This window comes from Vipera berus (assembly GCF_964194415.1).
Source record: "Vipera berus genome assembly, chromosome: W".
Lineage (NCBI taxonomy): Eukaryota > Metazoa > Chordata > Lepidosauria > Squamata > Viperidae > Vipera > Vipera berus.
Genome location: NC_138210.1, coordinates 60,009,643 through 60,067,530, shown reverse-complemented (window position 1 = coordinate 60,067,530; position 57,888 = coordinate 60,009,643). Strand labels below are relative to the sequence as shown.

At 38.2% G+C, this 57,888-nt stretch overlaps 1 protein-coding gene across 1 annotated transcript; it reads left to right on the top strand.

Moving 5' to 3' along the window:
- Nucleotides 1-17,402: 17,402 nt before the first annotated feature.
- Nucleotides 17,403-51,683, top strand: LOC308676341 (vomeronasal type-2 receptor 26-like; the record flags this gene model as incomplete). Its single annotated transcript, XM_081342151.1, has 6 exons — nucleotides 17,403-17,681; nucleotides 18,242-18,355; nucleotides 43,280-43,993; nucleotides 45,174-45,401; nucleotides 50,079-50,205; nucleotides 50,782-51,683. The coding sequence occupies 6 exons, from the start codon at nucleotides 17,403-17,405 to the stop codon at nucleotides 51,681-51,683; spliced, it is 2,364 nt and encodes a 787-aa protein (XP_081198277.1).
- Between the last annotated feature and the right edge of the window lie 6,205 nt (nucleotides 51,684-57,888).

The window sequence follows — 57,888 nt, the reverse complement described above, 5'->3', positions numbered from 1 at the left end:
CTCCAGAGGCCTGGAAAAGGCCTCTGCAGCTTGGATCAGCCATGGAGTGGGGGGGTGTGTGCAAATTGCTCTGCAGCCCTAGATCCAGGGGCCAGGTGGCACCTTTCCCAAGCTACAGCGGTGTCAGCGTGATCTACGCGGCAGGTGGGGGGGAATGGCGGCGATCTGCACAGTGGGTAGGGGGAATGGCAGTCACAGTGGCACAATTCACATGGTGGTTGGGGGATTTCATGCCCCATGGGCAATCTGGGTGGCAGAGGCCTTTTCCAGGCCTCTGGAGCCCGGATCGGGCCACTGAGGTGCCGCAAAAATAGCTTTGGAGGCTTACTTGGACTCGTGCTGGCAGCTGCCTCCACCATCTGGCCTGGATCTTCCCAGCTCTTGGAGTTGTTCTGTCAACTTGACATGTTCCCTCAGTGCAGAGAGAAAGAGAGCGAGAGCGCAGGGACACGTGGAGAGGTGGAGGGGAGCAGCCTGGCCCTGCCTTCCTCTGGGGTGATGGTGTGCATGCCCACAGGGACGGCTCTATGTGCCACCTGTGGCACCATGCCATAAGTTCACCACTATGGCACTAGTATATGGTAACAAAAATATTTTACCATTGTTGTACCAGATGGTCCCAAATGTCTATCAATACACTGAGGTTATTCAAGTACTTTAGAATTTTGGATAGATATGGATTGAAGTATTGGCCATGGATGATGATTTGGGGCACATGCATTTGCTGAAAATTGTACCATTGCTCTCCCCAAACAACATTTGTTATGCTTTCATACTTAGAACACCACAGTAGACATATGTGGATGAATACACACACATGACTTCAGTAGAGCTAAGATGTGATTTTTTTTTGTGGATCAAAAAGTTCATGTATGCTTTGTATACAGAGTTTATCCATTCATGCAAAAACTGAGAGTGATAATTTTTCTAGCATCTTTGATTTGGAGAAGAGAACTCCTTAAAAGGGGACATATTTCAACATCAAAGTATGGAAGTGTCCTATTCAGTTTAATGTGAATGATGATCACCTGGATGTAATTTTTTAAAAAAATCATTTATTCAGTTTTAAATATAAAAGGTTATAATATAAAATTACAACAAAAAGGGAAAAGTAGGGAGGGGGTCACAATGAGAAAAGCTTAAAATGGAGACAACTTACCCAAGCCAACATAAAAAAAGTTACCTCCAACTCTTCAATATGGATACAATTATATAATAGAATAATTCCTTGTTTTAGTTTAACTAAAAGTAGATGCAAACCTAAAATATAAAAAGTATACATACCTAAGAATCAAATGATACCAATAAATAGTATCATGGTCTCTGATACTAAATAAATACATATCACGCAATAACAATTCCATAAAGGCACATACTAGTACTAGGTGTTAGAATATGTTGTTGAAAAAATGGTTTGTTTAACAGAGTATTATTAATACACAGTGGAAGTTGTACTGGGACTTTTAGGCAAACAGTAATGCACTAACACGAGTTTTATAACTTATTTTTACTCAGACAACAAAAAGAAACACAGTAAGAAATAGTCCAAGTATCAATCCAATATCATGCACATAAAAGTCAGTCCATAAAAAACATAGTATCAAAATACAAAAGCTGCTTACCAATATCAAAAACAATATACACTGTAGCAAGCAGTTGATTCTTGAGAGAATAAATATCAAGTTAGCAAACAAGAGAACAAGAGGTATCCAAACACTAACATCAAACACATATACAAGAGCAACTATGTGTAACATCTAACTCTCTTTTATGTGGAATAATTACAGCCACACCCTTAGGTCGTTTAACTCCTTAAAGGTGCTTTTACTCCATTATATAATATTGTCACCCAAATCAAGTTTAATCTCTAACAATCTCCCCTTTTGGGTGGCATATTATACATATATTTTTACAATCTCAAATTACACATATCACAAACAGATTTATGCTTTATAGCACCCTGAGCTTTAGTAAACTGGTCAGCAATATTATCTTCAGTTGCACAATATTCCAGTTTAATCAAATTATCTTTAACACATTGTCTGACATTTAGATACCGTAGATCCGTATGTTTTGATCTAGTTTTCACTGCAGCATTAGTTGCTAATTTTATAGCTGCTTGATTGTCTTCATACACTTTTATTGGTTCATTACAATTTAAACCCATATCAAACAATAATTGTTTCCATACCAATAGCTCAGTACATAATAAAGATAAACAAGAAAATTCAGATTCAGTTGTTGATAAGCTTATATGCTTCTGTCTGTTAGACCTCCATCCTACTAAAGCGTTTCCCAATAATACAACCAATCCTGAAGTGGATTTCCTGGTTACAGTATCAGATGCAAAACTAGCATCTGCAAATGCTTTTAGTTCCAATTCCTTTGTTGGCTCTAGATATAGAGAATAATGTATGGTGTGCTTCAAATATCTTAAAACTCTTTTCGCACCTTGCCAACATCTGGTTGTAGGATTCTCACAATATCTAGCTAAATGATTAACTGTAAATGCTATGTCAGGTCTTGACCAGTTACATAAATACATCAAGCTGCCTATTAATGATTGATATATCTTTTTATCAAAGACATTGCTGTTATCTGCTGAACTCTCAAAACCTTGAACCATAGGTGTTTTTACTGGTTTACAGTTTTCCATATTATAACGTTTCAGCAAACCATTAATTTTCTTAGCTTGAGACAGTTTAAATCCTTTACTAGTCCTGACAATATCCAGCCCTAGATAATGACTAATAGCTCCTAGATCTTTTACTCTAAATTTTCTTTTTAACCCTGAAATTATTCTTTCAGTTTCTGTTTCATCTTTTGCTATAATAGCAATATCATCAGTGAATAATAATAGCAATGATAATTCACTATTTTGCTGTTTTATAAATAAACAAGGATCTGCAATACTAGCTTTAAATCCCAAACTATTTAACTCTTTTACTAAACATCTATTCCACTCATAACCTGACTGTTTTAAACCATACAAACTCTTATTCAGTTTCCAACAGTACCCTACTTTACTTTCTATTCCTGATGGAACTTTCATATATATATCATGGTTTAATGTTGCATGCAAATAAGCAGTTTCAATATCTACATGTTTTATACTATAATTCTTATTTGCTGCCCAAACTAAAGCAGCCCTAAGAGTGGAAGCTCTTAACGTTGGGGAAAATACTTCATCATAATCACTATTATTCTGTGCAAATCCTTGAGCAACTAATCTTGCTTTATGTATTACCTCTCCTGTAACACTTTCTTTCAGTTTAAAAACCCATTTACATCCAATTAACTTTTCTGTTTTAGGTATTTTAACCTCTTGATAAACATTAAGATCTTGCAAAGACTTTATTTCTTTATCCATAGCTACTTTCCAATTCTTTCTTTCATTCTCAGGATACATTTTTATTTCTTCAACATTAGAAGGTTCAATGTCTATTTGACAAATTAAACCTGCCTCGAAACGATCAGGCTGTCGTCTTTCCCTGTTAGACCTTCTGAGAATTATTGGACTTATAGGTACATTTACATTATTATCTTCTTCCTCTCCTGTCTCCACTATCAGTGGTTCTTGTTTGATCTCTCTAGCAGGTTCCTCCTCTTCTTTATCACTTTCATTTGAAGAGTTAGTTAAATCTTGTTGAGGAATATATACAATATCTTCTACCCTTTCCCAGCCTGACTGTTCTTGAAAAACAGCGCTAGAACTACAATAAATGTTTTTAGTACCTTTCTCCCAGAACCGATAAGACTTATGGTTTAACTCATAGCCAACAAAAAATAATTGTTTAGCTCTATGTTCTCCTTTATTTCTTATTGAACTTGGAATATGTACCCAAGCAGGTGTCCCAAATGTGTGAATATAACTAAGATTTGGTTTTCTCTTATACCATAAGGTATAAGGAATTTTACCTGTAGCTGAACTAACCACATTGTTTAAAATATGATTAGCACATTTTGCTGCTTCTCCCCATAAGCTATCAGGTAAACCAGAATCTTCAATCATAGATCTAATCATAGCTTGCAATGTTTGGCCCCTCCGTTCAACAAATGCATTATGCTGAGGTCTATAAGGAGCTGTACGTCTATGCTCTATTCCCTCTGAAACTAACAGCTCATTGAACTGTTTATTAACAAACTCAGTTCCATTGTCTGTTATTATGGTTTTTACATTTAACTGAGTTTTCCTTTGTACAAACTTGAGCCAATTAGATATTGTTTGTATAGTTTCAGTTTTTGACGTAAGGAGATAACAGAACCCATATCTGCTATAATGGTCTAGAATATTTAATATGTAGCAAGCACCCCCTAAACTGGGTTTCATAGGACCTATCAAATCCATAAATACCAGTTCTAATGGAGTTGTGGTTTTAAATCCATCTAACCTATTATCTGGTGCTGCCCTGCTCTTTTCTCTACCACATACGTTACACTGTAGATATTTCTTACAAGCCTTTAACTTAAACCCATTAGATAAAGCTACAGTTCTTTTTAGTGTATTAAAATTCACATGACCCAATCTTCTATGTAATAAATGAATACATTCATCATGTGGTTTTTGATTTGTACAAGTAGTAGCCATTATTATAGGATCATTGCTAATTACAAACAAACCGTCTTTCATATTAGCTATTAAGTTCACTTCATTCTTTTGAATAAGACATTCCTCCCCTTGGAAAGTAACTTTAAAACCTGCTTCCAATAATGCCTTAACTGATAATAGATTATAATCACATCTGGGAACATATAGCATTTCCAAATTTTGTTTTAAAAATGAACAGTAAACCTTACCCTCTCCAGAGACCTTGACTCTCCAGCCATTAGCCATAGAAATATATTTTTTACTAGACCTTATATTCTCAAAATCCCTTTTTATTTTTGAAATACAGTGTGTAGCTCCACTATCTACCACCCACCAATTGTGGTTATTAGTAGTTCTATTAGCTACAGCTACATTAATCAGCTTTTTATTCTTTCTATGGCTTTCCTTTCTCTGACAATTACTATTCTGACAAAACTTAGCAATATGTCCCTTTAACCCACAATTAAAGCATTTCCTTAAAATATAAGCAGATTCAGTCTTCTTTATTTCTTGTTGCAATGGCTCTCTCAACTGTTTTCTCTCCATACGACATCTTGATTCTTCCAACAACCTTCCAGTTATTGAAGAAACAGTTAGGTCTTCTTTGGACAAAACCTCCAAGGACGATACAAAGGCATCGTAGCTCTCATCCAATGATGATAAAATGATGTAAACCTGGTGAAGCTCTGAGAAAATAAGTTCTTTTTCTTGCAGTTCCAACAAAGTTGCTTTTATAAAGTTAAGGTGAGCTAACATATCGCCATTCTTTTCCAGTCTAGCTCTAAATAGCTTTCTGGTAAGATTTATATGAGCACCAACACTGTCCCGAACAAAAATCTTTTTCAACTTAGCCCAACATTTAGCAGCAGATTCTTCTCCACGCACATGGACTAGCTGTTGGTCTCCTAATGTTAGCCCAATGATAGATAAAGCCTTATCATTGTCTTTATTGAAGTCTACAATCTTCTTGTTATCTTCTTCATTAGTTGGATCCCAGGCAGTTACATCAGGAGGATTATGGACTATTTTCCAAAGACCTTGATTTTGTAATAGCAAACTACATTGTGTAGACCAGGATACGTAGTTTGACCCATTAAGCCGGGTAATGCAGAATGGATTGAATAGTCCTTGTGCCATTGTCTGAATTTGAAAACTCAGTTAGGAAATATAAATACAATACTGTGCCTGTCCTCAGCACCACACTGGATCTGGGCCCATAACCATTGTTAGAATATGTTGTTGAAAAAATGGTTTGTTTAACAGAGTATTATTAATACACAGTGGAAGTTGTACTGGGACTTTTAGGCAAACAGTAATGCACTAACACGAGTTTTATAACTTATTTTTACTCAGACAACAAAAAGAAACACAGTAAGAAATAGTCCAAGTATCAATCCAATATCATGCACATAAAAGTCAGTCCATAAAAAACATAGTATCAAAATACAAAAGCTGCTTACCAATATCAAAAACAATATACACTGTAGCAAGCAGTTGATTCTTGAGAGAATAAATATCAAGTTAGCAAACAAGAGAACAAGAGGTATCCAAACACTAACATCAAACACATATACAAGAGCAACTATGTGTAACATCTAACTCTCTTTTATGTGGAATAATTACAGCCACACCCTTAGGTCGTTTAACTCCTTAAAGGTGCTTTTACTCCATTATATAATATTGTCACCCAAATCAAGTTTAATCTCTAACACTAGGTACTAATCAAATATCTATAAGAAAGCATCATGTACTTTAAATTTAAGCAAATGCTATAAAATAAATGTTGATCCAGTTTGATCTAGTGGTTCAGGCACCAGGCTAGAAATATCTCTGTAGTCACTTTTAGCACTCTGATGCAGGTAAAACAATAGATGGCCAGCTCTTGAAAGTGGGTCTGGTTAAACATGCTCCCCCGTAACTAACTATAACCCAACATACTGAGTTTTTAACCCTACATGTTGGGGCAGAACTGCATTACAAAAACTCTCACACTCGACTCCTGCAGTTGTACATTCCATCACATTTTGGAAGAAAGACACAAAATATTTGATTTATAAAATTTTGGGTGAAGAATGTATTTCAGCAAGAGCAAAAGAAAGAAAAAGAAAGAAAGAAAGAAAGAAAGAAAGAAGGAAGGAAGGAAGGAAGGAAGGAAGGAAGGAAGGAAGGAAGGAACAAAGGAACGAAGGAAGGAAAGAAGGAAGGGAATTGTTTTGTATATAAATTTCCAAATGAATGTAGAAATTGTATTGACTGATGAACATGGTAGATGAATATTAAAATCACTCAGGGCAAATTACCAAAATATTTATTTGATTTTGATGGGCAACTTAGGGCAATTAATGTAGGCATGAAAATGAATCTAGTATACTAGTTTTACCTAGTATACTTTTCAGTTTTAATCAGTGCTTTTTTTGTAAAAGGAAAAGGTGCCAGAACTCACACATGTCATACAACCCGCCTTGCCTACCCTATAAGGTTCCATCCAAAAAAGGTGCTGGAGCGTACTATGACAAAAAAAGCCCTGGTTTTAATCACTGCTATCAATTTATTGTATAGGAGTGTTGACTTGTAAATTTTTCAGGAAATTTGATTAAAGGCCCATAGGACTTACATGGTATATAAAAAAAATCAAAGCAAACTACACTGTATTTATAATAATTAAATACATACTTCTAGCCCTTTTCTCAAGAGAGATAAGCAAAATATTGAGAATTGGAGAGAACTTAATTGTTTCCCCAACTGTTATCAAAATTACAGGTTCCTTCTTTAGCATTACTGATGATATTAAACTCAATTTTCATAAAGTCAGCCTACCAGAGTGCTTTTGCCTATCTTCAAAATATAATTTGTTGAATAGTGTATAGAGAGCTAGCATTTGAAGCATTTCTATTCTAATCTTAATTTCATATTTCAATTTTTCTCCCATTATACCGATTGCTCAGATCACTTTTATATAAAGGAATTTATCTTTGCCACGCGCAGAGATCATGAAAGAGAAATGAACAAATGGAAACTTTATTGACTTTAAGAAGCGGTTGTCCATGCAGAATTTTATTAATTTAATTTAAAGGCAACGAGGAAATCATCCTACTCTTCCAAGCAAAAAATGAAGATGGCAAAGTAGCTTCTCGGATATAAAACATTTTTTTTTAAAAAAACTGGCATTAGTTCAAAACACATTAAAAAACTGAAAGCAGCACAGAGAAACCAAAATTGAAATCTCTTTGGAGAAAATATTCCAATATTGTGGCAACTGTCTTAGAGGCCATATGTGTAAGGTAATACAAATGATGCCATGGAGTTTAATGCATGTTTTTCTGTACAGGAACAGCCATCTTTCTCTGGATGGAAATTGTCAACAATAGGATGGAGTTGACAGCAATGATGCTTCTTGTGTTCCTGTTCTGTACTTACAAAACATATGCTACCAATTGTAGCATTCTTCATGACCCACTTCCTATACCCCATCAATTTGTTCAGCCAGGAAATGTTATTTTGGGGGCAATTGTCCCTCAAGCCTTCTTCATTCATAACAGCCCTTCCTTCACAGAAGATCCCTCTCAGTCGTTGATCAATGAAGTGATGTAAGGAATTCTATATTTTTTCTCTTCAGACTAGTAAGTGCAAAATAATTCAGGGAAAAAGCAACAGGATTATAAAGTGATAAATTTTTGAAATTTTTTATACCCATAATGTCATTGAGAGTTTTCTATTAATTAGTTTTCTCTTTCTTTGAAATGTAAGAAGTTGGCTACTCGTTAGAAAACTCCATGTACCTTCACACATTGCATTAAATCTATGTACGATTCTACTGATGTTCACTTTATGAATCATAAATGATTTGTAATAGTTAATGATAATTTGTCAGATGGTCAGGCTAATAATAAAGCACTGCTTCTACCTATCTTCAAAATATCATTTCTTGAAGAGTGTATAGAGAAGTGTCATTTGAAGTTTTTCTATTCTAATCCTCAAATAATATTCTGGTATTATTCTGACAGGAATAAGATACAAATAGGCATACTCTCCATATATGCTGATTAGATCTCTTTAGTGAAGGAATTTTATCTTTACCATGTGGAGAGATCATGGAAGGGAAAGTAAAGAGATGGAAGCTTTATTAATTGTAAGAGATGATAACCAACTTTGAATTTTATCTAGTTTAAAGTCAATGAGGAAAATCATCCCACTTTTCTCTTCCAAAAATATCTTTTGTTGAATAGTGTATAGAGTAAATAGTGTATTTCTATTCTAATCCTCATATAATATTCTGGTTTTAGTCTGCTAGGAGTAAAATACAAAAAGGCATACTCTGTGTATTTGCTGATTGGCTCTACTTTTAGGTAAGGCAATTTATATTTACCATGTGGAAAGATCACGGATGGGAAAATAAACACACAGAAGCTCTATTAACTGTTAGATATGGTAACCCATGCAGAATCTTATTTAGTTTAAAGTCAATGAAGAAAATCACCCCACTTTTTAATTCCAAAAGAAAAGAAAGAACAAAAGAAAAAAGAACTGAAGATTACAAAGTAGCTTCTGAAATGCAAAATCATTTTCCCCCAATAGCATTAATTTAAAGGGCATTAAAGAATTGAAAGAAGGTGTAAGTACAAACAGACCACACAGGCATGCACAGAGATTGCATGCACACAGTGGGGAAAAATGGAATCTGTTTGGAGAACATTGTGGAAACTGTTTTAGTGGCCATATATGTAAAGATAATCAAAAATGATGCCATGCAATTTAATTTTGTAGAGATAGGAAAATTTTATGTATAGGAAAATTTATATTTCACTGGATAAGAGTTACCAACAATAGAATGGGGATGTTTGCATGATGCCCCTTGAGTTCCTATTCTGTATTACAAAATACAGGGCATTGATTGTACTATACCTGATGGAAGTAAGTTGATCCTCTTTTCTTTTTGACAGCCCTTTGAATAGATAATATAATAATGTTATCCATTCAATTGTGTTCACTCTTGGTGATTCTATGGGCCAAGTTTCTCCACATACCTAATAGAAAAGGAGATTCCTTTGGAAACAGATTCAAAGAACATTTTCTGTCTATGAGCTATGAACTGTTTCTTTCCAAAGACAAATTATGGCAGGAGATAAAATAAAACACAACTTTCTTTCTCTTTGGGGAGGTACAAATTATTTTGTCACCTCAAGGCAGGAACAAGCGTTGCTTTCTCCCAGTCCCTTCAGACACTCATTTGAAGTGACATTGAGTTTTTTCTTCAACACTTCTAATATGGCATGGGACAATTCACTCCAGCCAACTCACTGCAAACCAATTCGTCATGGCCACCTCACCACGGCCAACTAACTCACTGCGGCCAACTTACCAGTGCGAACTCACTGCACAACAACTCACCATGGCCAACCTGTGGGATAATTCGCTGCAGGACAATTCAACAATTCAATTTAATTATTTAAAACAATTAAAAATATTTTAAATTTGCTATTCACATTTCATTTTGTCTCTCCTTTTGCATCCTTTCTTTAATGATTCTATTCCACCATTTCTTTGATATTATTTGAAGTCTTGTCCCACAGTGAATTGTAATGTGGCAAGTTGACATGGTGAGTCCCCTTGTAATGAGACAAAGCATAGCAACCATTTTGAAGAGATTAGGTTATTTAAGGATTTCAGGATCAATTCTACCTGTTGCTGATTACTTTCAACACCTGTAGTTTGAAATGGCTGCTTATCACTTAACTGTAGGGCTGGTTCTATGAACTATTTTGAACTTTGAGGCATACAGTCTTTTTCATGTATATACTTTTTTATTTGTTTCCAAAGTTCGAATATAAAAAAAGAATACAAAACAAAGCCAGAAACAAAGTAAATGAAGTGTATAGGACAAAATATTAAACATACACATAAAATGCCCCCACCCCCCATTGAGTACTGATAAATATATTTTGGCAAAAATAATTGTTTCCCACTTGGAAAACAAGTCTACAATCTATATTTGCAAATCTATTATCTATAGGTCAAACTATTTGACCTGTCATCAATTTACTATATAAAAAAATAGTTAAAAGATGATCCCAACAACAAAGCTAAATTTCAAAGTCCTTTGTTAACAATGTATTATTGTATTTGATTCACGGAAAATTCACAAGCAGCTTCTAATCTTTCAAAAACCCACTATGATCATAATGTCTAATGATTCACTCCAGGATCAAATAACATCTATGGATTCATAATAATAAAAATAACTCTTTTCAATTTATCGTCTTTACTTTTCTTTAAAATTAGAAGTGGAATCTTTTCAAACAACTGCTCCTTGTTCCCAAAGGATGTGAGTCTCCATTGAAGATATTTCCAGAGTACTTGTTGTTCAGTAAATTTTCCTGAAAATTGGGACACAATGTCTCTTGACAGCTGTTTTTCTGGCTGCATGTAATGGCTCTATTCTGCAGACTCCATCAGCTTTCCTGAGATGGTCCAGTTCATTAATGCCTCTTTCAACCTGCTGTAGCAAGGGTCCACTTTTCAAAGAAAGCTCCTTTTCTTTCAAATCTGTTAACTTCAAATTAATTTCCAGCCCATCCAATTGTATGACTGATTTAACTATTGTTGCCTATATCTGGATTTCTTCTTTGGGATGATGTGAAATCATTAGGAATTCATCAAACATTTTATCTAATGTTGCATTTAAAGCTTGTAAGTAAAAAAGCATTGTTATTTAAAATATATAAAGAATGGTTGCTGGAATTGGATATGTCTAGTATAATGAAGAGAAGGACTAGGGGTGCCATGATAGCAGTGTTCCAATATCTCAGGGATTGCCACATAGAAGAGGGAGTTAAACTATTCTTCAAAACACCTGAGGGCAGGACATGAAGCAACGGATGGAAACTAACCAAAGAGAGAAGCAACCTAGAACTAAGGAGAAATTTCCTGACAGTCAGAACAATTAATCAGTGGAACAACCTGCCTCCAGAAGTTGTGAATGCTCCAACACTGGAAGTCTTTAAGAAGAGATTGGACAGCCATTTGTCTGAAATGGTATAGGGTTTCCTGCCTAAGCAGGGGGTTGAACTAGATGACCTCCAAGGTCCTTTCCATCATCATCATCATCATCATCATTATTATTATTATTATTATTATTATTATTATTATTATTATTATTATTATTATACTTTTATTTATAAAACATGAAACTCAGTCAACTGAACACTCAAATTGACTGGCACTAATGGTTGACACGGGTTGCTGCCAGCATCCTAGGTATCAACCAGCTATCTCCTTAAAATGTAAGGTGTTCTGAGTAGCGCAGTTTTTTGTAACTTTGCTGGAGTTATTGCAGGAAGCTGCAATTTCTTGATGTATTTTGCAAAGTTTTTGGACATATTTCCCAGTGCCCCGATGAACAATGGGTATCATTGTTACACGTTTCATCCATAATCGCGCAGTTTCGATGGCCAGGTCGCAGTATTTCATAATTTTTTCCAGTTCTTTTTCTTCGACTCTGGCATCTCCTGGTACAGCGATATCAATCAGCTGTACGCTTTGGTTCTCTATGACTGTAATATCTGGCATATTGTGTTCCAAATGGCAAATAGTCTGTATTCGGAAGTCCCACAAGATCTTCATCCTCTCATTCTTGACAACTTTTTCCACCCTATGTTCCCAGACTTTTCGGACACAGGCAAGTCATATTTTTTACACAATGCCCAGTGGATTAGTTTAGCAACTCGGTCATGTCTAGCTTTGTCATCAGTTTGCATGATTTTGCTGCACTCACATATTAAATGTGAAACAGTTTCAACTTTGTCATTGCAAAGTCGGCAATTTGGATTGTCAGTAGATTTTTGTATCTTTGCTTTCATGGCATTAGTTTGTAGTGCTTGTTCTTGAGCAGCCAGTATTAAGCCTTTCATTTCTTTCTTGATGGTTCCCATCTTAAGCCATGCCCATGTCAAGTTGTTATCACATTTTCCTTCAATGTTTTTCAAATGCTGTCCATGCAAAGCTTTGGTTTTTCCATCTATTTAATCTGTCATCCAGCTGTTTTTCCTTACATTCTGCCTTTGTATCTGTTATTTTGATAATGCTCTCTGTTTTCACAGCCTGCAGCAATTTTTCTGTACTTTGATTCACATAGTCATTTAAACTTTGTTTTTCTTCTTCTACAGTTTGGTGGATTTGCAGTAGCCCTCTGCCCCCTATTCTTCTTGGCAGGTACAACTGTCGATGTCACTTTGTGGATGTAGAGCATGGTGCATGTTCAAAAGTTTACGCATTTTCTAGTCTAGGTGTTCCAATTCAGCCAATGTCCAGTTGATAATTCCAGCTGGGTAGCGTATCACTGGGACTGCCCATGTATTAATGGCTTTAATTATATTTCCAGCATTCAGCTTTGATTTTAGTATTTTGTGGACTCTTCTGATGTATTCCTTTTGTGTAGACTCTTTGACTTTTCCATTCAAGATGTTATCTGCTTCCAATATGCCTAGGTATTTGTAACCATAATCCTTTGCTAGTGCTTTCAAAATAGGTCGGAAGGCGTCCAATATGCTACTGGGGAAGAGCAGAGGGCTAGTACTAGTAGCGCCAGAAAGAATGAAGCGACTGGGCCAAAGCCGAAAGGACGCTCAGCTGTGGATATGTCTGGTGGTGAAAGGAAAGTCCGATGCTGTAAAAAAATTTTCTCCATAGGAACCTGGAATGTAAGATCCATGAATCAAGGAAAGCTGGACGTGGTCAAACAAGAGATGACAAGACTAAACATCGACATCTTAGGTATCAGCGAACTAAAATGGACAGGAATGGGTGAATTTAATTCAGATGACCATCAGGTATACTACTGCGGGCAAGAATCCCTCAGAAGAAATGGAGTAGCCTTCATAGTCAATAAAAGAGTAGGAAAAGCAATACTGGGATACAATCCTCAAAATGACAGAATGATCTCAGTTCGAATCCAAGGCAAACCATTCAATATCACAGTAGTCCAAGTCTATGCCCCAACCACCGGTGCTGAAGAGGATGAAATTGACCGGTTCTATGAAGCCCTACAGCACCTTATAGAACTAACACCCAAAAATGATGTCCTTATCATCATGGGGGATTGGAATGCTAAAGTAGGAAGCCAAAAGATAACTGGAATAACAGGCAAGTTTGGCCTTGGAGTACAAAATGAAGCAGGGCACAGGCTGATAGAATTTTTTCAAGAGAATACGATGGTCATAGCAAACACACTTTTCCAACAACCCAAGAGACGGCTTTACACATGGACATCACCAGACGGTCAACACAGAAATCAGATTGACTATATGCTCTGCAGCCAAAGATGGAGAAGCTCTATACAGTCAGTAAAAACAAGACCAGGAGCTGACTGTGGCTCAGACCATGAGCTTCTTGTTGCAAAGTTTAGGCTTAAATTAAAGAAAGTAGGGAAAAGTGCTAGGCCAGTCAGGTATGAATTAAATCATATCCCTGTTCAATATACAGTAGAGGTGACAAATAGATTTAAGGAATTAGATCTGATAGACAGAGTGCCTGAAGAACTATGGACAGAGGTTCGCAACATTGTACAAGAGGTAGCAACTAAAACCATCCCAAAGAAAAAGAAATGCAAGAAAGCAAAATGGCTGTCTGAGGAAGCTTTGCAAATAGCTGAGGAAAGGAGGGAAGCGAAAGGCAAGGGAGAAAAAGAAAGATACGCCCAATTGAATGCAGAATTCCAGAGAATAGCTAGAAGAGATAAGAATGCCTTCTTAAATGAACAGTGCAAAGAAATAGAAGAAAACAATAGAATAGGGAGGACCAGAGATCTTTTCAAGAAAATTGGAGAGATGAAAGGAACGTTTCATGCAAAAATGAGTATGATAAAGGACCAAAATGGCAGGGACCTAACAGAGGCAGAAGAGATTAGGAAGAGGTGGCAAAATTACACAGAAGAACTATACAAGAATGAGCTTAACGTCCCTGATAATCACAATGAGGTGGTCACTGACCTCGAGCCAGACATCCTAGAATGTGAAGTAAAGTGGGCCTTAGAAAAGCTGAGCAACAAAAAAGCTAGTGGAGGTGACAGTATTCCAGCTGAGCTATTCAAAATCTTAAAAGACGATGCAGTAAAAGTGCTACACTCAATTTGCCAGCAAATTTGGAAAACTCAACAGTGGCCACAGGATTGGAAAAGATCAGTTTACATTCCAATTCCAAAGAAAGGCAGTGCCAAAGAATGTTCAAACTATCGCACCATTGCACTCATTTCTCATGCTAGTAAAGTTATGCTTAAAATTCTACAAGCTAGACTCCAGCAGTATGTGGATCGAGAACTACCAGAAGTACAGGCAGGATTTCGAAGAGGCAGAGGAACTAGAGATCAAATTGCTAACATACGCTGGATCATGGAGAAAGCTAGAGAGTTCCAGAAAAACATCTACTTCTGCTTCATTGACTATGCTAAAGCCTTTGATTGTGTGGATCATAACAAACTGTGGCAAGTCCTTAAAGAGATGGGCATACCAGACCATCTTATTTGTCTCTTGAGAAACCTATATGCGGGCCAAGAAGCAACAGTGAGAACTGGACACGGAACCACTGATTGGTTCAAAATTGGGAAAGGAGTCCGGCAAGGCTGTATACTGTCGCCTTGCCTATTTAACTTATATACAGAGCACATCATGAGAAAGGCAGGGCTAGATGAATCAAAAGTTGGAATTAAGATTGCCGGAAGAAACATCAACAACCTAAGATATGCAGATGATACCACTCTAATGGCAGAAAGTGAAGAGGAACTAAAGAGCCTCTTGTTGCGAGTGAAGAAGGAGAGTGCAAAACTTGGGTTGAAACTAAACATTAAGAAAACCAAGATCATGGCATCCGGCCCTCTCAATTCCTGGCAAATAGATGGGGAAGAAATGGAGGTAGTGACAGATTTTATTTTCCTGGGCTCCAAGATCACTGCAGATGGGGACTGTAGCCAAGAAATTAAAAGACGCTTGCTCCTTGGGAGGAAAGCCATGGCAAATCTAGACAGCACACTAAAAAGCAGAGACATCACCCTGTCAACAAAAGTGCGTATAGTCAAGGCTATGGTCTTCCCAGTTGCAATGTATGGCAGTGAAAGCTGGACCATAAGAAAGGCTGAGCGCCAAAGAATTGAAGCCTTTGAACTATGGTGCTGGAGAAGACTCCTGCGAGTTCCTTGGACTGCAACGTGATCAAACCGGTCAGTCCTAGAGGAGATCAACCCTGCCTGCTCTTTAGAAGGCCAGATCCTGAAGCTAAAACTCAAATACTTTGGCCACCTAATGAGAAGGAAGGACTCACTAGAGAAGAGCCTCATGCTGGGAAAGGTTGAGGGCAAGAGAAGAAGGGGACGACAGAGAATGAGGTGGCTGGATGGAGTCACTGAAGCAGTAGGCGTGAGCTTAAATGGACTCCAGAAGATGGTAGAGGACAGGAAGGCCTGGAGGAACATTGTCCATAGGGTCGCGATGGGTCGGACACGACTTCGCAACTAACAACAACAACAACAATTATTATTATTATTATTATTATTATTATTATTATTATTATTATTATTATTATTATTATTATTATTATTATACTATTGCTGTCTGCATCTGGATGTCTTCTTTTGGATGCTATGAAATAATTAGGAATTTATCAAACATTTTATCTAAATTTTTATTTAAAAATTGTAAGTTGGCAAACATTGTTTTTTCAAAAGTTTCCAAGAAGGCTTTAACATTTTAAACATCTGCGTCCTATTTCTTGTTTATATCTCTTTTTGTAGAGAATTGTAGAGAATATATAATATAAAATATTCAAAATCCTTCATTTATCATTGCTTTGATTTTACTGTAGTCCAAGTCTCTCTTATATCTAAGCATCAAGGACAGAGAGGATAGATATTCAATAATAATTTTCACAACAGGGATAGGGAAAAAAGGGAAAGTTCCCACCTTTTTTAAAATAAAAAAGCAAGAATATATACAAAAGCAAAATCAACCAATGGAATTCTTTTAGAAAGGCTAACAAAATGGAAACTCCATAGAGTAAAAATCTAGTATAAAGCAGATCAAGTCACTGTCACTGCAAAAAAAATAATAATCCCTCATGCCCCTGATTTCTTTCCAGTAAAGATAAAGTGTTTTAAAAATCTGGAGTGAAACAATAAAAGTTTATATTTGCAATCAAGCAAAGGAGTACAGAGCAAATCAGCATTCAGCCAGGGTATTAACCATTAAACTTCAAAAGGTGATGTTAAAACAAAGCCACACCTAAAAATACAAACAGCGAATAGAAATGCTGGAGACCTGACTGGCTGCTTTTAATGAGACACATTCCTCTAGATTTCTCTTCTCAGGCAAGTACAAAGTCATCAAAGGGTTATCATTGGTCATTCCTAGGAGTTCCTGTTCAAATCTGGGGAACTGGGTTTGGCAGCAAAGTCAGCTGTTTGTCGGCAGAGAGCCACCTTCTGGTGATCTCCATGGCATAAATATCATAGCTTTGAGTACACAAGTAGAAGAGAAGGCTAGCAATAGCAATAGCACTTAGACTTATATAGTGCTTCACAGTCCTTTACAGCCCTCTCTAAGTGGTTTACAGAGTCAGCGTATTGCCCCCAACAATCTGGGTCCTCATTTTACCCACCTCAGAAGGATGGAAGGCTGAGTCAAGCTTGCACCTGTGAAAATCAAACTGCTGGCAGTCAGCAGAATTAGCTTGTAATGCTGAATTCTAACCACTGTGCTACTATGGTTCTTAGGAGATACTTATTATGTTGTTTAATTAAATTGATAGTTTTTATTGCAGTTCTCTGCCAAAGATGTATCAGCACATCCTTGCTTTGGTGTTTGCTGTAAAGGAGATCAATAGCAATCCTGAGCTCCTACCGAACATCACATTGGGTTTCCACATTGTGAACAACTACTTCCCTGTGAGGATAACCTATAAGGCAACCTTGAGTTTACTTTCTACACAGCAGAAGTTTGTTCCCAACTTTACCTGTGATTTAAAGAAAACACTTATTGCTGCCATTGGAGGACGTATGACAGAGACCTCATTCACTATGGCCACAGTCCTTGCTAACTACAAGATTCCACAGGTAGATCTTTGAGATGGCTCCCTGGAAATGCCAAGTTTCTTTAATTTCTTCCATTCTTAAAGCACCTTTAGAAATCTTTTCAAAGTTCACATTCATAGGGGAAAATCTAGGAGAACTCTGTATTGAGTTAATATAAATATGAATAAACTATATGAATGGTTAAATATTTAGAAACTAAGAACTCTTTGAAGTTTCCTCCAAATATTGAATATTAGCAAACTCCTGTTGAAATTCAGTTTTAATGTGGTTGGTCCACTACAGAAAATACTGTCTTTCCTACATGCTGCTTCAGGAAATCAAACTAGAACGCTTTTGCTGATCATAAATACCTGGCTTTTGATCTTGTACTATATTTTAAGTGTTTCTACAATCAGTTAAAATGGGCTCAGAAACATACAGGCAACACTTTTAAATGACATAATATTGCATGTATATGAACTGAAATGTATAATTTCACCAACACTTCAGTGCTGACTTTCTTCCTTAGCTACAATGAAAATGAATCCCATTTCATATTCTTATGTAATTATTCTGATTATTTGGTATATATTACCTTTCAGCTTGCCTATGGAGAATTTTCTCCAGTACATGGTGAGAAAAATATATTTTCATCGTTGTACCAGATGGTCCCAAATGAAATGCATCAATTCACTGGGGTTATTCGATTACTTCAGCATTTTGGATGGAATTGGATTGGGGTATTGGCCATGGATGATGACTATGGGGACATGTTTTTGCAGAAAATTGAACCATTGCTTTCTCAAAACAGCATTTGTTATGCTTTTATACTTAGAACACCACCGAAGGCATATGTAGATGAATATATTCATTTGATATCAATGGAGTTAAGATATGATCAACTCTATATGGAGCATAAAGTCAAAGTGTGTTTAATCTATGCCCTAACTCCAGCCATGGAAAATCTGAGATTGATCATCCTTCTAGCATCTTTTACTTCACTGCCAACTTTGGGTAAAGTGTGGATTGTTACATCCCATTGGAATTTTGAATCACTGTCTCTTCAAAGACTTTGGGATATACAGAGTTTCCATGGTGCCCTTTCGTTCACAGTTCGCTCAAAAGAGCCACCTGGATTCCAACAATTTCTTCAGACTGTAAGGCCATCTTGGGTGAAAGAAGACAATTTCATTCAGAATTTTTGGGAGCAGGCATTTGAGTGCCCATTACACATTTCTAGGATAAATGAAAATAGCAACCTATTATGCACTGGGGATGAGAAGTTAGAGAATGTGCCAAGTATATTATTTGAAATGAGCATGACTGGTCACAGTTACAACATTTATAATGCAGTATATGTTATGGTACATTCTTTTCATGCCTTACTCAAGTCCAGATCCAGATGGAGAAATGCAACAGGAACAGAACGATTAATAATTCAGAATTTAAAACCTTGGCAGGTACTTTACTTTACTTTATTTTATTTTATTTTTTCTAACACAAAAAAATTGTTTGTTTAATTGCATCATGTAGTGATGCTACTACACAACACTGTTATACCAATGAATCCTGTTAAATAAAAAACACTTCATTTTGCAGAAAATAAAAGCTTTTACATTAGTAGTTGTATTGCAGGGATATTTGTTTCCAAATTGGGGAACAATATAACTACTAATTTAAAAGGTTATAATTGCTTTAGGTAGGGAAGTGTTCTTCTATTCTACAGAACGTATAGACTTTTTGCCAGAGATGGTCATTGTTTTTCCCCCCCAATAGATGTAGTTTTACACATTAATTTGTTTTGAATTTCATAGAAAACATACCACACTGTGAAGTAATGTTGGGAAAGTGGGAAGTGGGAAAGAATAATATATTAAGCTTTATTTTCTTATTTGGAGGTTCAGAATGTAGTAAAGGTAAAACCATGCTTTCTAAAGTTCAGATTCTAAAGTTCTAAAGTTTGGTTTAGGTTATTATATGTAGATGATGGATATCTATGTCAATGAGGACTGGCAACTTTGTAATGGTATTTGAGAAGCACTATTTGATTATTCATTATGGAGTGCATTCAGATGCTATGCAACCAAAAAACTGCAGGTTTTCTAATTCGGCCAATCTAAGGTCAACTGGTGACCTTAGACTAGTCATTCTCTCTTAGAAGAGAAAGGATAAAAGGGCAAACCAATTCTGGACATCTTGCAAAAAAAAAAAAAACCTGCAGAGAGCTGTCCAAACAGTCAAAGACACCCATAATCCTCATTTGCATTTTTCATAGCAGGATAGTTCACTTTCATATAATTTTATGTGATTGTGATTTCAAAGTCTTGCTGTTACTTTCTTTTATTTATTTTTTTAAAATATAGTTTCATTCTTTCTTGAAAAGCATCATATTCAACAACAGTATGGGAGACACTATTACATTTGATGAAAAGAAAGAACTGATTATGGGTTTTGATGTTGTAAACTGGATTACTTTTCCCAATAATTCCTTTTCTCCAGTCAAAGTTGGAACCTTGGAACCTCGGGCTCCACCAGGCAGAGAATTAACTCTTAATGACAATCAAATTGTCTGGCACAGAAGCTTTAACCAGGTGAGAAGAAGCTGCAGATTCTCAGCTAATAAGAAAAGTACTCTTTCAAATACATGGCAGTAATGGAAGAAAATGACTTTTCTGTCTTTTGGAGCTTTTCTTTTTTTAATCTTTTTTTAAAATTTTATTCAAAAAAAGTTAAAATACAAGTTTCCAAAAATGTTTTAAGGAAACAAAAAGTACAAAATGAACAAGACATTTTAAAAAGTGCATATAAAACTATCACATATACACATATTATCCCCTCTAGTTGAACACTAATATATTAAAACAATGTTAGTTTCCCATCCCTTGGGAAACAGGCCCCTCCAAATTTTAAACTACTAATTCTATTTCCAAAGTATTAATCTGTCATCTATATGCTATATTAATGACAAAATAGCTAACAGGAACAACAACAATAATGATAATAATAAAGATTAAACTTTCAAAATCTTCTGTTAACAAACTGTTATTGTAATCAACTTATAGCATTTACCATGGCTTCTTATCTATCCCAGATTATCTCAAGAGGTAACACTGATTCATCCTGGATCAAATATTCACATTTGTTTCTTAATGCCATCTCTTATCAATTGTTTCCTGATTAAATGTGATAAGTCCAATCTACAAAGTCAGTCTGTATTCCTAAAAAAGTCCAGATGAGATGGTTTTCCAGTTAACTGTGATAAATCAGTTTCCCAATCTTTTTCAAACCTCTTAAGGAAAACCAATTTATCACATCTATTCAGTTTTCTACTGTTGTAAAAGACTGCAGGCTTGAATTTTAGAGAGGCATGTGCAATTGAGTCAGTTCTAAATCTTTAAGGTCCATGTTTCTTTCTGCTACTTTCAGATCACAGTCCTTTTGTGAATCTGATTTATCTACAGTTACTTATATCTGAATATTTTCTGCAGCCATTATCACTTCATCAAAGTCTTTCAACTAGGGATCATATATTACCAAATGGTCTTTTTTCAGATACCAGCCACATTACCTTGTCTATAATCTGATAATTGTTGCTCAGTGTAACTTAGTAATGGTAAGTAATAGAATTTTTCAAAGACAGGAAACAAGAAATGTTGAAGTAACATCCCACAGAATGAGAAAGTAGACAGAAAATCAGGGAAGATATTTTCTGGATATTTTAATCCACAGTTAAAACCAAGATTAAAAAAAAAGCTACAAGTTTTTGCAAATTAATAAAATACAAAATCCCTTTAGTCCACTAAAAATACAAATCAAGGGAAAGCACTTTCACTACTCAGGAATACACCATGATTTCCTTATGGAAAAACAAAAGTTATTCAAAACAAGAAAATAGATCAAAGGAGAGAGACAAAAAACCAAAAACCAGGGGGTCCAAACAGGGGTTTAAAATAAATTAGCATTCAACCAGCCAGTCAAATTTTAGAAATGAGAAGCAAAGAAAAACAGAAATTTAAAAAAGTGAAGTTCAAACCCACACAAGCTTAAGAAAGTGAACTACCGAGAGGAAAGATGGATGACCAGTGATTTTTCAACCATGTCCACAGGGGAATGCAATCCTCAAGATTCCTCTTCCCAGCTGGGTGCATGGTTGTCTGAAAGATGCCATAGGTCATTCCTATGTGCTCCCATTCATGTCCAGAGTACAACACTGCCAAAGAATCAGCTTTGACAGCAAAATCAGCAGATTGTCAATAAGAGAAAAATATTACTTACCATTCAGTAGCCATTATGGGGAAGAGTTGATGTTGGACATTTTCAAGGTGATGAGCCAGAACACTTTTTATATAGTATTGAACATTAATGACTCCATGGCAGGTTTATGGCAAATGCTTCCAATTGTGCTTGGAATACACGGATTGCCAATGAAACTACACATAGTACTAGACTTACAATGGGTCATTTAACACTCTTCAAAATTTGTTATTGACTGGAAAAAAAAGCTATTTATGACCTGTCTTCATAGTTGAGACTGTTGCCTCCATTGTTGTCACATGATCACATTTGAGGCACATGGCCACTGGCTCAGATTTATAAACAGCTGCAGTGTCCCTTGGTCATATGATCATGATTTGCAGACTTAGTTTCTAGCAAACACTGCCCATTTGGCAGAATTTTTTTTAATCAACACGTGCTTGAATTAACAATAGTGATTTAGTTTACATCCATTTTAAAAATGATTGCAAAATTGAAATTTTCCCATAGTGGCTTAACTTCCAGCTGCAACATCTTATGACTAAAATTCTGCATCCCATTGTGGTTGTATGTCGGGACCTACCTGTAATATCACATTCTATTTTTAAACATTCTGGGTGCAAAAGAACCTGGATTGCATTTGCTCATGTTCAGAAAAAATATTAACTAATGAATCTATTAGGACTAATCCAAACACCTGCCAGATCCTATGAAAATATAAATTTCAGCCATTCAGGTCCTCTTTTAGAACATCCAAAGAAGTCAAAGCAAATCATTTACTCAAGTTTCCTCATTTTTATTTTCTTCTGCTTCTTCATCCTGGTTGTGGGTTTCATTTTTGAGAAAGCTGTATTAATGCAGGTATTTTATCTTTTGATTTTCTCACACCTTTTACTGTTCAGGGGCTTCCTATTTCTGTGTGCAATGACCATTGCTATCCAGGCTCCAGGAGAAAGAAGAAGGAAGGAGAGAAATTTTGTTGCTATGATTGTGTGCCATGTTCAGAAGGGCAGATCTCTGATGATATAGGTAGGCAAGAGATGTGAGGACTTTGGCTAACTGGCCAGCAAAAATCCAGTCCAGATTTATTTAAGGAGAATTACAGGTGAAACTCAAAAAATTAGAATATTGTGCAAAAGTTCATTTATTTCAGTAATGCAACTTAAAAGGGGAAACTAATATATGAGATAGACTCATTACATGCAAAGCAAGATAGTTCAAGCCGTGATTTGCCATAATTGTGATGATTATGGCTTACAGCTCATGAAAACCCCAAATCCACAATCTCAGAAAATTAGAATATTGTGAAAAGGTGCAATATTCTAGGCTCAGAGTGTCCCACTCTAATTAGCTAATTAAGCCATAACACCTGCAAAGGGTTCCTGAGCCTTTAAATGGTCTCTCAGTCTGGTTCAGTAGGAATCACAATCATGGGGGAAACTGCTGACCTGACAGTTGTGCAGAAAACCATCATTGACACCCTCCATAAGGAGGGAAAGCCTCAAAAGGTAATTGCAAAAGAAGTTGGATGTTCCCCAAGTGCTGTATCAAAGCACATGAATACAAAGTTATGTGGAAAGGAAAAGCGTGGAAGAAAAAGGTGCAGAAGCAGCAGGGATGACCGCAGCCTGGAGAGGATTGTCAGGAAAAGGCCATTCAAAAGTGTTGGGGACTATCACAAGGAGTGGACTGAGGCTGGAGTCAGTGCATCAAGAGCTACCACACACAGACGGATCCTGGACATGGGCTTCAAATGTCGTATTCCTCTTGTCAAGCCGCTCCTGAACAACAAACAATGTCAGAAGCGTCTTACCTGGGCTAAAGAAAAACAGACCGGGTCTGCTGCTCAGTGGTCCAAAGTCCTCTTTTCTGATGAGAGCAACTTTTGCATCTCATTTGGAAACCAAGGACCCAGATTCTGGAGGAAGAATGGAGAGGCACACACTGCAAGATGCTTGAAGTCCAGTGTGAAGTCTCCAGTCTGTGTTGATTTGGGGAGCCATGTCATCTGCTGGTGTTGGTCCACTGTGCTTCATTAAGTCCAGGGTCAATGCAGCCGTCTACCAGGAGATTTTGGAGTACTTCATGCTTCCTTCGGCAGACGAGCTGACTTCATTTTCCAGCAGGACCTGGCACCTGCCCACACTGCCAAAAGTACCAAAACCTGTTTCAATGACCATGGGATTACTGTGCTTGATTGGCCAGCAAACTCGCCTGACCTGAACCCCATAGAGAATCTATGGGGCATTGCCAAGAGAAAGATGAGAGACATGAGACCGAACAATGCAGAAGAGCTGAAGGCTGCTATTGAAGCATCCTGGTCTTCTATAACATCTCAGCAGTGCCACAGACTGATAGCTTCCATGCCACGCCGCATTGAGGCAGTAATTGCTGCAAAATGGGCCCAAACCAAGTACTGAGTACATATGCATGCTTATACTTTTCAGATATTGTCCGATATTGTTCTATGTACACTCCTTGTTTTATTGATTGCCTGTAATAAGAGCCTTGGTGGAGCAGTGGGCTAATGCCTCCTTAAGTAACACCAGCTGCCTGCAATTAGTGCAGGTTCGCATCCCACCAGGCTCAAGGTTGACTCAGCCTTCCATCCTTCCGAGGTAGGTAAAATGAGGACCCAGATTGTTGGGGGCAATTAAGCTGACTTTGTAATAATGCCACTTGGGGTGTGTGTGAAAGCCCTAATAAGCAGGCATATACATAGAATGAAGGCTACTGCTAAGCTTGTAAGCCGCCCTGAGTCTTCGGAGAAGGGCGGGATATAAATGGAATTAAAATAAAAAATAAAATAAATGAAGGGAGCTTGATGCCGGCAGCAGGTGCTCCCTCAAATATCCCAGACCCAAGTCATTTAGGACTTTATAGGTCATCACCAGCACCTTGAATCTCACCTGGAGGGCAACCGGAAGCCAATGCAGCTCGCGGAGCAGAGGTCTTACGTGGGAGTATCGGGAAACCCCCATCACAACCCGCATGGCTGCATTCTGCGCCAGCTGAAGCCTCCGGGTGGTCCTCAAGGGCAGCCCCATGTGGAGACCGTTGCAGTAGTCTAATCGGGAGGTCACGAGCGCATGAGTGACTGTGCGCAGGGCATCTCAGTCCAGGTAGGGCAGCAACTGGCACACCAGGCGAACCTGGGCAAAGGCCCCCCTGGTCACGGCTCCTATATGGTCTTCAAAACTGAGCCGCAAATCCAGGAGGATGCCCAGGTTGTGAGCCCTATCGATGGGGGGTAACACCTCACCCCCCATCATTAAAGATGGAATAGACTGGTTAGTCCGAGATGCCAGTATGCACAGCCACTCAGTCTTGGCAGGATTGAGATGAAGCCTGTTTCTTCCCATCCAGACCTGGACCGCCTCCAGGCAACAGGACATCACAGTGAGGGCATCACTGGGTTGTTTCAGGGTGGAGAAAAAAAGTTGGGTATCATCAGCGTACTGATGTTACCCCACCCCGAAACCACGAATGATCTTGCCCAGCAGCTTCATATAGATGTTGAACAGGAGGGGAGAGAGAACCGACCCCTGAGGAAGTCCACAAACGAGAGGCCTTGGGGCAGACCCCTGCCCTCCTGTCAACACCGATTGCGAGCGGCCCAGGAGATAGGAGGAGAACCACTGCAAGACAGTGCCTCCCACTCCCAACCCCCTGAGACACCGCAATAGGATACCATGATTGATGGTATCAAAAGCCGCTGAGAGATCTAATAGAACTAGGACAGAGGAGCAACCCCTGTCCTGAGCCCGCCAGAGATCATTCACCAGCGCGACCAATGCCGTCTCCATGCTGTACCCGGGCCTGAAACCCAATTGGTACAGGTCCAGATAATCAGTTTCCTCCAGGAACAGAGGAAGCTGATGCGCCACCACACTCTCAACAACCTTCGCCAAAAAGCGAAGGTTGGAGACAGGACGATAGTTGTTTAAAATTGCTGGGTCCAGGGCAGGCTGCTTGAGAAGGGGTCTCACCACCGCCTCCTTCAAAGTGGCGGGGAAGACACCCTCACTCAAAGAGGCAGATATTACTGCTTGGAACCAGCTTTGTGTCTCCTCCCGAGCCGCATAAATCAGCCAAGAGGGACACGGGTCCAATAAACAGGTGGTGGAACTCAGCCTCCCCATAATCCTGTCCACATCCTCAGGGGAAACAGGATCGAACTCAGTCCAGATAACATGCTCAAGACCGTCCGATTTTTCCACATCAGACTCTGCCCAGTTAGAGTCCAAACCGGCCCAGATCTGAGCGATTTTGTCCGTCAGATGATGACTAAACTCTTCGGCCCGCCCCTGCAAGGGCTCCTTCCTCACCTCCTGATTAAGGAGGGAGCGAGTCACCCTAAACAGGGTGGCCGGGCGATTATCTGTGGACGCGATGAGGGCAGCGAAGTAATTAGCCCTCGCCGTCCTCATCCCCGCAAGATAAGACCTTATGAAGGTTCTTTACTGCAATCGGTCATATTCGGAACGGCTGGACCTCCAACCACTCTCTAGACCCCGTCTCCAACGCTTCATCTCCCGGAGCTCCGCAGAAAACCATGGAGCCCAATGGGATCTGCGCCGGGTCAGGGGTCACAAGGGTGCAACACAGTTGAGTGCCTCAGTGGCCGCCCTTTCCCAGGCATCCACCAAGGCATCAACTGGGCTGTGAGTGAGGGTGATGGGTATAGACCCAAGCGCCATCTGGAACCGTTCTGGGTCCATTAGGCGCCTGAGGCAGAACCATCTGGTCGGTTCCGCAGCCCAGTGGCGGGGGGTTGCATAACAGAAGACCAGCCACAGGAGATGATGGTCAGACCATGACAGGGGAACAATAGTTGGTGAACCCCCTCCCAAATCATCCAACCAATTTTGGGCACCAGGGACCCATTATGTGGAGAGAGATTTTTAGTGGGCATGATTTTATGTGCTGCCTGCAACCTGTGAATGGGGCTTTGCTTGTTTGTGCAGCCCTGTTGCTGGCATGCCGCAACCTGGTACTGGTTCACAGCCTGTGGGTTGGGGACCCCTGCAATAGGACCATTCACAACCTTGTAAAATTCTGCATTTTTATATGACAACTCTTTCAGAATTGGGCATATATGAACATATGTTAATCAAAATTTAATCATCATTCACATCAAATTGGATAGGAGAAATCCATTCTTTGATCTTGAAACTTCTTTTCTCCATATCAAGTTTTGCATATGAATGAAGTTAAATCAAGGTGTGGGATATCCTTCCAAATTCCTGCAAGGTAAACAAAAAATCCCCAGAAAAGAACACTTTGCAAATAATGTAAACATGTTTCATTAAATCTGAATACAAAAAGCCAGTTATGTTTTTTCCCTTATTAAATGTTCCTTCTTGTTCATCTCAGGTCTCAGTAAAATGATGTAACATTTGGGGGAAAATATACACCCCAGTAAACCAGCACTGGAAGATAAGACAGAAAAGATCTCCACAGCTACCATGTATTTCCCTTTAGTGCTCAGGTACGTTGTAACAAATGATAACCAAACGCTGCAAAAGACCAACATGCTGAAAGTTATAAACTTAGCCTCATTAAAACTGCTGGGCAGCTTCCTGGCTTGGAAAGCAATATTAAAGCTGACAATAGCCAGGAATCCCATGTAACCCAGGACACAGTAAAACATGATCACTGAGCCCTCATTGCATTCCATTATGATTTCTCCCTTCAGTGAGTGCAGGTCTGTATCTGGGAAAGGGGGAGAGGTACTCAGCCAAACAGTGCAAATTCCCACCTGGATGAAGGAACCCAAAAGGACAATAAAATTAGCCAGTCCTTTCCCTACCCACTTCCTCAATCCGGATCCTGGTTTGGTTGCCACAAATGCCATAATCACAGTCATGGTTTTTGCCAATACAGACGAAAGGGCCACTGAGAAGATAATGCCAAAAGTCATTTGCCGGAGAAGGCAGGTCATCTTTTCAGGTCTTCCCATGAAGAGGAAGGAGCAGAGGAAGCAGAGGAGAAGGGAGAGGAGGAGGATACAAGTGAGGCTCCAGTTGTTGGCTTTGACAATTGGAGTCTCTCGATGCATCCAAAAGATTCCAAGCACAAATACTGTAATCAAAGAGAAAACAAGAGCCATTGTAATAAAGAGGATTCCTAAAGGTTCATTATAAGAGAGATAGGTAGACACTTTGGGGATACATTGATTTTGGATATTGTTGGGATATTCATTTTCTGGACATTTCATGCAGACATCCATATCTGGAAAAAAGAAAAAAGAATATAATTTTCCAATATACCAAACTTTCTATCAGTACTAAATATACAGAGTACAGTTGATGTTGATACCAGTTACCTATTTTGTAAAGAAAGGATAGCAATTATTTTTTTAATGCAAACACATACATCAGTCTCATAACATATATTTAAGGGTGTTTTTTGAAAATCAAATAAAACCGTTTCCTGTTCCCTCTGTTCATTTGTAAAATGAGGAGATTACTATTAACTCTTAAGTGCCATTCCAGTTTGGATTAGCAGTATTTACAGCTTCAGAGACAACTAAGTTTGATGAAATACTTTGTACTAATAGATAAATTTGATATGGTATTTTAAGTAATAGATGGAATAAAAAATTGGAGAACCCAATTTTATCTAAACTATGGAAATCAATTGGAATACCCAAATTAAAAATTTTAAGAGATCATAGACTATTTTTATTTGATAAAACTGTTTTTTTTCTGGAAAAGAGTAAATTCTCATATTACTGCAGATGTAAAGAGAATAGTGCTTCACTGGATTATATTTTTTCACATCTTATGTGTTAATTTGTGGTTTATGTTAAGTTGACTATGAGATAAAGTTTAATATTACTTAAAGAGGCATTAGCCCACTGCTCCACAAAGGCTCTTCATCCTGTGCGCTCCCACAGGGAGGCTCTTCTCAGGGTACCGCCGGCAAAAGATTGCCGGCAGACAATACCCAGGGGGAGGGCCTTCTCTGTGGGTGTGCCTGCCCTTTGGAACCAGCTGCCTGTAGAGCTTAGGACTGCCCCTGACCTTCGCTCCTTCTGCCGGGACCTGAAGACCTGGCTCTTTGAGCTTTCTGGCCTGGATTGAGAGTATTAATTGGGGTTTTAATTGGATTCTAATTGGGATTTTTATTTATTCAAGGTTAATGTAATCATTTTAATTGTTTTTAATTTTTGTAATTGTTGTATTGTTTTTTTTTAAAAAACCTTGTGAACCGCCCTGAGTCCTACGGGAGAAGGGCGGTATATAAGTTTAATAAATAAAAATAAATAAATAAAATGTTGGTGACCTCTGTCCTATTGGATATTAAACAAAAAGTTTAATTTGGCGTGCATTGAAGTTTTATATGCTTTTCATAGTTTATGGGCCTAGTTCCTTCTTGGGCTGCATATCCATGCCCTTTTTGCCATATAATATTCAATTTTTGAAATAAATTCTCAGTCCAAGCACAGGTATTAATTTTAACTAAACTAACAAATTAGTGAACACCTAGAAACAAACAAAGTCATTACTAAAAGCCAACATGGATTTGTCAAAAACAAATCATGCCAGACAAATCTTATTGCATTCTTTGACCAAGTGACAAAATTAGTGGACCAGAGGAATGCTGTGGATATAATTTACTTGGACTTCAGTAAGGCATTTGATAAAGTAGATCACAACCTACTATTTGATAAGATAGAAAAATGTGGATTAGACAACATCACCACCACATGGATTCGTAGCTGGCTGACCGGCCGTACTCAGCGTGTGGTCCTCAATGGAACTGCATCTACATGGAAGGAAGTGTGTAGTGGGGTGGCCCAGGGCTCTGTTCTAGGCCCAGTGCTCTTCAACATCTTCATCAATGATTTGGACGAGGGGATAGATGGGGACTCATTAAATCTGCAGACGACACCAAGCTGGCAGGAATAGCCAACACTCAAGAAGACAGGCTTAAGATACAGGAGGATCTGAACAAACTGGAACACTGGGTGCTATCTAACAAAATGAAATTCAATGGTGAAAAAAGTAAAGTTCTACATTTAGGCAAGAAAAACCAAATGTATAGGTATAGTATAGATGGCACCTTGCTCAATAGTAGCAACTGTGAGAGGGATCTCGGAATCCTAGTGGAGAATCATTTAGATATGAGCCAGCAGTGGGCTGCAGCTGCCAAAAAAGCCAACACAGTGTTAGGCTGCATTAACAGAGGAATAGAATCAAGATCACATGAAGTATTAATACCCCTTTACAATGCCTTGGTAAGGCCACACTTGGAATACTGCATCCAGTTTTGGTCATCACGATGCAAAAAAGATGTTGAGACTCTAGAAAGAGTACAGAGTACAGAGAAGAGCAACAAAGATGATTAGAGGTCTGGAGGCTAAAACATGTAAGGAACGGCTGCTGGAATTGGGTGTTGTTGTTGTTAGCTGCAAAGTCGTGTCCAACCCATTGCGACCCTATGGACAATGTTCCTCCAGGCCTTCCTGTCCTCTACCATCTTCTGGAGTCCATTTAAGCTCACAGCTACTGCTTCAGTGACTCCATCCAGCCACCTCATTCTCTGTCGTCCCCTTCTTCTCTTGCCCTCAATCTTTCCCAGCATTAGGCTCTTCTCCAGTGAGTCCTTCCTTCTCATTAGGTGGCCAAAGTATTTGAGTTTTAGGTTCAGGATCTGGCCTTCTAAAGAGCAGTCAGGGTGGATCTCCTCTAGGAGTGACCGGTTTGATCACGTTGCAGCCCAAGGGACTCACTGGAGTCTTCTCCAGCACCAGAGTTCAAAGGCCTCAATTCTTTGGTGCTCAGCCCTTTTTATGGTCCAACTTTCACTGCCATGCATTGCAAGTGGGAAGACCATAGCCTTGACTATATGCACTTTTGACAGGGTGACGTCTCTGCTTTTTAGTGTGCTGTCTAGATTTGCTCCTCCCCAGGAGCAAGCGTCTTTTAATTTCTTGGCTACAGTCCCCATCTGCAGTGATCTTGGAGCTGAAAGCCATAATCATCACAATTATGACAAATCATGGCTTGAACTATCTTGAACTATCTTTTTTTTTATTGAAAAGTTTTAAAATACATTTTATCTTTAACAATCCCCCCTCCCCCCACCCCTACCTATCCCTCCCTACCCCTCCCCCCCATTTCCCCCTCCCCCCCCCGACTTCCCAGAGCTAAGTACAAGGTATAAAAACAGAGGACAATCATAAACATCCATATGCTAACAACAATAAACTCTTAAATCTATCGCTCTCTAGCTCATATAAGATAACTACAAGCAATATTAATATTACATATAAAAAGAAGGAAAAAAGAAAAAAGAAAGGAAGACTTATTCAAATGCTAAATGAAACTTTTTAGTCCCGTATTTGTTCTGGATATAATCAATCCATTTTTTCCACTCCATAATATAACGTTCTTGCGAATGATCTTTCAAATAGGCCGAGATCTTTGCCATTTCCGCCAGGTCAGAAACCTTTAGAGTCCATTCCTCTATAGTCGGCAGTTCCCCCTTCTTCCAATATTGACTTATTAAAAGTCTTGCTGCTGTAATTAAATTCAACATCAACTTAGTGTCCACAACAGTAGCATCTGTAATTATGCCCAACAAAAACAATTGCGGACAAAACTTTATCCTTTGCTTGAAGATCTTCTGCATATTCCACCAAATTTTTATCCAAAAAGCCTTAACCTTTTTACAGGTCCACCATATATGAAAATATGTTGCATCTTCGCCACCACACCTCCAACATTTTGGCTGATAATTCGTATCTTGAACTATCTTGCTTTGCATGTAATGAGTCTACCTCATATATTAGTTTCCCCTTTTAAGTTGCATTACTGAAATAAATGAACTTTTGCACGATATTCTAATTTTCTGAGTTTCACCTGTATTATTGTTGTTGTTGCTGTTGTTGTTGTTATTTTTATTATTAAATTATTATTTGCTTCAAAGTGGTCACAACTACTTTTGCATATTGTAAATGCTGTGTTATATGCTTCCTACTGGAAAAGATGTTTGATGCCTACATGGGAAAAATGAATAACCAAGTTATGGGATTAGGCTTTGAGGTTTAAAATTTCTATCTGCTAAAAATCTACTTAAAATCAAAATATGCTTTGCTGTTCAAAATAGGCATGTATTAAAATGTATTTCAAATATATTTAAATTGGCATTAAACTAGAGAAAAAAGACAGACTTTCATTGGAATGTGCTTTGTTTACTTTCAAACAGTACAATATATAATAACAAAGTTCAATTTTTAATCTCTTTGAGATCAAAACTAAAAGGAAAACTTCTGTTTTCAGTTTTATATTTATTTTAAAATTCTTCTTTATTGGGATCCATCTGATCACAATATTTCTTTGCTTTGTCATACCTATTCTGTATTTATGGATTTGATTTCTCTTGACTAAGTGTATAAACTTAGGTTTGTTACTATAGAGTTGTATTCAGTGTTCATCTGTGTCATTGTCTTTTTGAATCTTGAATCTATCAACTATTATCTATTCCACCATCTAGGTGTTTTCTGCAGATTTGATGAGTTTCCCTTTTATCCCCTCATCTAGATCATTTATGAGGATGTTGAAGTGTACTGGGCCTGAGACAGAACTTGAGGTATCTATGCTATGACTTTATGACAAATATGAATTGCATGTTATTTCAAAATAACAATATTAAAACATGAAATGAAATTACAGATATGTTAAGATGGAAGAAACTGCAAGTGGTATTGTTGGGAAGAATTGCTACAATAAAGATGAATGTTTTGCCAAGAGCTTCTGGTTCCTGTTTTCCAGTGAGCAGTCTGAAGATTCAGAATGCCTAACCTTTCAGCTGAAATTTCTTTTTGTTGGGGACCCTAAGGGGCCAGAACCCACCCTGAAGGGGTGGAATGAATGAAGGAAATCCCAGAGACTTAGGAGAGATGGCAGTCTCCCCAAATGGTCCAGGAGAAGGCTCCCAGAAACCAACAGAAGAAAAGGCTGGCTAACTTCATGTTCAGCTATAGCTGGTGACAACGGAAGCCATTAAGCTTTTAAACTAAGCGGATTTAAAACAGCATGCTTGAATCTGTGTAAGAATATTGATTTTCTCTATCCTACCTATTTTCCTGAAAAAGAAAGTCCCAAAAATAAGAGATCTCTGGAATGTCTTCGCTGTTACCCGTTCCATGGCTGTTTGAGTGTGATTTCGTCGAGGACGGGCTTGACACGGAAAAAAAGGAAGGGGATTTTACTCCCTCCTTTTGGTTACCAGAAGTGGTGAAGCTTACCCTGTAGAGAGAGAAAAAAGACTAGAAAGACCTGAAAAATGAGCAAACGCTGACACCTAATGGTGGGTCAGGATATTTTTCTCTGACCCTCAAAGTTCTTAGAAAATGCAGCTGTGTAAACAAAGTGAGAGTAACAAATTTGAAGCAATGAATACTTTACAAAAGGAAAAATATGATAAGCGCCAACAATTTCAAAGGACAATGATTTTAAACTACAAAGAAATACAGAACAACCTTGAGAGTGTGAATCAACCTATCTCAAACTTAATTTCACTCCAAGAAATTTCCCAGGAAAATACAGTAGAGATGACTGAACATAATTCTGAGGACAGAGACTTAAAGATGGAACCGTATAAATAAAAAATAATGATTTAATTCAAATGGGAAATATTTCAACACATCCAAGCAACTTTGAAGATAAGGAAAAGAATGAGAAAAAATACTTTACAGGGAAACGAATGATGCAGCAAAACATACTTAAGAAAGGCAATGGCCAGAAAAAAAAGATTAAAATGGAAATCAAGAAAATAGATGATGGGACCTATCAGAGAGAATACTTTAAAAATAAACATTTGTTTGAATATGGCTAAAAATGGAAAAACTTTGGAATATATTACTCTTAGATGATTTTTTTTCTTGTTAACAAATACAATAAGAAACATTTGTTTGAATATGGCTAAAGAAATGGAAAAACTTTGAAATATATTACTCTTAGAGGGATGAATTTTTAAAAATTAATGCAATATGTTTTTTTTTCTTTTTCCTTTCTGTAAAAAAAAGTTGAAATGATTTAAACAAAGCAAACGTTTTAGTTATTTAAATGTGACGATAAGAAAAGCATAAAAATGTGTTTTGAATGAGAGTTAAAGGATTAGATGATTAGATCTACTGAATGGAATGCTTAAAGTTTAAATAGATTAAATACATTCTCAGCTATGGTCAAAAAGAATAAGAAATTGAGGGAATAAATATATTTTAAATTAGGAGGGATACATATTTAAAGTTGTATGTTATTTTTTGTATCTCAGTGCTTTAGTCCTTTTTTCTTTTTTCTTTCTTCTTTTTCTTCTTCTTTTGTCTCTCTCCTCCTTTCTTTTCTCTTTCTACCCTTTTACTTATTGAAATATAAAAGAAATATAAATAAATATAAAAGTATGAGAGGGCTTATATGGAAAAAATAGAATTAAATCCACTAATGTAAATGTAGTTAATTGTTGAAAAAGTTGTCACTAGTAAGAATATTTAGAATTTGGGGGGAGAAATAAGTTGAAATGAGCATGGTAACAGGATTTACGATAAGGCAACTAAAATGACAAATAGGATTATTGGAAAAACTATATACTTAATTGTTGTTAATTAAAATAATGAGAATTGTCTTAATCTAATGTCTTGCAATAGAAAGATACTTTGGGGAAAGGGAAAATCAAATGAAATTAACATATGGAATATAGATTATAAAACTCAATTGTTAAAGATTGTCTTATAAATGTTACCCAGACAACATACTGTTTACAAATTACTGAATGATTTATGTTATGTTAAAAAATACCAATAAAATATATACAAAAAATGAATGTTTTGACTAGTATAATGTTCATTTTTATCATTACTACCTATTTATTGTTGCCTGAAGTGCAACTTTTATATTTCTCAGGAAATTTGATGAAAAACTTGGTCATGGCACTTTCATGGCATCAAAAAGCAAAGCACGTAACCTTCTCTGAGACATGAAAAGGAGACTTCATAACAAGGCCACATATTACGTAAAATAATAACCTTTGGAAATAGATGCAAAGTAACCTTTCTGTCAATGAGTCATAACTGTTTTTGTCCCATGCTTGTCATGGCAGGAACAAGTGTTTCTTTCTTTCAGTCCCTTCAAACAGTCATCTGAACTGTCATTGAGCTCTCTCTTTGTAATTAGCAATGGGGCAAGACTTAGCAACACTGTGACCGTCATAAATATAAATCAGTTGCCAAGCATCTGAATGTAAATCACAAGACCCTGGAGATGCTGCAACATTCCAGCTGATCTGCGCTTCTTCAGGGCTCAGCAGAAGTGCCAGGATCAGCCCCAATCTCCAACTGGAGCCTGGTGCTGATCCTGGGGCTTCCACTGAGCCCTGACAGCCTCGAAGAGATGCCAATCAGCTGGAAAGTGGCACTGATCCTGGCGCTTCTGCTGAGCCCTAATAGCCCTGCAACTCCAGCCATCTCTCATTCAGGCTTGTGCGGTGCTGCCACCAGTTCAGCTCATTCCCCTCCCCCACTAACACTTTTCTAGGATGGCCACGTACCACCTGCCAGGTGTCAATGTACCACAGGTGGTACCCGTACCACTGGTTGAAAAGTGCTGTACTAAGACACCTACATCTCTCCTACAGTTGCTGCTATTGAGCCAGCTACTATCTATTCTGTATTTGTATGTCTGATTTCTCTTGCCTAAGTGTATGACCTTACTTTAGTCACCAGTGAACTGCATTTTCTTAGATAGGGCCCTGTGTTCAATTCTGTCAATGTCTTTCTGTATCTTGAGTCTATCATATAAAATATTAGTGATTTCTCCCCATCTTGGTGTTTCTGCAGATTGCATAATTTTCCCTTCTATCCCCTCATCTAGATCTATTATGAAGATCTTGAAATGTACTGGGCCTAAGACAGAACCTTGAGTATCTATGCTATGATGTTATGAGAAATATGAAGTGTATGTTATTTCAAAATAACAATATTAAAACACGGAATAAAATTACAGATAGCTTAAGATGGAAAGCTATAAGTATTACTGCTGGGAAGAATTGCTGTACTAAAAATAAATCTTTGGTTAGTACAATGTTCACTTTTTTATTATTACTACCTATTTATTGTACCTGAAGCCCAACTTTTCTGAAGAAGTTTAATGGAAAAAAAAATGGGTCATGGCACTTTCAAAAGTGAAAGCTCTTAACATTCTCTGAGCCAGGGAAAGGAGGTTTGATAATAAAGCCACATATTACATAAAAGAGTAACTTTTGGAAGTTTTCAAAGCGCCCTCTCTGAGTCATAACCTGTTTCTTTCCAACACCTGTCAATCGAGGAACAAGTGTTGCTTTCTCCCAGTCTCTTCAAACAGTCATCTGAATTATCATTGAGCTTTTTCTTTGTAATTAGCAATGAGACAACACTTAGCAGCCCTTTTGAAGAAGTTAAGCCAATTAAGTGTGAAAGACGTTTTAGTGTTTTCTCCACCTCTTCCTGCTGCCCTTGATCATCTGCAGCCTGAGGTGTCTGCCTCTTAGTGAACTGTAGAGCTAGTTCTATGGACTTCTTTGAATTTCGTGGTGTTCTGCTTTATAGGTTTGAGTACACAAGAACTGAAGAAAGCTGGTGGATACTGTTACATTATTTATTTAAACTGATAATTGCTGTGTGGTTTTTTTTTCAGTTCTGTGCCTAAGTCCTATCAAGACATCCTTGCTTTGGCCCTCTGTTTTTTCTGTTTGAAATCAGGGCACATGCTGGAGAACTCTCATTTAAAAGCACCAGGAGAGGAGAAAAATCCCCAAGCCACAGTTCTGAACAGAGCTTCCCTGAATGCAAACTCCAAAACCAGGGAAATGACAACAGCCCCTCTCACAAGATGTTGGTCCATTGATGATGAGCTTCATAGGTTGGCTGGAATGGAAATTATTTTATATGGAACTAATACTTTGATACTTGAAAATTATGCCCCAACTGAGGATAAAGTAGTGTTTTTTTAAACCATCTATAAAAATTGACAGATTTTCTTATGAAAGTTGGTGTTTGATGTGGGATTGGAATGCAGTGATCACCCACAATTGGGCAGAACTTCTCAGATAAATATTAAAATCACTCAAAGCAAATTACCAAAGATTTCTTTGATTCGATTGGCAATTTAGGATTGGTTGTTGTATTTATGAAAATTAATCTTTTACATAGTATACTTTACATAGTATACTTTACAGTTTTAATCACTGCTATCACAGCCTTCTCTGTGGGCGCTCCGGCATTATGGAACCAACTGCCGGTGGAGCTCCGGATGGCATCAGACCTCCGAACCTTCCATCGCGGTCTGAAGACCCACTTATTTGAATTAGCTGGTCTGGCCTGATGGGGGACTATGGGTTTTTAAATTGTTGTTTTAGAATTGTATTATTGTTTTTAACTGGGCATTGGTTTAATCTTTTTTAACTTTTGTATTGTTATTTATATATGCCCTGTGAACCGCCCTGAGTCCCTAGGGAGAAGGGCGGTATACAAATTAAATAAAACCTAAATAAAACCTAAAACCTATCAATTTATTGTATATGAAGTTGGATTTGGATATCTGTCAGGAAATTTGATTTTAAAAAGGCTTATGGCATTTTCATGGTGTAAAAAAATATCAAAGCAAATTACTGAGCAGGGGGCTGGACTAGAAGACCTCCAATGTCCCTTCCAGCTGTATTGTATTCTAATTCTAAATGCACATTTCGAGCCCTTTTCTCAGGAGAGATGTGCAAAATATTGAGAATTGGAGAGGACTTGATTATTTCCCCAGTGGTCCAAATTATAGGTTCCTTATTGAACTCACTTTTCAGAAAGTCAGCCTACTGCAAGTGCTTTTACCTATGTTCAAAATATACCGGTAATTTGTTGAACAGGGTATAGAGAGTTATCATTTGAAGCATTTCTATTCTAATCCTCATTGCATATTCTAAGCTGTTTTATCTCTCTTTCATTCTTAATAGTTTCTGTAATTTTTTCTCTTTTTTCCCCGCCCCTTCTTCCTATTTCTTCTTCTAATGTTCATAAATGGGAGGATGTACTTTGTAAGACATGCACTGAGAATTTTTGTCCCTGTGCATTGATTGCTCAGATCACTTTTAGATAAAAGAGTTTATGTTTACTATGTTGAGACATCATGGAAGAAACCTGAATAAATGGAAGCTTTATTGACTTTAAGACCTGGTTGTCCATGAAGAACTATATCATGAGAAAATTGTCTCACTTTTAGCTTTCAAAGAAAGATCTGAAGATCTGAAGGTAGCTTCTCAATTATAATTTTTTTTTTAAAAAAGTGGCATTAATTCATAGCGCATTAAAAAAGCTGAAAGCAGCATAGACAATCCCAAACTGAAAACTGTTTGTAGAAAATATTGTAGTACTGTAGTACTTTAGACACTATATACACTATATAAGGATAATGAAAAAGTGCAGTTTAGTTTAATGGTGTCATGATAGGATATTTTTCTGCATAGGGACATCTATTTTTCTCTGGATGGAAATTGTCAACAATTGGATGGGGTTTATAGCAACGACATTTCTTGTGTTCCTGTTCTGTATTACATGCAAAACATATGCTAAGAATTGTAGCATACCTGATGATCCACTTCCTATACCCCATCACTTTGCTCAGCCAGGAAATGTTATCTTTGCGGCAATTGTCTCTCAAGCCTTCTTCTTTCACAAAAGCCCTTCCTTCAGAGAAGATCCCGCTCGGACATTATTCAATGAAGTGATGTAAGGAATTCTATTTTTTTTTCCACACTAGTAAGTGCAAAATAATTGAGGGGAAAAAAGTTAAGCAGCAGGATTATAATAAGTCCTTGAAAATTTTCATAACCCATAATGTCATTACGGATTTGCTGTTAATTAGTTTTCTCTCTTTTTGAAGTGTAAGAAGATGGCTACTAAGTTGAAAACTCCATGTGCACTACACCAAATCTATATACAATTCTTCTGATGTTCACTTCATGATTCAAAACCATAGTAATTTGTCAGAAGGTCAGGCTAATAATAGCAGTGCTTCTATGTATTTTCAAAGTATCATTTCTTGAATAGTGTATAGAGAAATGTCATTTGAAACCTTTTTATTCTAATCCTCATATAATATTCTGGTATTACCATTGATAGGAGTAAAACACAAACAGTTATGCTCTTTATCATTTGGAGAGCATGAAGGGAAAGTAAATACATGGAAACCTTATTAACTCTAAGATATGGTAACCCATGCAAAACCTTATTTAGTTTAAAGTCAATGAGGAAAAGCATCTCACTTTTCTCTTCCAAAAAAGAAATGAAGATTGCAATGCAGCTTCTGAAATATAAACCCCTTCCCCACCCCCAATGGTATTAGTTCAAAGGGCATTAAAGAATTGAAAGAAGGTGGAATTATAAACAAACACACAGACTGAAATTTCACATTGAAAAAAAAGGAATCTGTTTGAGAAAACATTCCAATACTGTGGTAACCGTCTTAAAGGCCATAGGAAAATTTTATCCATAGGAAACTCTATGTTTCCTTGGATGGGAATTTTCAACGCTGATGATGGTGATAACAGAATAAGAGAATGGAAAGGGACCTTCAAGTTCTACTCCTGTACAATTTCAGACAAATAGTTGTCCAATCTCTTCTTAAAAATCTCCAGTGTTGAAGCACTATAACTTCTGGAGTAAGTTGTTGTGGAGCATCCATTGATTAATTGTTGCTACTATCAAGAAATTTCTCCTTAGTTCTAGTTTGGTTCTCTCCTTGATTATGTTCCATGCATTGGTTCTTGTCCTGTTTTCAGGTGCTTTGGAGAATAGCTTGATTGCCCCTTCTATGTGGCAGCCCCTTGAATATATAATATGATATTTGAGTGTTCACTCTTGGTGATTCTATGGGCCAAGTCTCTCCACAATGTCAGGTCTTGCATTATTTGAGTTTTTCTATGCTCTGGCTGGTGTTGTCAACAATAGAATGAAGATGCTAGCAATGTTGCTCCTTGTGTTCCTGTTCTTTATTATTTGCAAAATACTTGCCATTGATTGTACCATACTTGACGAGAAAGGAAATTCATTAATAAGGCTGCATATTAGATAGGAAGGGTAGCCTTTAGAAATAGATTCCAAGCACATTTCCTGCATATGAGCTATATAATGTTTCTTTCCCAAGATAAATTATGGCAGTAGATAACATGTTTTTCATTATGAGTGTGGTTATTTAAGGGTTTCAGAGCCTCTTGCAACTATTGCAGCTGACATTCAGCACATGTAGCTTGAACTGGCTGCCTCTCAGTTAATTGTAGGACTGGTTCAATGGACGACTTTGAACTTCATGATATTCAGTTTCATAGCTTTGAGTACACAAGTACTGTACAAGAGAAGGATAGGAGACACTTCAGTTAAACTGATATTTTTTATTGCAGTTCTCTGCCAAAGATGTATCAGCACATCCTTGCTTTGGTGTTTACTGTCAAGGAGATCAATAGGAACCCCGAACTCCTACCGAACATCACACTGGGTTTCCACATTGTGAACAACTACTTCCCTGAGAGGATAACCTATAAGGCAATGCTGAGCTTACTTTCCACACAGCAGAAGTTTGTTCCCAACTTTACCTGTGATTTAAAGAAAACATTTATTGCTGCCATTGGAGGACGTATGACACAGACCTCATTCATCATGGCCACAGTTCTTGCCAACTACAAGATTCCACAGGTAGACACTTTAGATGGCTCCCTAGAAAAACCAATTTCTTTAATTCCTTCCAATGTCAAAACACCTTTAGGCCACTTTCCAGAGTTGAATTAAATATTTAGAAACTAAGGAGTCTTTGTAATTGTGCCCAAACATTGAAGATTACCAAACTCATGTTGGCATTGAGTTTCAAAGAGGTTGGGCCACTACAAAAAATACTCTTTCTTTCCTACATGCTACTTGACTCTTTTCAGGTAGTCAAACTAAAATACTTTTGTAGATCATAAATGCCTTGCTTTCAATCTTGTCCTTGTGTTTAAATGTTTTCACACCCAATTAAAATGGGCTCAGAAACAGATGGACAACCCTTTTAACTAATATAATACTCTATGTATATGAACTGACAGCATAATTTCCATCAACACTTCAGATCTGACTTTCTGACTTACCTATGATGAATATGAAACCCATTTCATATTCTTATATAATTGTTCTAATTATTTGGTATATATTGCCTTTCAGCTTGCCTATGGAGAATTTTCTCTAATACATGGAGAGAAAAACATATTTCCATCCTTGTACCAGATGGTTCCGAATGAAATGCATCAATTGTTGTTGTTGTTAGCTGCGAAGTTGTGTCCGACCCATCGCGACCCTATGGACAACATTCCTCCAGGCCTTCCTGTCCTCTACCATCTTCTGGAGTCCATTTAAGCTCGCGCCTACTGCTTCAGTGACTCCATCCAGCCACCTCATTCTCTGTCGTCCCCTTCTTCTATTGCCCTCGATCTTTCCCAGCATTAGGCTCTTCTCCAGTGAGTCCTTCCTTCTCATTAGGTGGCCAAAGTACTTGAGTTTTAGCTTCAGAATCTGGCCTTCTAAAGAGCAGTCAGGATTGATCTCCTCTAGGACTGACCGGTTTGATCGCCTTGCAGTCCAAGGGACTCGCAGGAGTCTTCTCCAGCACCACAGTTCAAAGGCCTCAATTCTTTGGTGCTCAGCCTTTCTTATGGTCCAACTTTCACTGCCATACATTGCAACTGGGAAGACCATAGCCTTGACTATACGCACTTTTGTTGACAGGGTGATGTCTCTGCTTTTTAGTGTGCTGTCTAGATTTGCCATGGCTTTCCTCCCCAGGAGCAAGCGTCTTTTAATTTCTTGGCTACAGTCCCCGTCTGCAGTGATCTTGGAGCCCAGGAAAATAAAATCTGTCACTACCTCCATTTCTTCCCCATCTATTTGCCAGGAATTGAGAGGGCCAGATGCCATGATCTTGGTTTTCTTAATGTTAAGTTTCAACCCAAGTTTTGCACTCTCCTTCTTCACCTGCAACAAGAGGCTCTTTAGTTCTTCTTCACTTTCTGCCATTAGAGTGGTATCATCTGCGTATCTTAGGTTGTTGATATTTCTTCCGGCAATCTTAATTCCAACTTTTGATTCATCTAGCCCTGCCTTTCTCATGATGTGCTCTGCATATAAGTTAAATAGGCAGGGCGACAGTATACAGCCTTGCCGGACTCCTTTCCCAATTTTGAACCAATCAGTGGTTCCGTGTCCAGTTCTCACTGTTGCTTCTTGACCCGCATATAGGTTTCTCAAGAGACAAATAAGATGGTCTGGTACTCCCATCTCTTTAAGAACTTGCCACAGTTTGTTGTGATCCACACAATCAAAGGCTTTAGCATAGTCAATGAAGCAGAAGTAGATGTTTTTCTGGAACTCCCTAGCTTTCTCCATGATCCAGCGTATATTGGCAATTTGATCTCTAGTTCCTCTGCCTCTTCGAAATCCTGCCTGTACTTCTGGTAGTTCTCGATCCACATACTGCTGAAGTCTAGCTTGTAGGATTTTAAGCATGACTTTACTAGCATGAGAAATGAGTGCAATGGTGCGATAGTTTGAACATTCTTTGGCACTGCCTTTCTTTGGAATTGGAATGTAAACTGATCTTTTCCAATCCTGTGGCCACTGTTGAGTTTTCCAAATTTGCTGGCAAATTGAGTGTAGCACTTTTACTGCATTGTCTTTTAAGATTTTGAATAGCTCAGCTGGAATACTGTCACTTCCACTAGCTTTGTTGTTGCTCAGTTTTTCTAAGGCCCACTTCACTTCACATTCTAGGATGTCTGGCTCGAGGTCAGTGACCACCTCATTGTGATTATCAGGGACGTTAAGCTCATTCTTGTATAGTTCTTCTGTGTAATTTTGCCACCTATTCTTAATCTCTTCTGCCTCTGTTAGGTCCCTGCCATTTTGGTCCTTTATCATGCCCATTTTTGCATTAAACGTGCCCTTCATTTCTCCAATTTTCTTGAAAAGATCTCTGGTCCTCCCTATTCTATTGTTTTCTTCTATTTCTTTGCACTGTTCATTTAAGAAGGCATTCTTATCTCTTCTAGCTATTCTCTGGAATTCTGCATTCAATTGGGCGTATCTTTCTTTTTCTCCCTTGCCTTTCGCTTCCCTCCTTTCCTCAGCTATTTGCAAAGCTTCCTCAGACAGCCATTTTGCTTTCTTGCATTTCTTTTTCTTTGGGACGGTTTTGGTTGCTACCTCTTGTACAATGTCGCGAACCTCTGTCCATAGTTCTTCAGGCACTCTGTCTATCAGATCTAATTCCTTAAATCTATTTGTCACCTCTACTCTAATGCATCAATACACTGGAATTATTCGATTACTTCAGCATTTTGGATGGAATTGGATTGGGCTCTTGGCTATGGATGATGATTATGGGGATATGTTTTTGCAGAAAATTGAACCGTTGCTTTCACAAAACAACATTTGTTATGCTTACATACTTCGAACACCCAGGAAGGCATTTCTGGAAGAGTATATACAGTTGATTACAATGGACTTAAGTGATAATCAACTCTATATGGAGGATAAAGTCAAAGTGTGTATAATCTATGCCCTAACTCCAGCCATGGAAACTCTGAGATTGATCATCCTTCTAGCATCTTTTACTTCACTGCCAACTTTGGGTAAAGTGTGGATTGTTACATCCCATTGGAATTTTGAATCACTGTCAGTTCAGAGACTTTGGGATATACAGAGTTTCCATGGCGTCCTATCATTCACAGTTCGTTCAAAAGATCCACCTGGATTCCAAGAATTTCTTCAAACTGTAAGGCCATCTTGGGCAAAAGAAGACAATTTCATTCAGAATTTTTGGGAGCAGGCATTTGATTGCTCATTACACATTTCCAGGATAAATAAAAATAGCAACTTATTATGCACTGGGAATGAGAAGTTAGAGAGTCTGCCAACTATATTATTTGAAATGAGCATGAGCGGTCACAGTTACAACATTTACAATGCCGTCTATGTTATGGTGCACTCTTTGCATGCCTTACTCAAGTCCAGATTCAGATGTAGAAATGTTATAGGAACAGAACAAGTAATATTTCAGAATTTAAAACCATGGCAGGTATTTTATTTATTTCTAATATACAAACATTGTTTATTCAATTGGGCCATCATTTTTCCCTAATCTCAGTGATGCTACTGGGAATGATTATTATATATCATTATTATTATGCCAATGAATTCTGTTGAATAAAAACACTTACTCTTGAAAAAAATAAATAAAAGCTTTTACATTAGTAGTTGTATTGGAGGGATATTTCTTTCCTATTTGTGAAACAATATAACTACTAATTTTAAAAAAATATCTTTTAAATTCTATTCTACAGAATTTACTGGGTCCACAGCCTTTATCCAGAAATAGCCATTGTTATTTTTCCTATTTTACATGTTTTACATGTTAATTTGTTTTGGATTCTAAGAGCCATCAAGAACATGGCATACTTGGAAGTGATTTAGTAGAGTTGGAAAAATAATATATTAAGATTTATTTGTTTGTTATTCTGGATGTTAAGAAATATAGAAAAGGTAAAACCTTGTCTTCTAAGTTTGGGGGCTGGTTACCAATTGTAGATGACCTGTGTCAATGAGTACTGACCACTTGTTTGTGGAATTTGAGAAACACCATTTGAGTCTCCATTCTGGAGCGCATTCAGATTCTATGCAGCTAAAAATCTGAGGTTTTCTTATCATATCTTTGTGAATTAATTTCCCTCATGTTCTTGAATGTTCTTGCAGGCAGATATTTGTCATAATTTGTGTAACATACTCAAAAGCATTCCGCCTTAAAGATAACAACTATATTCAGTATTTTGAAAAAAAAGGGCTGACATGTTAATGAACTGAAAGAGAGACACTGTGATTATAAAATATGAAATATATATGATTACAAACAGTTTGATGTGGTGGTTAAGGCACTGTGCTGTAAATAGGGATAGGTTCCTTCTACTCCTTATTAGGCACAAATCCAACTGGTCACCTTAGGCTATCACTCTCTCTCAGTCCTAGAAAGAATGTAATGGCAAGCCAATTCTGGACATCTTGCCAAAGGAATCACTGAATCTTGTTCAGACAGCAGTCAACATTGAATTGAAGATACCCTCAATCTTCCCTTGCATTTTTCAAAGCAGGATAGTTCAGCTTCAAATAATTTTATGGAGTTGTTATGATTTCAAACTCTTGTGTTAATTTGTTTATTTTTTTTTAAAATACAGTTTCATTCTTTCTTGCAAAGTATTGTATTCAACAACAGTATGGAAGACTCTATTACATTTGATGAAAACAGAGAATTGATTACAGGTTTTGATGTTGCAAACTGGATTACTTTCCCCAATAATTCCTTTTCTCGAGTCAAAGTTGGAACACTGGAACCTCGGGCTCCATCAGGCAGAGAATTAACTCTTAATGACAATCAAATTGTATGGCACAGAAGTTTTAACCAGGTGAGAAGAAGCTACAGATTCTCAACTAATAATAAAAGTAAAACATTCTTTGGAGCAATTGTCAAATAAATGGCAGTAATTGAAGAAAATCATGTTTTGGTCTTTTGGAAGCTTTCGAGATGATGACATATAACATATTCTGCATATGCATTTGAGCATTAATATGTCGACAGGAAACTTAAGGCAAATGCTTCCAATTGTGCTTGGGGTACAAAAATTGCCAATGTAAATACAGATAGCCTTAGGCATACAACTGGTGCTGGTTCTTACCTATAAAGCCCTACATGGCTTAGGCCCGGGATATTTGCAGGACCATCTGCTGCCAGGAATGTTTTCCCATCACCCTGTGCGCTCACACAGAGAGGGCCTCCTCAGGGTGCCGTCGGCCAGACAATGTCGGCTGGTGACCCCCAGGGGGAAGGCCTTCTCTGTTGGGGCACCTGCTTTGTGGAATCAACTCCCCTGGGAGCTCCGGATGGCCCCAGACCTTCGGTCCTTTCGCCGTGACCTTAAGACATATCTTTTCCAATAGGCCGAACTGGACTGATGATAATGGGGTTTTTAATTATGATTTTAAATGTTTTTATTGGTTTTAGTGGGACTTTGATACAATTTAATTCTTTTTTAATATTTGTATTCATTTGTATTTTATTGTTGTTAGCCGCCCTGAGTCCTTCGGGAGATAGGGCGGCATACAAGTCTCATTATAAACAACCTTTCAAATTTACAAGGGACTGAAAAAAAAAGCTATTTGTGACCTGTTCTCAAAGGAGAGCCTGCCGCTTCCTTTGTTGTTACATGTTCACATTTCGGGCATATGACAATTGACTCAGATTAATGAACAGTTGCAGGTGTCCCATGGTCACATAACCATGATTTGCAGAGTTTCTAGTTAGTTTTCAACAAAAAAGGCCGATTTATCAGAATTGACTTTCTTAAAAAACATGCAATTGACTTAACAATCATGCACCGCATTGTGGTTGTAAGTTGGGGACTTCCTGTAGTGCCACATTCTGTTTGGACTAATCCAAACATGTGCCAGATCCTATGAACACATAACTTTCTGCCATTCCAGGTCTTCTGCTAAAACATTCAAAGAAGTCAATGCCAATTCTGGACTTCTGGTTTGCTGCCGTGGCTGCTGCAGACATTTAGAAGGCAAGCTCTGTCTTTCACGTCCGATTTCACATTACTGGAGAACCCTGGAAAGGGTTGAAAGTCCCTGTAGGGGAGACCAGCAAGGAGGGATCCCCGCTTGATCACAGGGGGTGGGGGTGGTAGCCCTTCCACCTGATCCAGCACAGGCCTCCAAACCAGTGGATGAAAGACTGGCCATAGAAATATGGCTCGTCACCAGGTTGAGATCTGAACCCCTCCTCAATCCTAACTATTTTTCCACCTGTATAAGCTGCCTAAAATATTTTCCCCCTTGTGGAAAGAGGGAAGAGAAATCCTATCTCACCCTCTAATAACAGTGGCAACTCATTATCCAGGGGAGTTTAAAATGTTGAAACAATAACCTGATTTTAACTGGATTTCTAACTTTCCAAAACTTGAGGACTAAAAGATTTACTATTTTTATTGAAGATTTGGGTTTTTACTTACAAAAAAGAAGTAAAATTTGGAAAAAAAGACTATAAAAATCTTGGTTTTTTTTAAAAAAAATCCAAAACGGTATGGGCGACATCTTATGGCTAAACCTGATATTACCACCTGTTATTGTCTGAAAGAGACTTGGCTTGAAGCCTAGACTATAGATAAGACATTTTTGACCTTGGCAATCAGCTGTGAGAAGCCCAGCTATGTTCTAAACTCAGTGATAAAATTATTTTCATTCTACGACTGTAAAGCTTTTAATCCACATCACTAATAGAACATGGACAAAGATCAGGAACAGATTTTATTTATGTTGAAAGCAATTCATGAAACTATTCTTAAAGCCACTGATGTCAGCCTAGATATATGAGCCCAAACTTTGATTACACCCAAAGAATTAACTACACAGAATATAATAGAAGAAATGGAGCAATCAAATACTATGATAGAAGATTCAACTGATCAACAAACACAGTTAATGGAAAACTTAGAAAAGGAATTGATAATTTTGAAAATGGAAAAGACTTTCTATATAAACCAGAAGAAACCTGAGGATCAAAAAGAACAGACCAAAGGGAAGATAAACATTTCAGGACAACTACACTGGGAGAGAAAAATAGAGAGACAATTTGTTAGCTCCTTCAAAAAAATACTGACTGGATGGCCTTCCTTATTTCAAACAATATATATAATAACAAAGGGAGATCTATACGATGATTTAAAAACATGGATATGGAAGGCAAGTTGGCAAAGAAAGAAAGCTAGAATAAGGCTGAATTGGGGCATTGATTTATTAGTAAGGATTAAAATAGAATATACTTGATTTGACAAGATACGTACTTTGAACACTAGATTTTGTTATGAACTGAGATAAAGAAAACTGGTTACTTTAAAATTTGGAAGTATAAATATTAAAAGTTAAATTTGAATATTGATTTGTTTATAAAGGTTGAATGTAAAGCTAATTAAGATAAACATAAGCTAAAATATATTGATAAATATAATAAACATGTTTTACTTACCGTATTTTCCGGTGTATAAGACGACGGCGTATAAGATGACCCCCGACTTTTGAGAAGATTTTCTTGGGTTAAAAAGTCATCTTATACGCCAGAAACCCTATACCATTTCAGATAAATGACTGTCCAGTCTCTTCTTAAAATCTTCCAGTGCTGGAGCATTCACCACTTCTGGAGGCAGGTTGTTCCACTGGTTAATTGTCCTCACTGTCAGGAAGTTTCTCCTTAGTTCCAGGTTGCTTTTCTCTTTGGTTAGTTTCCATCCGTTGCTTCTTGTCCAGCCTTGTGGTGCTTTGGAGAATAGCTTGACTCCCTCTTCTTTGGGGCAGCCCCTGAGATATTGGAACACGGCTATGTGGACTTCAACTCCCAGAATTCCTGGCTGGCTCAGGAATTCTGGGAGTTGAAGTCCATGATCCATAAAAGAACCAAGGTTGCCTACCCCTTGACTAGACATACCCAATTCCAGCAACTGTTCCTTGTATGTTTTATCCTCCGGCTAAATCCGGCTGCAACACAAGCCCAATTCAGCCCCATCTGTTGCAGATGGTGCAAAGCCGCCCTTTTGAAGCCCAAAGGGGCTTTTCCTTCCACCCACCCTTTGGAATACACCCAAGAGCTGCGTTCACATGATGCACTCTTCCAGGCCAGACTCTGCAAACAGCACGCCAGAAGCCGCAACCACCGCGGGAACTCCGAGTCCCTGCCTTTCGGAAGCCTGCATGGCTGAGCACGATCTGGCTTTGAGAGCGCATTTGCAGCCGGAGCAACTGCTGCATCTGGAGCCAAGCCCCGCCCGGGATGCGGTCGGCCAGGCGGGCCCGGAAGACGCGCTGGAGAGCTGGGCTTGGGGCGGCCATGCCGAGGCCAGCTGGCGAGGGCCACTGCGTGGTCTGTGGGTGAGAGGGTCACCAGGCCGCCAAGTACTGCTGTCCGGGCTGCCTGGAGAGATAGTGGGTAGCAGGGCACGCTCTGCTTATGCTCAGATGCTGCTTGGGTGAGGGGGAGGGGCTTCCTGCCGCTCCCGGGGTCTGGCGTTTGCAAGGGGGAGGGGAAGGGGCTTAGAGGCTCTTGGGGGTGGGAAGGGAGGGTCACATTGGAGGGGGGACTGGACTAAGGAGGTTTGAAGTTGCTTTGCAAGAACGGGGGCGCTCGATTGATTTATGTACCCGTATTTTCCGGCGTATAAGACAACTGGGCTTATAAGATGACCCCCGACTTTTGAGAAGATTTTCATGGGTTAAAAAGTCATCTTATACGCCGGAAAATACGATAGCTGATATAATAAAAATTGTACTAGCTTAAATATGAAATAATAGATATTAAGAGAAAAAGAGAGGAAGTATTTGATACTGAAACAAGAGAAAATTTGGTTACTAAATTTAAGATGTTTGGAAATTAATAGAAAATAAGAATGTTATATTGTATTATTAATTAGTTGATGTAAGATGGTGAGAAATAGAATATATTCAAATAGATAAGATGTGTATTCTGAATATTAGACTTTGTGATGTATTGTGATAATGGAAACTTTGGTTACTTAAAACTTGAAAACTAAAAATCTTAAATGTTGTTAAATATTAATAGGAAATTAAAAACTGGGGAAAACTAATTGGGATATTGATTGCCTATAAAGACTGTATGTTAAAATAATAAGGGTATGTATAAGCCAAAAATTATTGATAAATGTAAGAATGTCATTTTTATTTAATTGATTTAATAAGAATTGTATTAGTTTAAACAGAAGACAGTAAATACTAAGGGGAAAAGAGAGGGAAAATTAATATAGCAGCTTGAGACTTGTACTAAAGATACTTGTATGTCATTGTATTATTAATTAACCCAGCTGCCACGCAGCTTTTTAAATACTTACATGTAAAATTAGAAAATCAATAAAACATCTAAAAAAACCAAAGAAGTCAGTGCCAATTCCTTCTCATTAACTCAAGTTTTCTCATTTTCATTTTCTTCTGCCTCTTCATCCCAGCTGTGGGTTTCTGTTTTGGAAAGTTCTAGGAAAGGTATTTTATTTTCTAATTCTCTCATACCTTTTACTGTTCAGGGGATTCCTGTTTCTGTGTGCAATGACCACTGCTACCCAGGCTCCAGGAGAAAAAAGAAGGAAAGAGAGAAATTTTGTTGTTATGACTGTGTGTCATGTTCAGAAGGGCAGATCTCTGATGAAATAGGTAAGACAAAATGACATGAGGCTTTTGACTGACCAGCAAAAATCCATACCAGTGCATCTATTTATTTGTTTGTTTGGAACAAAACAAGTAAAGACCCTCCCCCAATAAATATTGTCTCTTCTCTCACTCTGTCTTTCTCAATTTCTATAGCTTAGACAAAATAGGGTCCTCCAATTTCTTGTTCCATCCATTCCTTAAAATACCATATCAACTTGATCTATTAGTACCAAGTATTTATAATATTTATTTCTACAAACATGTCTATGAAGCTGCAAATATTGCTAGTCCAAATCGGAATCGCAAGATTGTATTACTAATTAGCTGATTTTACAAATGAATAGAGAGGACAGGAAATACTTTTATTTGCTTTTGATTTTCAAACAACACCCTCTGTGCATCATGAAGGATCTATTCTATATTATGAGACTGATATATGTTTTTCCATTAAAAAAGAGAGAATTGCTATCCTCTCTTCACAAAATAGGTAACTTGTATCAACATAAATTGTACTCTATATATTCTATACTGATAGAAAGTTTGGTATATTGGAAGGATATCTTCTATTTTTTTCCCCAGATATGGATGTCTGCATGAAATGTCCAGAAAATGAGTATCCCAGCAATATCCTAAATCAATGTATTCCCAAAATGTTTACCTATCTCTCTTATAATGAACCTTTAGGAATCCTCTTTATTACAATGGCTCTTGTTTTCTCTTTGATTACAATCTTTGTGCTTGGAATCTTTTGGATGCATCGAGAGACTCCAATTGTTAAAGCCAACAACTGGAGCCTCACTTGTATCCTCCTCCTCTCCCTTCTCCTCTGCTTCCTCTGCTCCTTCCTCTTCATGGGAAGACCTGAAAAGATGATCTGCCTTTTTCGACAAATGACTTTTGGTATTATCTTCTCAGTGGCCCTTTCGTCTGTATTGGCAAAAACCATGACTGTGATTATGGCATTTGTGGCAACCAAACCAGGATCCAAAATGAGGAAGTGGGTGGGGAAAGGACTGGCTAATTTTATTGTCCTTTTGGGTTCCTTCATCCAGGTGGGAATTTGCAGTGTTTGGCTGAGTACCTCTCCCCCTTTCCCAGATACAGACCTGCACTCACTGAAGGGAGAAATCATAATGGAATGCAATGAGGGCTCAGTGATCATGTTTTACTGTGTCCTGGGTTACATGGGCTTCCTGGCTAGTGTTAGCTTTAACATTGCTTTCCAAGCCAGGAAGCTACCCAGCAGTTTTAATGAGGCCAAGTTCATTACTTTCAGCATGTTGGTCTTTTGCAGCGTTTGGGTGTCATTTGTTCCAACGTACCTGAGCACCAAAGGGAAATACATGGTAGCTGTGGAGATCTTTTCAATCTTATCCTCCAGTGCTGGTTTACTGGGATGTATATTTCCCCCAAAATGCTATATAATTTTATTGAGACCTGATATGAACAAGAAGGAACATTTAATAAGAAAAGAAACATAACTGTCTTTTTGTATACAGAGTTATTGAAACATCTTTAGATTATTGTGAACTGTTTTGTGAAGGTTTTTTGTATAGATAGAATTTGGAAAAAATCTACATGATCTTGATTTAACTTGATTTATAGATAAATCTTGATATGGAGAAAAAAGTCAAAGAATGGATGTATCCTATCCAGTTTAATGTGAATGATATTGAAGGAAAAGTTGATTTTGGAGCATGTTCAGGTTTTATGTGTTTTTCATAGTAGTTCATTAATGGTATAGTTTATTTGGCCAGATTCCTTCTTCAACTATATATTAACTGGAATACCATTTCTCTGTCATGTAACATGCAAATTTTGAAATAAATTCTCAGTCCAAGCACAGGTATTAATTTTAACTAAATCATGTGCTCCTTCAAAGTAGTCTTGACTAGTTCTGTATATGGTAAGTGCTTCTTACTGAAAATATGTTTGATGACTACCTGGGAAATAACCAAGTTGTGGGATTATGCTTTCAGGTTTAAAATAACTATGAGTTTAAAAACCTACTTAAAATCAAATTATGCTTTGTTGTTCAAAATAAGCATGTATTAAAATTCTATTTCAAACATATTTCAGTTGGAATTAAATTAGAGAAACAAGACTGAGCTTCATTGGAATGTGCTTTGTTTACTTTCAAAGAGTGCAATATATAATAACAAAGTTCCATTTTAAACTCTTTGACATTAAAGCTAAAAGGAAAACTTCTGTGTTCAGTTTTATATTTATTTTAAAAATCTTCCAAATTAGGATAAAAATCTGATCCCAATATTTCTTTGCTTTGTCATAGGTCCACCAGAGGTGTTAAACATATCCTTTTTATGATTACATTTCTAGCATATATTTGAAATTCCTTTATAGATCTTTGACAATTTTTCAATCCAATGATTCATTACTTTATAGCAATTTTCTTTCAGATTATAATTCAATATAGAGGTCACTCTATACATCCACCTAGAGGAGATCAACCCTGACTGCTCTTTAGAAGGCCAGATCCTGAAGCTAAAACTCAAATACTTTGGCCACCTAATGAGAAGGAAGGACTCACTGGAGAAGAGCCTAATGCTGGGAAAGATTGAGGGCAAGAGAAGAAAGGGACGACAGAGAATGAGGTGGCTGGATGGAGTCACTGAAGCAGTAGGCATGAGCTTAAATGGACAGGAAGGCCTGGAGGAACATTGTCCATAGGGTCGCGATGGGTCGGACACGACTTCGCAGCTAACAACTATACATCCACATATTTTCCTATTGGTCAATCATTATAGCCACAATTTACCCATTGAATCATGCAGTCCTTAACACAGTCATTTTCCAAATTCAGTTTCAACATTTTGTAAACCTCATCCCTAACATGTTCATCATTAGCACACAATGTAATTTCCAGTTCACTTTTTCCAAATTAAAAATCACAGCTTTTGTCATCTAACCTTATGCTATGCTATGCTATGCTATGCTATGCTATGCTATGCTATGCTATGCTATGCTATGCTATGCTATGCTATGCTATGCTATGCTATGCTATCTTATCTCATCTCACCTCACCTCATCCTATCCTATCCTATCCTATCCTATCCTATCCTATCCTATCCTATCCTATCCTATCCTATCCTATCCTATCCTATCCTATCCTATCGTACCCTACCCTACCTTACCTTACCTTACCTTACCTTACCTTACCTTAACGTATCTTCTTCTTTTTTTAATTGTAGATATGTGAACTATTGACAAACATATCCTTCTATCCCCATTTCTTCTTTCTTCTTTAAACTACAGTAGATTCTCCTTGAATAGAACATGTTTTTTCACTTAAAGATTTAATCCTCTAGTTGACATTCTATTTCAAATAGGAGTGGTTTTCTATTCCAGTTGCCCACTGACCAAGTTTTAATAAGAGAAGAGGGATAAATGATCCATGATATGTTTTAAAAAATTTACTTTGTCTTCATTCGGCATATAAAGAAACATATTTTACATACGATAAAAGGATTGAAACAAAGAAAATAGTTATGAGAAGCCAGCATGGGTTTGTCAAAAACAGATCAGGACAGAGAAACCTTATTGCAGGTCAATATGTCGCTGTGGAATTTTGACCTGAGTGATTATATCTAGTATTGTTGAACTTTATATGCTACACAGTGAAAGGAATAATTTGTTTCATCCATTTAATGATCATTGAGATAGATCTTCAGGGCAAGCTTTATTTTTTATTTTTTACTAGATAGAGAATTTGATAGGTTTTGGGGGGCAAAAAAGGCTATGCAAGAGAATTTTATGAGAAAAGTATAAGTTGCTTTCAAGATTTGACATGATGTGGATTCAAAAGATTTCCAGAGGCACGCCTTTGCGCTGATTAATTGTTCTTACAGTCAGGAAATTTCTCAGCACTGTGGCTTGGGGGTCTATCTCCTCTCCTGGTGCTTTTAAATAACAGTTTTTCACCATGTGCCCTGAGTCTCCTCAGAAAAAACAGAAAGCCAAAGCAAGGATGTTTTGATATGACTTAGGCACAGAACTGCAAAAACAAAAACAAAAGCAAAAACAAAAAATCCCCAAACACCCTAAAACCCAAAACAAACAAAACAAAACAAAACAAAAAAAACCAGCAATCTATCAGTTTAAATAAATAACGTAACAGTATCCACCAGCTTTCTTCAGTTCTTGTGTACTCAAACCTCTAAAGCAGAACACCATGAAATTCAAAGAAGACCATAGAACCAGCTCTATTGTTCTCTAAGAGGCAGACACCTCAGGCTGCAGATGATCAAGGGCAGCAGGAAGAGGTGGAGAAAACACTAAAACGTCTTTCACACTTAATTGGCTTAACTTCTTCAAAAGGGCTGCTAAGTGTTGTCTCATTGCTAATTACAAAGAAAAAGCTCAATGATAATTCAGATGACTGTTTGAAGAGACTGGGAGAAAGCAACACTTGTTCCTCGATTGACAGGTGTTGGAAAGAAAAAGGTTATGACTCAGAGAGGGTGCTTTGAAAACTTCCAAAAGTTACTCTTTTATGTAATATGTGGCTTTATTATCAAACCTCCTTTCCCTGGCTCAGAGAATGTTAAGAGCTTTCACTTTTGAAAGTGCCATGACCCATTTTTTTTTCCATTAAACTTCTTCAGAAAAGTTGGGCTTCAGGTACAATAAATAGGTAGTAATAATAAAAAAGTGAACATTGTACTAACCAAAGATTTATTTTTAGTACAGCAATTCTTCCCAGCAGTAATACTTATAGCTTTCCATCTTAAGCTATCTGTAATTTTATTTCGTGTTTTAATATTGTTATTTTGAAATAACATACACTTCATATTTCTCATAACATCATAGCATAGATACTCAAGGTTCTGTCTTAGGCCCAGTACATTTCAAGATCTTCATAATAGTGAATGATCTCTGGAGGGCTCGGGACAGAGGACATTCCTCTGTCCTTGTCCTATTAGACCTCTCGGCGGCTTTCAATACCATCGACCATGGTATCCTGCTGCAGCGTCTCAGGGGATTGGGAGTGGGAGGCACAGTTCTTCAGTGGTTCTCCTACTATCTCCTGGGACGCTCGCAGTCGGTGTTGGCAGGGGGGCAGAGGTCGACCCCTAGGACTCTCGCTTGTGGAGTTCCTCAGGGGTCGGTCCTCTCGCCTCTCCTGTTCAACATCTACATGAAACCGCTGGGTGAGATCATTCGTGGTTTTGGAGTTGGGTATCATCAGTATGCTGATGATACCCAACTTTTCATTTCGACCCCAAACCAACCCAGTGATGCCCTCGATGTGATGTCCCGTTGCCTGGAGGCGGTTCGGGCCTGGATGGGGAGGAACAGACTTCAGCTCAACCCTGACAAGACTGAGTGGCTGTGCATTTCGGCATCCCGGGACATTCAAAATATTCCACCTCTTCTTATGGGGGGTGAGTCCTTACCCCCCGTCGATAGGGCTCGCAACTTGGGAGTCCTCCTAGATTCACGGCTTACTCTGGAAGACCATATAGTGGCCGTGACTAGGGGGGCTTTCGCCCAGGTTCGCCTGGTGCGCCAGTTGCGGCCCTATCTGGACCGGGATGCCCTGTGTACGGTCACTCATGCGCTCGTGACCTCTCGCCTGGACTACTGCAATGCTCTTTACATGGGGCTTCCCTTGAAGACCACTCGGAGGCTCCAACTGGTACAGAATGCGGCCGCGATAGTTGTCTTGCGAGTTTCCCGGTACTCCCATGTTACACCTTTGCTCCGCGAGCTACATTGGTTACCAGTTGTCTTCCGGGTGAGGTTCAAGGTTTTGGTTATGATCTTTAAGTACTTACATGGCATGGGTCCGGGGTACCTCGAGGACCACCTGCTGCCGGCATCAACTCCCTTGTGCGTGCCCACAGAGAGGGCCTCCTCAGGGTGCCTCCGGTCAGGGAATGTCGACTGGTGGCCCCCAGGGGGAGGGCCTTCTCTGTGGGCGCTCCGGCGCTATGGAACCAACTACCGGTTGAGCTCCGGATGGCACCGGACCTTCGCTCCTTCCGGCGCGGTCTGAAGACCCACTTATTTGAATTATCTGGTCTGGCCTGATGGGGAACGTTAGGGTTTTTAATGGGTCTTTCATTGCTATTGTAATTTTTAATTGGGCATTTGTTTAATTCCTTTTTAATTTTTGTATTGTTATTTATATATGCCCTGTTAACCGCCCTGAGTCCTTCAGGAGAAGGGCGGTATACAAATTTAATAAAAGTAAAGTAAAGTAAAAAAAGATCTAGATGAGGGGATAGAAGGGAAAATTATAAAATCTGCAGAAACACCAAGATGGGGAGAAATCACTAATATTTTATATGATAGACTCAAGATACAGAAAGACATTGACAGAATTGAACACAGGGCCCTATCTAAGAAAATGCAGTTCACTGGTGACTAAAGTAAGGTCATACACTTAGGCAAGAGAAATCAGACATACAAATACAGAATAGATAGTAGCTGGCTCAATAGCAGCAACTGTAGGAGAGATGTAGGTGTCTTAGTACAGCACTTTTCAACCAGTGGTACGGGTACCACCTGTGGTACATTGGCACCTGGCAGGTGGTACGTGGCCATCCTAGAAAAGTGGTAATGGGTGAGGGGAATGAGCTGAACTGGTGGCAGCACCACACAAGCCTGAATGAGAGATGGCTGGAATTGCAGGGCTATTAGGGCTCAGCAGAAGCACCAGGATCAGTGCCACTTTCCAGCTGATTGGCATCTCTTCGAGGCTGTCAGGGCTCAGTGGAAGCCCCAGGATCAGCACCAGGCTCCAGCTGGAGATTGGGGCTGATCCTGGCGCTTCTGCTGAGCCCTGAATAAGTGCAGATCAGCTGGAATGTTGCAGCATCTCCAGGGTCTTGTGATTTACATTCAGATGCTTGGCAACTGATTCATATTTATGATGGTCACAGTGTCCCAGGGTCATGTGAAGTGACCAAAACCTACTGCAACCACCCAGCAGATGAGGGGGAATAAAAACCAAACTCCACCCCACCCCACCCCCACTGCCAATCCTCAACAGAAATGCTCACAACAATGAAAACCTTGGATAGGAGGAAGAGCATGCCAGGGAGGCAGGTAGGTGTCTTGCTCGGCTGTGGCTTGGGGGGGGCACTTGTTTCAGTGCCATTGTAACTTTGAACAGTCACTAATTGAATTGTTGTAAGTCGAGGACTACCTGTACTTTATCACTTTTTTACTTATTTTTTTTTTGGTCATCAAGTTTTTGACACCTTGCTAGGCGACTGGTGGTGCTTGGATATTGCCATATCCTAAAAGTGGTACAATGGCTGAAAAGGTTGAAAAGCCCTGTCTTAGTAGAACACCAGTTAAGTGTGAGCCAGCAGTGTGCTGCAGCTGCCAAAGAAGCTAATGCAGTCTTAGGTTGCATCAACAAAGGGATAGTTCACAGTACTACTTTATATTGCACTAGTGAGAAGCACAGTTGGAATAATTTGTCCAGTTCTGGACACCACATTATAAAATAGAAGTTGTGAAGTAAGAAAGACTGCAGTGAAGAGTAACAAAAATGATAAGGTGTCTGGTGGCTAAACCATATGATGAAAAGTATGTACAGTCTAACAAAGAGAATGACTAGGGGTGATATGAGTGTCTTGAACTACTTGAGGGGCTGTCACAGTGAAGAGGGAGTCAACTTATTCTCCAAATTACCTGAGGGCAGGAAAGATGTTA